Source organism: Drosophila grimshawi, unplaced genomic scaffold (genome assembly GCF_018153295.1).
Source record: "Drosophila grimshawi isolate 15287-2541.00 unplaced genomic scaffold, ASM1815329v1 contig_848, whole genome shotgun sequence".
NCBI classification, from domain to species: domain Eukaryota; kingdom Metazoa; phylum Arthropoda; class Insecta; order Diptera; family Drosophilidae; genus Drosophila; species Drosophila grimshawi.
The window spans coordinates 22,720,911-22,781,818 of record NW_025063692.1 but is presented as its reverse complement, the minus strand read 5'-3'; the positions used below and the strand labels follow the sequence as shown (position 1 = coordinate 22,781,818).

Below are 60,908 nucleotides of genomic sequence, written 5' to 3'. Positions count from 1 at the left end.
CTTTTTTCGAAACAGAAGCAGCACTTTCAATTTCTCCCAAAATAGACTCTTGATCATTTAAAAACTATATAGACGCTTTAGATATCCCCATTTATATACTGTCAATTTTTCTCTTTTTCACTTTCAAATGGAACATTTTGACACAACCCAAAAATACGTGCATTTTCAGAGAGTGCAATTTTTATTTGCCAATAAATATCTATTTTCCTACATTGTTTTATAATTTTGAATAGAGATCATGGAGCCCTTTCGATCTGTCACCTCTTGCCCAATGTTGAAATGGGCCATCATGCACTGCGTTTCTTGATTATTAACTAGAGCCAAGACTGCAAAGCTCTTAGCTTTGTCAAATTTTTGAAATTGCTTGACCTTTTCTTGCTAATAGATCTACAGCGGCTGTTCTTGCCGGATTAAGACAAATGTCTTACAACTTGCACCACCTCCGACAGGCACCCAGTGCGGCCCCGTTGGCAGACAAGAATAAAGCAACTTTTGGTTGCCTGAAGTGCTTTATAAATTATCTCCAGCTCCTCCACAGTTTTTCGTTCGTTCGTTCATTTCTAATAATCTAAACAACAGAGAGAAATAACCAAAACAAAAAAATGAAATGAAGAAAACAGAAAAAAAAAAAATGAACTGGAATCGCTGCTGCCTCCGCGATCGTCTCGTGTATTTTGTGGATTTTCTTTAGCCGGATGCGGGGCGTCGCCGCCGTAATCGGCAACGTGTGAAATGAGCCGAACAACTGCCTCGATGCTTGCTACGTGTGGCAGGCTGTTCACTTGAAAACGTGCGCTGAACGCGTGCAGTGCTGATCGTGCACTTTGTTATCGATTCAAATTCAACAGAGGAGCAACGTACACCACACACACATCCCATAATATCATTATCCAAAATGCATCCTGCCTCGCCGCATCAGCATCGCACACGCCTCAATGTCAGCGCACCAGGAGCCGGCGCCGTACAAACACAAAACCCTCCGGATTCCTTTTCTCTGAGTCCACAGCAGCAGCATCTGCAGCATCAACAGCAGCAGCACACGGTGCAGATCAGCTCCAGCACACATCCCTATCAAGGACTTAAAACATGTAAATATAAATAAATTAATATGAAAATTAATAGTCGCTTAACGGCAAATCCTACGCATTTTATCAAAATTCCATATTTATATTAAAATCATCCTTTAGCTTCGCTCTTCAAAATGTCTAATATATTTGATTTAATGCTTTCGGGATTCTATTCCAATATGGGAACTGATTTATGTTAAATTTGGCCGCATTTCTGAGTTCATACGGATTGTTTGTTCAGTACATTAAATGCTCACGCCTGACTAAAGATACAACTACATGCGATACAAATAGTTTTCGTTATGTGCGACCTCAAACTCAATCTTCAGAGAGCAAGCAACCCCCCCCCCCCCCCCACCCCCTCCCAAACACCTACCACCACACAGCACCCACCACCCACCACCCACCACTTTCCATATATGTGCCATAAATTTGCATTTTTATGCGATCGAAAATCATAATTCAAAACGAATTGTTGCGCCACAGCGAGCAGAGATAAAACTGATTCATTAGACGTCGGTGGCAGTTAGCCGTATTGAATTGTATCGATCAGATAGCCACGACCACCTATGAAGTATGCAACAAACAATAAACAGTGTGTGCCGACAAGTGAAAATAAATAAAAGACGATTGACGCGTCGAGTCGGCACATGATCCGATCCGACCCAATGCAATCCGTATCCATGATATAAATCGTATTGTCGAAACTTATAAGATAAACAAAAGCTCAAGCTGAAAATAACCCGGCTGCCATCCGCATATAGACTGACTGCCTACTGGCCACCATATATCCGTACTCGCACTCGTACTCGTACTACATAAACATTCCATAAATGTTCCAGTTGGCCCGGCACCATGGCGATTGTTTAGTTTGCTGCTATTGGTAGTATTAGTTGAAGCTGCCAGTGTTCGTTGAAAACTACACTAAATTATATGCAGTAAATACAATAACGAGTACACTCAGAGACAAAATCGCCCAAAATTTCTTTTGGCGCCAAAGGTAACTCGGAAATTATATTTCTAAAACAGAAAGTTGTGTCCTCCTAAGAACCAGAGTTTTCTTCTCTTAAATCCAGGGTACATTTTTCTAAAATTAAGAAAATATATGTCTAATTTCTAGGGGTTTTTTCATGGGTACACAAAACGCAAAAATGTACAATTTTTTCTTTTTTTGTATATATTATTATTAAACAGATATTTTACTAAGTTTATAAATTCCGAGATGAAGAAAAAATGATATTTTTCTGAGTGTATGTACGCATATAAATACATATGTATGTTTGTACTTAAGGTTTTCATGTTTAAAGATATGTGCCAGAGGCTAATTTAGCAATAAATAAATACCTACTTATGTACATACATAAGTAAGGCAGCATTGAGCTGATGGATCGCTCCACATTCACATTATTAGAAACCATTATTTTTTTTACCCATCGTTTCAAACGAATCTCTGAATTGGGACTTAACTAGGCATGGCCATAAAATTTCATTTTCATATATTTAATTTTCGTACATATGGCCCGAATACAACACGTGTTAACTGTTATCAAAGCACATCATTTCGAAAAGTATTCAGCTAATATTGGCTTTTAAAAATTGTACCCAATTCTAAATGCAAATAAAAGCATTACAAAATATTACTTTTATTATTAGGCGAAATCAACAAAAGACCATAGGATACATCTTTAATTTGATGTATTTATTTTCGGCTTATTCTCCATTTAGCTCTTAAGCAACTTTATTAATTGATTACCAAGAAAATTGTGAGTTGTAGACGAGTTGGAGAATTCCTTGAGTTGAGTTAGTCCTGCCTGCTTAATTTGTTTATTGAACATAAAAACCATTCCATGATCAATAATAAATAATTGTCAAGATTGTATCTTTAGTTTCGACTTATTCGGGGTTCCAGTAATTGTCAATCTGCAGTCGCACAACAAACGGCATTCCGAGGCAGCATGGAAAAACATTTGTGTTTCACGAGCAGCAACAAGTGCCGCATTAGGAACATGTGCCTTCAATTGATGTTCAATTGCCAAAATCCTCTAATTTGTGTTCCCCTTTCTATATCTGGCAGCTGAGAATGATGAAATGGGCTGCGTGGAGCTGCTGGCGACTGCCATATCTGTGTTGATAATGGTGCTGACGTTTCCGATCTCGGTGTTCATCTGCTTCAAGGTGGTCTCCGAGTACGAGCGCGCTGTCATCTTTCGCATGGGTCGATTGCGCAGTGGTGGAGCTCGTGGGCCAGGCGTTTTCTTTGTGCTGCCCTGTGTGGATGACTATTATCCGGTGGATTTGCGCACCGTTTCGTTCGATGTGCCGCCACAGGAGGTGCTATCCAAGGACTCGGTAACAGTCACTGTCGATGCGGTCGTCTATTATCGCATCAGTGATCCTCTCAAGGCCGTCATTCAGGTATCCAATTACAGCCACTCCACACGACTCCTGGCCGCCACCACGCTGCGCAACGTCCTCGGCACACGCAATCTTTCGGAGCTGCTCACCGAACGCGAGACCATCTCGCACACCATGCAAATGTCCCTTGACGAGGCCACCGATCCCTGGGGCGTCAAAGTGGAACGTGTCGAAATGTAAGTCGATCAAAGAATTTATCGAATTCATTTATCATTTATGACAATAAACTTTCTTAAGTTAAGAAGCTTGAATATTTGATCCTTAACCTATTTCAATACGCATCTAAACTGGATTGAAATTCATCCGTAGAAAAGCCAATATATATATACATCTTCAGATCTAGTCAACCGTAAATACATATTGCTGATTAGAACTAAAATCCTAATCGATATAGATTTCTTATACTTTTTGCTACATATATTACTATATTTAACTCTAAATTTTGTTAAGTTAAATACAGTTTTGCAATGGCAAGCTAAAGGGTAGAAGTATATACTTATATGATTAGATAAGTCTGTTCGGACTAGGCTCTTGTATAGAACACTCCTATCTTTCACTCTCAATTTTATTAAATGGAATATATTTGCCCCATTTCCAGCAAGGACGTTTCGTTGCCCACAGCGCTGCAGCGCGCAATGGCTGCAGAGGCAGAGGCAGCGCGTGAGGCACGTGCCAAAGTGATTGCCGCCGAGGGAGAGATGAAATCGTCGCGTGCACTAAAGGAGGCATCGGAGATCATTTCGGCCAGTCCGTCGGCATTGCAGTTGCGCTATCTGCAAACTCTGAGCAGCATTTCAGCGGAGAAGAACTCGACGATCATCTTCCCGCTGCCCATGGAATTGCTAACACCATTTCTGCACTCGTCCGCCCAACTGGCGGCTAATGCCCAAGCGCAGCCATCGCCACTCCATAGGCATCAACATCAGCATCATCAGTGACGCTCGATGTCGGTGCTGCAGCCGTACCTGGAGGCTCTGGGTCGCTGCGAGCTACGTCGACAAATTGCGGGCGACGACGACGTTGATGATGACGATATTGTTGGCTATCTGTTGTAAGTGTCGCTGGAGGAAACGGAAAAGTGTTCACTTTGTGTGTACTTTTGATGTTGATTACGAATTAAATGTGGCCAATATGTTATCTAAACTAAAAAATGCTCCTTACTGGACGATTGGTGCAGTTAGCTTTTGTTCGGGATGCGAATGCTTGGATTTGTACTTAGGATCATTACAGTTAAGTGTAAGTTATCTAATTATTAGACTAGTTTTTTTTTTTTTTTTTTGTTTATATACTAATTTAAATGCTTAAATGCTCGTATTTACACTTTTTGTTCTTATATAATACTTAAAAAATAAAATTTCCCTATTTACACCAGATCTATTTTACTCTAGATTTATTTGAACTTGAAATATATATTTGCAAACCTTATTTAGTAGTTGGTAAAATCGCTAGTCATTTATGAAATTCATATTCAACTGTCAACTGTCACAAGCTGTGTCTGATATCCTATAATAGCTAGAGAATATCAATTTTATGAGACAGTTCTAGTTTTTATATTATCGATGTTATCGAACTGTAGAAATGCCATACTGTTGACATATCAACTTCAAATTCTGAACGTATATGAAAAAGAATGTTATTGACTTGCACACATATAAAAATTTATTAATAAATATTTTATCAATGCAATAAAATACGTGCTTTTTATGTAATGTAATATATATATATATATATATACGAATATATATGTATGTTATATAAAATGGCTTTTATAAAATGTATACAAAATAGTTGTTACTTAATAATATACATATATACATAGAAATCTACGTATGATTAACTCATTGTGAATTCTGAGTTATATATTAACGTGAAACACATTTAAATATAGTTATATTTAAATTAACATAACGCATAGCATGTTGAAGGCCTTAATGCAATGAAATATATGTATGTATATACGTATATATATATATATATATATTTATATATGTCTCTCTGCATGTACGATTGTTGAATATGTAAATACTTTTTTTTGGGATCTGCGGCGCTTACTCTGAACTGATTTCTCATTATTTCTCTCACTCTCGCGTTCTCTTTGTCTCTCTCTCAGAAGTGTTATACAATTATACACATTTTGCTCAAAAATGTTCGTAAAATAATTTACAGAATTTAAAGTTCTGCAGAACTATTCCATAGATTAACAAATGATTAACCGTATTTATGCATGATTCATTCGCATTCTCACAGATATTTTCCATGCTGGCAGAAAATAAATGGAGTCCCGAGGAGCATAACATAAAAATACAGTTGCCAAAATATAAATAGTTCAGAGCAGATATTACTAAAGGCTCGCCGCCTCAGCATTAAAGTACATGTTTATATTTATACATATATACATATATGTATATATAAAAAAAAAAATCCAGTTTGCATTTAAGCAAAATAATGGCCACTGCGCTGCGCAAATTAAAGCATAACTTAAGCTAAAGAATCCCTAGTGCAACGATTTAATTTGATAGCACTTAAAAAATTTTCGCTAGACTCGGCGTACGTCGAAAGGGATTCCATGAACTGGATGAAACGCTGCCCACAAAACGCGTTTTCGCTGATGTCTTGAGGCGCAGCTTGGGCTTTGTGGTGGTGCTGGTGGGGCTGGAGGACCCAGACGAAACGCCCGACGAGCTGGCAGCCGATAACGTTGATATGGATCCCTTCGACGATAGTGGCTGTAATTTATAAATAAACAATAATATAATAAATAATTCGAAATAAACAATATTTGTATATACATATATAGTGAACAGCCCACCTTTAGATAATTACGATCCATAGGCGTGATAACTTTAAGTTCCAGAGCCGCACCACACGATTGTATGAGCCGAACCACCTGCTGGTGCGAGTACCACTTGACATCCATGCCAGCGATTTCAACGATGAAGTCACCCTCCTTGATGCCGCCCAGCTGCGTATTGAAAATGAAATTACTTGTTAGCTTCAGTTGGCCCAAGGCAGTCAAGGCTTAAAGCATACTAACATCGGCCAGCGAATTGATCTCGACGTGGGCGATTATCACAGGGGCATCGCCACGCACATGAAAGCCAAAATTCTCGAGCTCCTCCTTGTACAGACTACAGCCAGCCTCGTGACTCTCATCGGCTGTGGGACAGTGGCAATGATAGCTGCTCGCATCATGGTACATCGCCGAACCTTTCTGCAGTCGTACACAACGCGGTGCTGTCCAGTGGCGGCGTGCGGAGAATATTGCAATGGGACCCAGTCGCTTAAAGGGATCATCCACTTTGTATGATGTAAAATCTGGGCCGGTCAGCGAGAGCGTAAACTTCGACGATGCTGCCATACAAAAAAACAAAAAAAGTCAAATATATATGAACATTTTGGAACATTGCTCTGTTGATGAGATATGTCACCTTCGACCGTGCGCTCAACCAGATCGTAGCACTCCTCAATGTTTTTGGCCGGCGCTTGCAGGCAGAAACGTTCATACTCGTCCTGTGTCTTGTAGTACGCCTCCTTGATGACCTGTGTGAGGGATGTTTTGTTCTGCAATTGAAGGAATGCGTGCACGATGAGCACATTTTTTGGTTTTGTTTTTTTTGTTATTTATTTACGTTGCAAGTGACTCACCTTTAGGTAGCGGCACATGCGCTGCAATCGCTGCGCCTCCTCATGACTAGCCAGTGCCTCTTTCAAGTGGGTGCGCTTGATGGCAGCAACGCTGACGCTTTCCTCATCGCACTCGCTGCTTGCCTCTGTGGCACGCAGCGCCTCCCGCGCATTGCCAATGAACGATTCGTTCGATGACACTGTCTGACTCTTTTTGGTGCCCAGCGAGACATTGTCGCCATTGTCGCCCACAGACGCATCAATGCTCCGCGCCTCGTAATGATGTGCCAGCGCTAGATGAATGCAAATTTATTTATTGTTATTATGTTTGAGTCATTTAGGCAATACTACCATGGCCAAACAATAGCGGCTCACCTTTGTACAACTCGGCCTTGAGCGGCACCAGACCCGCCCAGCACTCGGGCAGATAGGTGTGCGTGTCATTCACTTGGATGTTCTTGTGCATCTCGTTGTACTCCAGCGATAGCTGTGCCGCCTCACCAGCCAAGTCCCGAAAGAGCTGAAATAATTGGTAGCTCAATGAATTCAGACATCGACTTAGTCATCTCACATTTCAGCTAACAGCTAACAGCTAAAGTGCATGCACATGCAGATAAGCCATTGGGTCAACTAATCGAGTAGCAAATGGTCAAATGCTCAAATGGTCAAATGGTCAACACACACGCAGCTGCCACATTTGGTCAGCTCTCACGTACTCGTGCCATTGATAACAGCAAAGTCCAGCAAAAGCAGCTTCAGGTGAAGTGGAAATTGGATATGACCGTTGAAGACTGTCAAAACAAACCGTCAAATTTGAATTAACTCAAATCACAGACTTAGACGAGAAGATGCCGATTGAGAATGTGATAAACTTTAGAGATTTCTTTCGCTTTGAAGTTTATCAAGATTGAAACAGATTGCTTTGGCATGCTTATCAACATTTTCATGCAGATCATTTTACAATATTTATCAACATCTTCAATTCATCTTCATATTCTGATTTGATTAATATTATGTATAGATGCAAGTCGATATGAAGAAGTGACTATCTTCACTCAAAGATGTAAAAGTGTGATCAGTTTTTGTTTCTTCTCCATGTTTATAGGTATTAATGACACTTACATGACTGGACTCCATTAGACCCAAGGCCTCAATCTGTAGCTGTAGCTTCTCGAAGAGACATTCACGCGCCTGGGACAACATAAGCGAGACAAGAACGTCGAGCACCTGTGGCTTCAGGTCCATCGATGGTGCATTTGTGAATATGTCGTAGATGTGACGAAAAATGCCGGCAGCACGCAGAAAACTATCAACGGCCGCGTCCAAGCCGCGTTCCGTGCGTCTGTCGTGACGTGCCCCGATTTGTGTGTAGATGGCGCCCAGATTGAAAAGAGTACACGCCTTCTCGAAGGCAATGGTACGTTGGCAGGAGGGCACACCGGTCAGCGAGTCGTACCACTCAAAATATACGCCCAGATTCCGATCGGGCGGAAAGAAGCGCCGTTCCACATAATACAACAGATTGTAGTAACGGAATAGCAGCGCCACACCAAGAGCGTCCCGCGACGGCGTCTTCGAAGCCTGCATTTAATTGATGTGAAATCGAAAAGTACAAAAGTACATTTATCGTCGGATTTTACCTGTCTGGTGTCTGTCATATCGGCTATGGCATCCATATACATCGAGGGCTCTTCGCTGTAGTGCTCCAATATGAAGTCCGAAAACGGTTCCATGAAATTGATTTCCTTTGTCTCCTTGAGCCCCAAAGGTATCATGGGCATAATACCCTCATGACTGTAAGTTGGGACGGCCAAAGTAAAGTTCAGATTAGATTCAGTCTAAGCACATATTTTTATGCAAATCTTTTATTCCGAAACTTAGCTCCTAAGCCCAACACAAAACATTACACAGACTACAAATATAGTTGAGCTGCCAAAATTCTTTCAAGCTTTAAAATAAAAATACTAAATAATAATAAAAGAAACTAATAATAACAAACAAATAATAGAATATCACTTGGGAAAGGGAAAAGGTTTTTAATTTGGTAAAGCAAGTCGTTCCGGCTGGTTATTTATAAAAATGACAAGTTCGATTCGCCAATCCTACTAAATGCTCAGCTCCAATCAACCTTGCAATCATTTCTTGTGATAATGATAAACATATGATTATAACAATTTGTATTTTTTGCGATCTTTAATTTTCGCGCACCGAACCCCAATCCTCCTGTAGTAATTGAGTTTTCTTTGTGTGTTTTGATCATTTAATTTAATTTCATTTGATTTCATTTTACCTACCCCGTTGCACATTTATATTTTCGGAACTAGCTTTAAAGCTAAAAGTTGTAGTATTTACATTGTTTTTAGATCGGTATATTTGTAGCTATGGGAAACACAATCAGTTCATTGTGGAAATACTTTTACTGTTCGCTAGTTGTTTCATATTTGTATTTTTGTCAGTTGTGCATTTAATGACGCTTTTTCACTTTCTTTGTTGTTTTTGTGCTGTGATTTCGTTCCGCTCGACGGCGCAAAAAGGCGCTTGACCAGAAACTGATGCGCAAAAATTACAGCTGCCCAGCCGGATAGCTCCCCATAATAGTTGCATACCCACCCGAACCCAGCCAGCAGCAGGGCAACCAAAACTACAACTTCAGCAACAAATTTCAACATTTGCATGCCTATAAACAAAAACGAGAAAAAAGGTATAACAAAAAAAAAAAGCAAAAAAAAAACAAACAAAAATCGCCAACAAATTATTTGGCAAATGGGCGCAGGTTGATCGCTGTAGCCAGTGGAGCAGTTAATGATCTAATCACTCACCTTTCGCTTTGATAGATCTCCACAGAAGAGTTTAGCTCAGCCAATTGCTCCTTGAGCAGCTGCAAATTGGAGTTGACGAAACTCAGTTCCAAGGCGACGGTATCTCGCAGCTTGCGATTTGTAGTTGCCTGCAAATCATTTTAAAGATGCTTACAACATGGTTGCTTTCAAGATGGTACAGCTACAGCTATTAAAGACCCTTGCGAATAAATAGTGTTCAAGTTACACCCAAACCAAAATTGCCTAAATACATCCAAAATTTGCAATGCAATATCTTTGTCAAAACTGAAACGATTTTCGATTATTTTGTTGTAATGTTTGTAACCTATTGAAGTATAAATATTCTTGAAGCTATCTTGATGAAACTTGGCATATATCCAACTTTTTACATATGTGAAAGTCGGTTGAATCGAATGACTGTATCATATAGCAGTCATGAGAGGGATCGTCCGAGAAATGAGTTCTTGTAAGAAGAACTTTTGCTTTACCTTTTTATCTTAAGCAAACTGTTGTGATATGTTTGCATTAAAAATCATCGGACAACTATATCATCTAGCTCTGATAGGAACAATCTATCTAAAGATAAGCTTTGCTATGAAAACCTTTGTATTTATTTATGCGTTGTATTATGATCCCAACATCTGAGTACTAAATCACACATCACTCATAGGAACAATCGGTAAGTTGTTGAAATATATAGTCAAAGTTAGGTGTAGCCAATTCGTTAAACGCTATTTCTTGTTTAGTCATGGTTCTGGCTTTAGATGAAGACGTATTCCTCAATTCAACGTCCCAATTCAAATACAATTCGCAGGTTGACTTCCGCCTGCAATCATTTGGCTGCCTGAGATAGTCATTCTTTCTGGTTAAACTCAACTCTACAGGGATATTTACGTAAGTCTCAAGTCAAAATACTATAGATTAAAAACAAATTCAAAGATGAGTTGCTAGAGATATTAGGAGTTACCCTCGGCAGTGAATAGCTAGAAATACGAGAAGGGACTTGGATGCACCCACCTTGTATAGATTCTCGGCACCGGCGCGCAATCTCAGTTCCTTATTGATTTCTTGATTCAATTTACAGCGACGACTCTGCAATTTTCCTCGACAGGTGGCCGCTCGTGGATCGGAGCCCTGTAATAATAAATAATGGAATACATTGAGTTGGTCAGTTGGAACTATTATTATTAGTTAATTGTAAGCTATAATTGCAGCTATGTGCTTCGATTTGAGCCGCACATTCTTCAAATAGTGCTCCTGTTAAGACTTATGACATAATGCGGATACTGATTAGCATCGGTTTATCGTTACCCGAGTATATCGCTGACAGTAATGAACTTATTTAATATGTAATAACAATCACATACGCTTGCGTACATACAAATATGTATCATTGTTTTATAACTTTGGAGAAGAAGGGGCAAAATGAAGGTTTTTTCCAAAGTATAATTTGCTTGTGGGACGTGCCGAGCAAACGCAACAAAAGTTGATTGACTTATTTACGGTAGCTAAGCTCAAAAGCCAGCTAAGCTAACAAAAAGGCAAACAACAATGGGCAACAGCGAATGAGACACAGCCTGGCATACAAATTGTGGAAAGGCAAAGTGCAAAACGTAGGAACAGAAAACTGAAAGATAGAGAAATAGAACATTGCAGCTGAGCCACAAATGCATCGTTCTGGATACTTCACAACTGCAACTGCAACTTCCAACTTGCAACTTGCAACTTGCAACTTCAGCTTAATACTGATGGTACACAAGATACTTAGTATACAGAGAGAAATACTTCAGGCATTTCGAAGAAATAGCTTAAATTTAAAGTAGGAAGTTTTCGCGCAACAATTTGTAGTGTTTTTATAGCCTTGTAGAGGCGGCAGCTTAAAGTATGTAACAAATTAACATTTAGACAACTGACAACTCTATGTCAACCTCATGTCAATTTTATGATTTAAATTGTAACTGAACCCTTTAACCTCGAACACAGAACACCAGTTTGAATGCTAACCAAAGTCACCAGTTATGCATCTTATAATGCTATTAACATTCGGAAAGGCAACCCGATGTTGACCGCTGTTGAGATCGGGAGACTAAGCCGTAGAGCTTTCAGTGGTGCAAATTAAATGTCGTCATTCTGACTCCAGTGGCATGACTAAGGTAATCGTTCTTACTTATTTTATGTCCACATCGTTAATTAAGCTTTAGGTAGTATTATTTAGCTCAGTGTACTCAAGTACTTGCAATGCCACAACAACAACAAATGCTCGTGCTCTTATCTACAAATTGTAGTCGATATTATAGTTATGGTTATAGGTATTGTATATATGTATATGTATATGTATATGTATATGTATATGTATATGTATATGTATATGTATATGTATATGTATGTGAGTGTGTATAAGAGGCCAATGTGCCGGGGCCAACATTGGAGAAGTAGGAACACTGGTAGACTTGCCTAGGCCATAATTACGATACATACGTTCACGTTAACACTCACACTCACACTCACATTCACACAATAACATTCACATTCACAGTCACATTCACAATCGCATTCACGTATTTATACGCCAACGCAGCGTGACACGATCGTAATGCTTGTACTCGTAAGCGGAAGTAGGAAGTCATCGTCACGACGCTGCACATTCTGGCTATGGGACCTTCTTTACAAAAAAAAAAAAAAAAAGGGCGACGAAGTTTAATAGAGTGGGATGTGGGAGAGGGGAGGAGGAAGGGGGGTTTGTGAATAAGTATCACCTTAATATGCATTGTCTGTGCGCTTTTCGTGCCTGATGCTTTATTCCTACTCAAGCAAAATGCACTCGCGTTAAGAACATCGAGGTTTCCAGCTCGTTGCTCAAGTTAAGGGCAAGCAAGTGACATACATACATACATACATACATATATACATACATACATACATACATCCATACATACATACATATATACATATATACATACTCATGTATACATACTTTACATTTATTATACCCCAGTAAAGTGCATTATAATTTTGTCGTAAAGTTTTGTGCATTGAAGGAGACCTCGCCGAACTCATAATAAAAGTGATGATATAAATTTCGATGGACTAAAATTAAGTTGTCAGCAGATGAATTCCGGTCTAAAAGGGTATGTAATCTTCGGAGTGCCAAAGATAACGACTATAAAGTATTTAATAAAAAAATATCTTGATACTTTCATCAAAATTAATCACTGTTGATGAGCACGATGATAGCTTGATGAAAATCTCGAAATATATATAGATATATATATATATACAATGACAAGACAATATGGAACTTAATTCAAATTGAGATGAAAGTTTTGAATTGTGTAAAAGTGATTGATGAGACTATAAAAACGCAAAAAAATAAGAAATACAACTGAAAGCAGTTTAAAGACAAAGAAAGAAAACAAACGCCTGCCAAATAATTCTTCAGAATTATTCATTTAGAATGGCAAAGATAAAGAATAAATTGGTTTAAATACTTAAAAAATGCTAGCGAAAGTTTGGGTGGAATGCATATTATTAAAATAGATGCGTCAGAATATTTAATGATATTAATGATATTATAGCAAGAATTAAGTTGATTTGTGTGCTTGTAAATTACCAATAATATCCCATGAAGATGAGGACTAGAAATATTATAGCTGCAAGCTGCAAGCTGCCAAGTGCTCTCAAGTTTACCTTGTTGGCTATGAACCAGCTATGAAGCCACAGTTAAGGATGCATTTATCAAGGTTAAGGGTTCAACATCAGATGTGGCTGGACACATGGCTGATAAGCTGACTATGCTCTAGGGACTATTGACAGCAAGTCTTGAAGCTGAACTGTGGCTTTGCGCATACGCCACGCCCCGTTGATTATGGACTCTTTATAATTTACCGGCTGGCGAGCAAGCCGAAGTAAATGCATTTTGAAAATGTGCTTTGTTTTTTCTTTTTCTTCTTTTTTTTTCTTTTTTTTTTGAGCTGGCGTGTTCTGCATAATTAAAAGCGGCAGCGACAGGTCGCTAGGGACTGGGGCCAAGCCTTGGACGCTGTTGTTTATGACCGTCCTCCGTCTCCGGCATAAAATATTGAGTCGACCACGCGGATTTGGCAGCAAAACAACGAATGGCGCCCAGCGACTGGCCAATAGCCAATGGCCAATGGCCAATGAACTCAACGTGTCGTTTGGAACGGATCGCCATGGGCGTCAGTGGATCGACGTTGAGTCGCCTGGCATTAGACATGCATCAGCATAGCCTGCACGTGCTTGAAAAGTCAATGCACCTAACCAAGCGAAGTGCAGGCACTGCCAACTGCCTACTGCCAACTACCAACTGCCAACTGCCTGCCTACTGACTGTTGCCTCTTGCCTGTTGCTTGTTGCGTGTTGGCTGTTGGCTGCTCCCTAAGCAGGGGGCCCAGTCAAGTGTGCAAAATTATTGCATTCACATAATGTGCTTTCTTATGTACTACAACAATATATGCATGTACATAAATAGTTGCCTAGATTATCCGATTATCTGCACGAGTCGATTTTTGTGGTTTTTTCTATTTTTGGTGGCGGTTTCGGTTTCGCTTTCAATGAAACTGCCGTGAAACAACGTTGATAACAATCCAACGCAACCAAATGCCGTGCGTCGCATTTGTATTCCGGATTTATTCAAAACTCGAAGCTCATGCAAATGACACGGCAACCCAAAAAAAAATGAAATGAATAAAACAAACATGAAATACTTAAATCGAGCATCAGCTACGTACATAATACATAAACACAATTCAGTGGCCCATGTTGCCAAATTATGCATGAAAGCGCCCGAGTTGGCAATGGGAATTTCAGATTCAGTTTCAGTTTCAATTTCTGAAAAATTGTGAAACGAAAGTGTTTTCAGCGGCAGTAGCCGTAAGGCTTGTCATTTGGAAGATCAAACAATAATTCAAGCGTTCAAAATCAAATTGCACGTGAAGAAAGAACGTTTATCTTGGGCATGCCGAAGATTCCATACTGTCTTAGTCCGCCTAATCTGATATATATATTATTATATGTTATTAATCTAACTCATTTCAACTGAATAGAAGGGGTAACAAGTTTGTCTACCCGTCTGCCTATCTCGATCTCACAATTAAAACAATATATATATGCTTCATGGGATCGGATAGGTCTCCTTCAATGCGTTACACATGTCACGACCAAATTGTAATAACGCCTACAAAGGTAAAAAAAAAAAGCAAATCTATTGATCAATAACAACAATTGTTCATATAAAAGAATTCGCTTATGCGACTTAAGCTTTGGCTTTTTAGATTTGAAATTTGTTAAGATTCAAAAACATCTTAACGATGTTTTATGCAATTTGACTTCATCTTCAGCTTCTAATATTTATTGTTAACTAGTTCCAAAGAATTCATGGTAGCCGCCAGCAGTTGAAGTTGTGGAAAAGATCAAAGACTCACGACCTCGTTATTATTCTTACTTCATGTTGTTTCATAATGGCTAAATGGCTACGGTATATGGCCACTCTGATAGGGTTATAAGTTTGTTTGTTTCGTGTTTCGCCTAATATATGTACATATGTAAGCCAAAGTTGACCCATATTCGATTCGAAGGGGTCAATTTGTAATTATCGTTAGCTGACATTTTGGTCCACTCGAGGATCATTTCAAAATCATATTCATATTAGTATTCAAGCCACCAATCAGACTTGCTGCTGTTGTTGTTATTGTCGTTGTTGTAGTTGTTGTTGTTGTCTGTGTGCTATGTAACACTTTCTAGAGCCGCCAGCCCAGCCGCACATTCCAACACCCCGAAAACCAGTTGTTATTGTTATTGTTGTTATTGTTATTGTTGCTGCCGGTTGTTGCTCGCTTTGTTTGTTGTCTGCTGTGTTTGTATTTTGCCTAGCCGTACTTTCACCTGTTTTCGGTTGTTGTTTTTTCGCGTTTCGGTTTAGTGTTATTTGGTTTTATTTTGTTTTACAAATCGGGTTAGAGTCATTAATTAAAAGCCAACACACACACACAGACGTAGGGCGGCAAAGGGCGAGAAACATTTCAGGCAGCATCTATATATATATATATATATATATATATATGTGTATTTTGTTTTTGGGGTATTCTGCTTGTCACAGTTGGGCGCCGTTGAGACCAGAAAGCCTCAAAGCATTTGTGTCCATCATTTTCATTGTTGTTCCTGACAACAACGACCCACTGGCTTTATTATGTGACCCGAATAAGGTGACGACTCCGTCATCAGAAGCTTTAAGTACAAATGACCATAGATCGTCTTAATATCCATATTGATGATGCCACAAATAATAGTCATGTTGATAACTCCCATAAATATTTTGCATGCTCAAAGAATATTTCCCACAAAAAAAGTACATTTGAGTTGATGTCATTTGAATCGTGAATGTCAGCTCTTCAGTGAAAAAGAGTCGTAGAACAGTGTAAATGACACTGTGTGCAACAAATTGTTATTACATGTATTCGTTGTTGGACAGATAATGTGTGAAGCTGAACAATTGCAGATTAACTGGCAGATGAAACTAAACACGAATGCGCCCACGGCATTGGAGGCAAACTGCACCTGCAACTGCAAAATGCCACAGACGACAACAACAATAACAACAACAGCAACAACAAAAACACCGACAACATCAACAGCAGGCAGAACAACACCAGAAATAAAATAGCAACAAAAATGAGCAACAACAACAACAACAACAACCTGTTGCCATAGTGGCTAAGTGACCCACATGTTGGTAGTCGCAAAACTTGTTCACATTCAATAAAACAAATCGGTTAAGAGAGAAAGACAAAAATATGGGCAATAAAAATCAAACAGCCACAAAAATGCTCATAAATATGCGTGCTAGCGGCGGCTGCTGCTGCTGCTGCTGCTGTTGCTGCTGTTGCACATATGCAAAAGTGTCAGCAGCAATGAGCCAAGAGTGCCGAATGCTAACAGATATATGTGCATTTAATCGCTCAACTGGGCCTTGCTGCGAGGAATGCTGAACACTTGACAGAAGCGACAGCAACAGCAACAAAAAAATAGCTATAAACATCGCCAGCCAACAGCAGCAGCAGCAGCAGCAACAGCAACAACAATTCCATCGAACAAGTGTCGAGTGGAGTGGAAGCTACCGCTTCGTTCTGACTCTTAACTGGTTTTTGAGGTCGTTAGGCGGCAGCAACAGCAACAGTAACAGCAACAGCAGCTGGAGCAGCATCACCCGTTAGCTGCAGAGTGCGAGCTGGCCAATAGCTGATAACTGTAAGCGGCCAACATTCGAGTTTCGGGAAAATTGGAACACACACATTTTGGCTCTTATTGATTTCTGTTTGGTTTTGTGGCATAGTGAAAATATATTTCTTTTTCGCCAAATGCCCACCGTTAGGCTGGCTGGCTGGCTGGCTGGCTGGCTTGTTAGACTGGCCCCAATGATGCGGCAGTGATAAATGTGCTGGGATCGTGGCTAAAAAAAAAGCACCGTTTTTACTGCTGCCGCTTCTGTCCCAAAACCCATTGACTCACTTCGGGATTTCAATGTAGCGTTAAGGAGATGACGCGCTCACATCATTATTTGCGGCAGGAAAAAGCCACAAAAGAACGCTTTAATTAAATTAGTTATAATTTAATTATTTTAGGCATTCACGTATAGAATACTCGGAAAAACATCGTCATCAAATGACTCTTTTGGTACTGGCCCAATTGCAGCGAAAAATAATAAAATATATTTGAAAATCAAAACAAGTTTAAAGTAGCTTGATTTGTAGCTGCCGCATCATTAAACAATTAGCTGCTAACAACCTGACGTGCCACGTAACATATTGAATGCAAATTGCTGCCGCAGCTTAAATGGTCAGCAATAATGGCTAAATTGCCGAATTAAATCTAAACCACCCACAACACACGCCTATGCCTATGCATACAGAAACAGTTACAGAAACCACACTTATTTTCAGTTTTCTAAGCATGTCAGCTCTGATTGACTGCAAATTGCCAATGATTGTTTTTGTTATTGTTGTTGTCGTCGTCGTTGCTGCTGCTGTTCTAATCACATGACCAACAAAACCAAATTGGCTAGAAAATGTATTGGAAAATTGGCATTGCCATACAATGCCATAAGTACCCGTAAATACCTTGGCATGTTTGTGCCGCTTTTCTGATTTTTCCCACTTGCGAGTACAAATTGCTCGTGTATTTCATCAAATCACGTATGAAATTAAACACTCTCTGCTCCAATCCTCAATACCAGACTGTTGTGGGCGCTTAAAAGCCACAGCAACAATAGCAAATAGCAAATAATAGCTTAGAACATGCACAGAACAATTGTTGGGTAACTAGACGATACCCTTTGAACAAAAGAAAAGTATATCTGTGTATAAGATCAAGCTAATACTTGACACACAGTAAATATTTGATTTACCCAAAAATATCAAATAACTCATTTGATATATACAAATAGATATATTACATTTTGTTTAGTTTGTCTGTTGTAAAATATGCGCATCGTGTGTGATTTATGGTTCTCAATTACTTTTCGTGCCAGTCGCTTCTAATTTATTATATACAGTCTTAAGTTATGGATTTGGCTAAGTGTGTTTATTGGCTAGAACTATGTATGTAGTCTCAGCCATTTGAGTAGCATGCGTTGTAGCCTCAAAGCATACCGATTTGAGAATTCTTAAGTCTTTGCACTTTGTATGTAAGCCAAGCACTTTATTTGCATGCAAACACATATTAAGCGTGTATATAGATGTGTGTGTGTGTTTATATATATATATAATTGTGTACTGAGTATTTTCAATGGCGGCAAATGTCAAACTCGAAGCTGCCATAAGTAAGAATTCAGTGTGAATAGCACTCCAAGTCGAAGTCGAAGTCAAACTCAAGTAATTGTTGGTTCATCACGTAGGTGGGCGCATTTGCAATATTCACGTTCCGCATATTTAGGCGACTTCGTCTTCGTCTCAGTCACATGTTGTCTTCATGTTACCACTGCTTATGACAGTTCATAGTTATAGCCACTGGCTAACTATTCAATTATAAGCAACTTGAGCAGCATGATCAAAAGCAAATCTTCACAGCTTGCGAACGCACGTGTTGCCTCTTGTGTGTGTGTGTGTGTGTGGGTGTACGCAATAATACCATCACTTAGTATTATAGCACTTAACTTAAGAAATAGTAAATACTTGGGCTCAAGCAACTGCTTACCATTTGCTCCAATTTTAGCAGATACGACGAAGGTGATTTGCAAGTCATTTTTCTTGTATTTCTATTGTGCAACTAACTTCGCATCAAACATTAAATTTGCCCGACAAAAAGGCACAATAAATAGATTGAGATAGAGCATTAAGTCGTTACTATGGAAATCGAAAACAATTTCATTCAATTCAGCTATTTTTATTGTAATTTGTTGGCGAACACGAAGCAATTTATTGAATGGCTAATGGTCATCGATTGAATAGACACATAAAATAATTCATATGCATGACACTAAAAAAAAAAAAACAATTAATAAAAAATATGCGATGAAATGCAAAAAATAAAAAAAAAAACAAGCACAAGTCGAATGCATATTGAATTTGTGGTCTGACCTTGAGGTCTTGTACTACTATTACCATACAATTTCTTGGTTAACACAAGTGGGTCAAGAAAAAAAATGGCGAATTTATATAGGCACTCAGACTAAAGATTACCGCGCACACTAGTAAACAGTAAATAGCAAAATAAAATAACAAATATATACATATATATATATATATACATATAGATATATATAATATATATATATAGTATTTTCTTTTAAGAGAAAGAAACACGCACGACACGCCAAAACACGTCCGCAATCCTCGAGATACAGAATCGTTCTTAGCTGGTCTTAAGCATTGGAAATGGTGCAGAGCCATGGCTGAGCTCTGCAAGCTCTGTCTAAGATAAACACACGCTTAGTCGAAGAAAGGGAGAGAGAGAAAGAGAGAGAGAGAGAGAGAGAGCTGAGAGATGAGAGAGAAGGGGAGAGCAAAAGCGAAAGAGAGCTGCAAGAAATGAGCAAAATCTGCTGCGGCTGTGGTCCGACCTGGTCAGGTGGCTTTTTTTTTGTTGCGGCTGCTGCTGCTGCTGGCCCCAAACTTGGCGCAGACTGCGACACACACGCTGACACTCAAATGTGTGTATTTATGCTAATGAAGTAACAAAATGAAATCCACCAAAAAACAAAAAGACAAAAGGCGTCAGCACTTAAAAAGAAAGAAAAGACCACAAAAAAGATGTCAAATCTGTAAAATCTGTTGGCTGTGTTAGCTGCAGGAGTTGTTGACTTGCAACTCCTGTGCTACCCCCAAGTTGTGTGGCCAATGACAATGGCATGATACACAAGAATAACACTTGAGGAATGTGCTGTGTGTGGAATGTGTACAGTTAAAGTGCTTTACACGCTGTCTTCCAGTGGCTAAGAGCAATGGCTTCCTCTTGGCCCCCATTGCATGACGCTGCTGCTGTTTGCAGCTTGCAGTTGGCAGTTGCAGCTTCAAATCACTGGCAATCATAATTCAATTCAATTGAGTGCAGTTCATTTGGCACAATAATATGGACGCCTCATGGGCCACTTAAATTGTCCAGAGACACGCACATCATGCGCAGCTGGACCAGAACCCAATGCCTTGCATATTCAACCTATAAAAGCTGTAGCTTCAAATGCACTTCTCAGTAAACAATTGCCATCTGTGTGTTTTGGCCATGTTCCGCTTTAAATTGATTTTACTCCTGGCCGTCCTTTGTGGCTGTGAGGCACATCCACCAACTACCGAAATGCCGGCGCGACTGATCAACGCTTCTGACGAAGGAGCTGCCTATGACAGCAAATTCGACAATGTCGATCTGGATGAGATACTTGGCCAGGCTCGTCTGCTCAATAATTATATCAAATGTCTGGAGAATCAAGGACCCTGCACCCCCGATGCCAAGATGCTGAAGGGTAAGTGGATCAGTGTAAAGTCATTCACTTTTGAACATTCAGTTACACATTGTAGATATCCTACCCGATGCAATGATGACGGACTGCGTCAAATGTACGGAGAAGCAAAAATATGGAGCTGAAAAAGTGACGCGTCATTTGATTGATAACCGTCCAAATGATTGGGAACGCTTGGAGAAAATCTACGATCCGGAGGGATCCTATCGCATCAAGTACGAGGCAACGAAGACTGCCAACGACGAAAGCCAAACTGTTGTATTCCAACCCTTGGCTCAAGGTGATTCTTAACGGCTAAATCATCGACAATGAAATCGATCCAAATATTAATATAATTAATCTACTTAGCTTCGTATTCACGTATTCACTAATATGCTACCAGTACTCGCATTCACGTTTGGATATAGCTTTTGTCTTTTTTTTTTTTTTTGAACACTTTACCACGAATAAAGCACCAGTTACTGCATAAATGATTTGAGTTTTGACTTCTGGTAAGCCGTTCGCTTGAAATATTTAAGTGAGCATTGTCTTTGATGGCAAGACTAATGAATTTTCCAACACTTACAGTGCATAAGCAGGGACACAATAGAATTGCGCACGAAGGCATTTCACACAATTTAGCAAATGTTTAATTTTGTTTTTAATGACAAACGCTATAATTACAGTGCAAATATTTAAAATCGTGTTCTTAAAGACAACATTTGCTAAGCAATTGGTGGCAATACCTTAGCATCTTCATGTTGGAGCTGGTTATATAATTGTCAAAATAATTGCACCCTGTACACACCAAAAATTTGACAAACATCGTATTAAGAAGCTCAGCAATGAAAGCAGTTGTTAAATTTATAGAATCACTTTTATTGGATATAACGATATGCATTCATCACTTTTGAATACATATTAAAAGAAAAAGATATCGAAATATTTTCTAGAATTGATTTTATTTGGTATTCATTGCTAAAAGTCATCTCAAAATAAATATGTAGATAGATAAGAATTAAATATAAAATCTGTTATTTAATCAAATTGTGATTAACGCATTAACAGAATAGGACAAAACCTGTTTATTTTCAGGCAATAAATATTGAATAAGCAATTACGCAACTGTAATCAGTAACATTGATCAAATGAGTCTTATGTGGAATGTCTGAATGTCTACATAAATATGTGTGTGTCTACATAGTGAGCACACACTGTTATCGCCGGCCCATCTTCAGTATTTTCAGTATTGTGGCACAGAAGTTGACGCACCGAACAACACCGACAACATCGTCATCAACATGATCATTATTATCATAAATTCCGTTAACACAGCACACAGCACACAGCGCACAGCACACAGCACACATCCACACCCACATCGGACGGCAGCGAGGCTAAGCCCCCAGGGCTTCACTAACAAAACATGCGACATCTGGCTAAAAGGTGTGGCTCAGTGGCTATGTGGCAAACACACACATAAATATATATATATATAAATATATATAAATTCGATGCGTTCCACAACTATATACATAAAAAAAAATTCGCATTCGGAGTCGGAGTTGGAGTCTGTTGTGCTTTGCAGCCTCCGGTTATTCAATTGTGTGGCAAACAAATAACTGCATTTGTGGTAACTCAATTGTTTAATGGTCAAGAGCCGTCACAGAGTTGAATGAACCCCGTCGCTTTTGGGTTGCCTCACTTCTTTGATACGCTTCGGATTTGGTATTGGTTTTGGTTTTGGTTTTGGTATTGGTATTGGTATTGGGTACTGGCTTGGGGGTCGCCCCATTCGGGACGTGCCCCGCCGCAATGGCAGCCAAACTTCCGGTTTCATTTCATTTGGTCGTAAACGCAGCTATATGACAGCAGTTATTCAAACGATATAAAAACACACTGGCAAAACTTTTGAAGTTGTTGTATTTGGCTTTCAACTCAAATACATTTGTGTCGCTGCCATCGCTGCCATCGCATCAGTTTGCGGTGGGCTGCACTCGGCTTTGACTGTCAATCAAATTTCATGATGCTTTTCCGTTTGCCTTTGACTGCAATACCATTTCCCATGCTGTCATTGCTGCTGCTGCTGCCTTCTGCTGTTGCTGTCGCTGTTGCTGCTGGGGCAAGTTGAGTTTGCTATTGCTGCTGTTGCCTGTTGTCTGTTGTCTGATGTCTGCAATGCAAAGCTTCTAAAGTAGCGCAGTCTTTCCGGCCATTGCACACTGGTGCAAAATCATGTCAGCATTGGTTAAAAAAAAAAACTTAAACTACGAGTTCGATTTGATTGATTTTATCTGAGTCGTATACATATACGAGTATATTCTTTTAGCGATCGTATTGCAATTCTCACTATAAACTCAAAATCAAGTTTATCTACAAGTGTTCTTTAGTGGTGCATAAAACATGCTTTTCATTCACTTCAAACAACCATTTAGTTCTAGCAGTTAACTATCAGTCAATCTCGGTGGGGTCCATTAACGATTGACATTATTATTAAGTACCTTAGCACCACAGCAAAGGTAGCACTAACAAGAAAAGACGGGTATCTTAGGCACGCCGAAGATTACATGCCCTTCCAGACCAAAGTCAAATTGCCAACGTCGAACTTTTGGCATAAATTAGAAAAATCAATTGGTTCTTCCCATGAAAGCTAAATGATATAGTCGTCTGATGTAGATAATATTTCGCACAAATCTGAGGATTCTAAAAACAAGCATTACTGCTGAGTTTGGTTTGGATAATTTGGTAAGCAAATTTGTTATTCATTTGAGAACTCATATTTGAACCGACTAGTAGTCTATACATATATGATATATCTGATCTTGTAGTCTCATTTTAATGATTTATTCAAATAATACGCAGATTGGGTAAGTTTACTGCGAATATCTTTTGAAACAAAACGATTTTCATAAAAAAAAACATCTTTTAAACGATCGTTCCTATAGTAGGGTTCCCATCTGCGACATATGTAAAAAAAAGATCAACGAATACATACCAAAATGCATTAAGATAGCTTTAAAACTGAGGGACTAGTTTGCATAGAAATAGATAGACGGACGTGGCTAGTGATGCTGATCAAGAATATATAAATGCTGTATGTGGTCGGAGATGTCTTCTGCAATGTGTTACAAACTTCACTATATAATTATAGAACCCGAGATTTGCTTGCAAATAACAATGTGTGTATATATATATATTGAAACACCAATAGGGGTCCGATTTGTTCACTTAGAAGCGAAACTTGCACTAGCTTTTTTTAACACTCTACCTGCATACATTTAGTTTATGAGAAGAGGCGGCTGTTGGATGAATGACCTCGACCCGACGCCGCGCCAACTTCAATGGCTTCACAAAGCGAGAAATTATAAACAAACAAACACACACACACACACAAATGTCTTAAAGTGCGTTGACTTGGCTAATAAATATGACACACGATTATGGGGCGGGCACTGAATAACATAGACCACCGCCAGATACCCTGCCAAGTGTGGCCCGTATCCGTGTCCATGCTATAATTTGTCTTACGGCACCATTAACCAATTTTGTTGTTGTGCCTGCGACTCGAATGCTTGTGCAATTTTCATGGCACAACTTGAATTTGAATAATAATAATTATGTGCTCGTTACGCGCTTGGCAAGAAGACAAATGTCAAAACCATCGACCTCTACTTAACACCAGAGTACCCAGCAACTACATGCACATCTCTCCCCTTCCCCCGTCCCATGACCAGCCTACCACAACTACCACTTCCACTTGCTGATCTGACCGTTTAGCAACTGTTACGAATGTCGTTGACAAAAAAAAAGAAAATGTCATTGTCAACGGGTCTCAGCGTTTAATAAATGAATTATATAATTGTGAGCTGTTTTGTTGTTTTTGCTTTTTTTTTTCTTTCTTTTAGAGACATCGCATGCAACACCTCGTAACCCGAGTACACCCCACCCCCGCCCAGACCCCACGCCCACCGACTATCTGACTATCTGCGCCATTTGCCAGTTGGTGCTTGCCACGGTCGAGCGAACGCCTCGAAGTGCACGACTGACGACACTTTAGTGTTAGTTTGTCTCATTTGCATTCGGTTTCAAGTTCACTTCATGGGCAACTACTTCTTAGCTGCTTCAGTTGCTGCCAATTGCCGGCGGCGGCTGAGTTGACTTGAGTTGAATTGAATTGAATTGATTGGCTGTCATCGACTGATTGGATTTCCTGTGAAGTGTGCGCGACAGACCGCTTATTAGCCATGTCTAAATTATTGACTTCCTTTTTGGCCGCATATATGTATATCATTTGTCAGTGGAAAAGGAAAAGGAAAGCAAATGCCAGCTAAAAAAGAGTGCAGCTCGATAATTGCCATGTTAGAGTACTCGATCGCAAGTACTTGCCGTACCGGTTTCTGGTCAAACAGCTCGAATGTTAGCCTAGAATCTTAATGCGGCTTTAAGACCAAACATATACACACACACACACACACACACACACACACAAGTGCTAACATCTTAATGCTATGCGACAGAACTAGGCTCGTTGCTGACACACTTGAGTTGGGCAAATGTGGCCAAAACTATGCTACATTTAATTAACCAGCTGGCCCCACCAAGTGGGTCAAGGCCCGCAAAGGCATAGCTTACTGATAATTGGGTACTAATCAGTATTAGTGCAGTGATCAATTAAAAAAAAAATATATATATATATATATATACCAAACTAGATTTTATCATAGCATAAAGAAGTAGTTAAATTTCAGAAATATGTATCTTTACTTTTGCTAAGCACGAAAACACCTTTCAAAGGGCTGCCTTATAATAAATTGTCCTTATTTTCGACCACATATTGCATCTAAGCATCTCTATATATATATATCTATATATACACATGGGATTTTGCATAAAAATCTTGTGTTTGTTTAAAAAAAAGCTGCACAACTTTTAATAGCAGATGATGGATAGTTAAAATATACTAAATGAATCAAAAGTATCTCTTAATTGGACATATGTATATATTTGGTTAGGTTTCTAAAGTATCATCTGTGAGCTGTGACCTACAATTAGCCAGAGATTTAAGTAATTGTTTGCTGAGATTTGTCTGTGGCGTTGTTTTAGCCTTGGCTCTCTTAAATTTGGCCTAGCAGAAAAGCTACAACTACAACAACTGCAACAACTACAACCAACAATAATGTCAATAGCCCGGTTAATTGTTAATTGTCTGGGCATGCTCAACATGAAATTTATGTGCACTTGGAGACAATTACAATTACAATTACATTACGATTACGATTATGAGTACGATGATGATTACAAAGCAAAAACACAATTGTACAAAATTGTTTTAAACGGCTCAACACAGCCAAAACGAAACGAAAACTAAATATGTATTAACATATATATATTTACATACATACATATATTTATATATTATATATATATATATATGTATTTACGTGTATAATGTGTATTCTTCACGTCGAATTTAGCATGCTCTCAATCAAGACAATTTAGGGGTTAAGCACTTGCTTCAATCGCATGCTTCTGACAGTTGTAACTTAACTGGGCTAATGCCCACCGCACGCCTTCGTGTGGGGCAACTTGTAGTTGGCCCATTAAAAATATGAAACAAACAACAATTGCCTTTAAGCCACAGATGTGAAATGCCTGTGTCTAAAAATGTTGCTGTTTATAAATATAAATATATAAACAAGTGTATATAATTTACATATATATATATATGCTTGGTGACTGCGTAATTTTTGGTTTGGCTGTGACCAGCTGGGATTTTAATGAGGTATTTCGATTTTCAGCTCTGCCATGAATCCCTCAACTTTGACTTATGGCCAACCGGCGGCAGTCGCACTGCCACAGACAAGGGGCAACAGCAGCAGCAGCAGCAGCAACTATAAAAAATACAATTTCCCAGACGATTTGAGCTAATGAAACGTTACAAACAATGGAAAATGCCGCTGCTAGCTTTTTTTTTTATTGTCATCGTGAGTTGTTGTTGGTATTGTTGGCTTACAGATATTTAACCGTGGTAAACATTTGGCCGCACATTTCCATATCAAATAGCTGGCAGGGCATTGCTACCCATCTGGCAATGCTATGCCATGCGCCTTGACATTTCTTGGACGGAAGATCATTTAACAGAGCCATCCATCACATGATCTTCGCGGCTCGAAAGCATAAAACAAGCACAAACAAGCAACAACAACAACAATGTTATTATATATATATTAATAACTTACTACCATGGACTATGTGATTAGTTGATCCGATCAGCTGGAGTAATCATCACATTTTCGTACGTTAGCCAAGCACCCACATATTGGGTGCAAAACAAACAAGTCAAAATGCTCGACTGCTAGATACCCTGCGCCCAGCTGTTAAATATATTATTCGAACTGTAATCACAGGCTTGCAACAAATACGTGCCTAGAAATAGTAGTGAGATCAATATCGGAATACGTTTATCCGATCTCGATAAAATCATTTTTCTTGATCAATAATACGTCACGGAATATTATTTATTAATTGGAAGGCAATAACTTAATTATTTATTACTATCGGACATCGATTTATATCGATATTCGCAAAACGGGAAGAATTCTCTATAAAATTAATTTATATATGAAAAATCTGTAGCTCTCCTTCTGCTCTGCCAACCATTAGTTCACACAGACAGACGGACATGATCAGATCGTGTTGTCTTTTGATGCTGATCATGAATACATATACATATTAAATGGAGTAAATGCTGCCTTCTGTTTATTATATACTTTTGCACAACTCCGATATACCCATTTTACCAATTCTTAACAGACTCAAGGTGCACAACACAAAAAAAGTGGGACATTTTATATTATTTCGTTGGCCTTATCATAATGTCCATGTAGCAACTATGTACTTACGTAAGAGGGTTAAGCAATCGATGCGTAACAATAACCCAAATTGCCTACCACAAGCAACAGCAACAACAACAACAACAGAACTGAACCATGTAACGGAAACACGATAAGGAAATGAAAACGTCAACAAATTAAAGTCGAACAAGTAGTCAATCGCTCATGACTTGATTGCAGGCAGGCTACCTGCCTGCTGCAGATACTTTAGATACCTGTACGCACATACACATGTAGGTATTGGCCGCAAAGACTTAACCGGGATCTGTACAAATATGGCAATGCCTTTGGGGCTAGTCATAAATGCAACCATTTTGTGTCCATTTTATTAGTTGCATTGTTCAAGAACAACAACAACAACAGGAGCGACAACGGCGGCAGTCAACAAAGGTCTCTTAGCAAACACCACCGATAAGCAACGCAGTGAGGCAGTGAGGCAAGCATACAAAGCGCATTAAATACCGCTCAACAAAAGCGACACACAAAACAAAAACAAAACATGTCAAATGGGCACTGTCCAAAATCGAAAGAACCAAACTGAAAACCAGCTTATTGCTTAAGACCAAAAATTCGTCGAAGCCCATTTAGAGTTCCAATTTGAAAGATGCCTCCCAGACGTCTTATCAAATGCCAGCACATCAGATTTGAAATGGGTACGGGATTCCATTTAGGGTTTTCCCAAATGAGAATCCGCTTGAATGTAGTTACTTATGGTAAGAAGGTTTCAGTGCATGTGCATATCTAATTAGTAGATCTGACAACGGCATAATGCATTTTAAGGACCACTCCAGTCACAGTAGAAAAAAGTATCGAAATGCCATGAAAACAAAAGTGCTCAATGTGAGGGAGCTCAACTGGGTATTCCATATTAATGTGCAAGAATAGACTAGAATGGAATATAAGATTCAACAAAAAAAATACATAAAATACTCACTGGTCTATCAACAGGACACTGTAGACAAAACATTGTGTAAATATAGCACATAATTTGATCAACTTTGAACACAGGAAACCCTTAACTCGATAAAGATATTTGCATTCGTACAAGTAGAGTTAATGAAGGAGCTATAATCAAATATGGGGCACAATAGAGCTAATAGCTGGCAATGTATGTAGCCACCCAACAATAATAAATGGTTAAAATGACTACTTCTAATATATGTAGTTCTTTAAAGATGAATTACAACCCGTTCGAATATCATCTCAGTCTCAGTTTAGTCAGTTTCAGTCAGTTTAAATTCCTTAATATTAATATTAACACTCTACTTAACTACTACAATATAAATCTTTACGTAAGCCTAAGCTCACCGACAATTTCGATCAGTTTTTGGACACCATCGAATTTATGCGCAGACAAGTATGTGTTGCAGGTACCCTGTTGCAGGTACTGCATGCGATTATTGCCTTTGGCTGCAGGTTACAGGCATAAGAGATATAGACAACATGCATATATACGCACACACGACACGCACATAACACATACATAGATTACACGCATTATTATTGGTTTCACTTGCGCTTTTCTGGTTGCAGTGAATGCTGTGGTTGCAGTTGTTGCAGTTTACACGGATAAGACTTTCAGACCGGGTCGAGCAAGAAACAACAAAAACAACTTTAGTAAGAAAAAAAAAACATATGATGATGTTGTTGTTGCGCGCATTTTAATTTGGCATACGACAACTTCACCTGTTCGGCCAGTTTTGGCCAACAAGCGTATAGCTATAGATGTGTGTGTCCACATAACACAAGATCATTCAAAAGCAAACTGGGCACAGCACACAGTCTCAACTGCTTTCTACCGTCCGCGAGCCACACGCATCTTGGGTGCAGAAAAACCAGAGTGAAATTCCATATGGCGACTGCCTCACTCCAAAGTGACCAGCACCGGACCATACTCAATGGGAAGTTTGTTTTTGGGGAATGCAACTGGCGGCGATGCGGAATCGGAATCGGAATCTTAAGCATAAATCTGGTTCACGATCGCCGACCATATACAGGTTGGGCCAAATTGGTTTCCTCACTGCAACAAACAAACTAGGCTAACCTGTCCAGCTTCCCCATCTCTCTCCCTCGCTCAAGCTGTCGCTCTCTCTTTCTTTTTGTAGCTACCTTTTTCGGGTGGTGCGTGTTGCGCAACGCATCTAAAGTCAAAAAATGCCGAAAGTCTGGACGCAACAATTTCCCCCGAAACTTGTCAAATTTGCATAACACCAAATCGGTTATTGTACAATAGAAAATGGAAAATGTTGTTCAAGACCAAAGCCCAGAAAATGTGATGTCTTTTGGAGAAACATGAAAGTTATTTGCATTCATTTTTATCTATTTATCTGTTTCATTTTTTTGTTATTTCTTTTTTGAAGATTTTTTTATTTTTCATTGCCAGTGACCAACACACCAAAAAAAAAAAAGTTACGTGTGACTTTTAGCTAGAAAAAAAGTGTTTTTCTATTTTATTTATAGTTTTCGGCAATCACTTGAAATTACAAATTTCTCACGATCTCTGTGCCACGCATCGAAGCACAATGAGTGCTCAAATAACTCTTCTAAGTTTATCCAAAAGTGTTTGCACGAATTTGTTGGTATCACAAAACGACTGAAGTTCAGTCAAATCTGTAAGGAATCAAAGTTTTCCCAAGCTATACAAAATATGTGCAAATTTGTTTCTGGGTTACAAAATTTGGATTCAATTTGAGCTCGTGATATGCGAGTAATTCAGCCCTAGCTCCATTGTGATGGGGCAATGTATGTCACCTTTTTGTGGTGCAAGAGAGTGTGACCATGAAATTTGTATTTGGCCCAATTGGCAATGTAGAGCATTAGATTTGGTGCTAAGCCACAATTTGGTGTTTGTGACCCAAATGGTGTTTACACGATGCATAATATCACAATATATGCACGTATCACGATAAAACATTGTCCATTTATGCATTCGTAGACATCAGAGGTTTTAGATAGATTTCAAGTCAACTGAAACTTAACAAACGTCATCAAACTGAGTTAAGTTTGCTTCAATTGTTTGAGTTAACAAGCAGAACGTTTTTAACAACTCTGAGCACCAATTTACTTCATTCAAATTACAACAGAACATTCAAAAAGTAGAAAAGTAAATAACGTATACGAATTGTTGCATATCTGTCATCAGTTTGGAAAATTGTCGCTGCTGGCTGCATTGAGAGTGCGCCTTGCAACACTGCACTTGAATAGACTGTTAAGTGTTTATTAATATGTTGCCAGTTTTCGCTTTCTTTCTTTTATATATGCATACCATGCATTTTCGCCAATTGTAATTAATTTCATTATTTAATCGATCACCGCACTTACGCACATATATATGTATATATATATATACATGTATAAAGTGGCAGCCACGACAACAGGTGGAGACAACACCTGCAACAGCGATAAGCTGGCAGCCAATTGCGGCTGCTGCAACTTAGAGAAATATACCTGAAAGCGTCCACTGCATAACTTTCACCTGGCAAACTGTGTAAAGCATTCAAAATGAACAGGCTCAGGCTCTGGCTAAGACTGAGACTGAGACTGAGGCGCAGGTTTCCCTACAGTCGCAGGCTAGGATGGCTTTTCCAATGAACAGCAAACAAGAGGTCAACACGACCAGCGGGCGGGGCGGGGCTGTGTGTCAGCCAAAGGTTCGTTTGGAATTTACACAGGCCATTAGCGGCGATTTGAAATCTCATCGCGAAATCCAAGAAACTGGTGACAATCAAAAAACAAAAAAAATTAAATACCAAACAAAAAGTAACGCAGAGTCATTGGAGCTGGGAAAGTGAAAAATCTCACACATTTTGCAGCGTTTGCAATGCAATGCAAATTGTGTTAAATATTGTATGCCACATGATGGTGCATGAAACGCCCATTAACCAAAATAAACCATGCACACATCAAGAACAAACAGTTCATTGCTGCGTGGACAAACAATCAACTAATAATAATAATAATAATTCTAATGAACAAACATGCAAAATAGCAAGAATAGATACAGTTGTTGCCAAAGGGAACGTATCTAAATAAACATGGATTTGAGAAAAATCGTATCTCTAAAAATCCATTGTTTAATATCAATATTTTGAGAGAAATCTGAACCTGAACTGCTTATCGATAAGATTGTTATCTTTTTATTTACCAGACTATAAACTTAAGCGTGCCTAGTTAAGTAAAGATTGCATAACTACAGGGTATAACAAGCTAATAAATAAACATAGAGCCAGCCAGCAAACAATCTACTCGTAAGTAGCCAAAGCTAAGACAGGTCGGATAAGCAGCCACGCAATATTATATATAAATATATAATCAGCATATGTACACAACAAGTTTATATATATTCAAATTGGGGGAATAATAAGTTTGTAGACGTGTGTGTGCGTGTGTATGTTTCTGGGTGTGGTCCAGCATGGCCGAGGACAGCTGAGAACGTGGATTTGACCAGTCCATTGATCGACTGTCTTTGAATGCATTCACGAATGAAAGTCGCAACTTTGAACACCAAGTCACCGAGAGTCAAAATCATCATTAGTGACAGTGACAGTCATGCACATACATACATATAAATACATACATATATATATACACATATACATATACAAAAACTGGATGCTGGACTCGAAAATTGGCTCAGAGCTCGACTCAGGGATATCGGGCAATGTTTGCTTTGGGCGTTGGCTGCACAAAAATCAAAATCACTGAAATCAAGTTTTTATGGGTGGGTGAAAATACTAGAGTCGACCTGATTGAGTCTGACTTTGTGAGATTGAGTGAGTGTGTGTCTTGTTTGTGTGTCGATTGCTTTGTATCTGACAAAAAGAAAACAGAGAAGAGGGCCTACTAAAGGTGTCAGCCGGCGGCTAATGGCATTCGCAATGACAGCAAACAGTTGACTTTTGTATGAAGTATCTAACATAAGCCTCAGTCACAAATAAAAGCAATAAAGTCTTTAACATGGTCGGTTTTTTTTAGGCGTCAAATCATAACTTTGAGTTAAGATAGCTTGAAATAACTGAATAGTTGGTATATATCTCATTTATTTATCATTTTGATTGAATTCATATTCGACTTGAAATCTACTGTTGAGATTAGCTCAAAGCCTCAAACTCAATTGAATAATTTAACTTCGATAGTATTTGTAAAATCATATCCTTTAGTCGACAGCTTCGATTTATGATGCTTTCAAGTAACTAACTAAACAGCTATTAAAGATCTGAGTACATATAAATGTTCCCTCAAGTCATAGGCAGTCATGTTCTAAGAGCATAATGTTTTCATATTCAACTTTAGGTTATGTTCTTTGTAAGAGCTGCAAGTTTTAAGCTGCAACCGTTTTATGGAGGCACTTCAAATGAAATAATGAAAATCAAACTGCAGAACCGAAACAATTTTCCCAACAAATTATGACAGGCAAAAAGCAAAACACAAAAAAGACGAACATCGTCGGCGAAACGTAGCAAAGAAAGCAATCAAAAGGGCCAATCATTCTTGGCCAGGCCAAGGCAACAAGGCCACTAACATTGGCACCGTGGCTCTGCAACAAGGGGCAGGTCGTGAGTGCGCCGAGAGCCAAGCACGGAATCACACAAAACAACTACAAAAAAAAAGTAACTAAAAACCACCAACAGCAACAAATTGTTTTACACATTCTTCTTCCTCTTTCATTCATTTGTTTTTATTTTTTGCGAGAAAGAGGGGGATGTGAGGTAGGGAATGTAATTGTACGTACATATATATAATGGTAGCGACGGGTAAACAACTCGACCGCCAACGGAACTCGACCCCAAATCTGGAAAAGGTTACAGCACACAAGCGAAACGAAACCAAACAGTTGGAAATAAACACTTGTAGAACCTTTGTGAACAGTAGACAAGTAGGCAAGTAGACAATCAACATATTGGAGTCCAGTAACCCGCATCTGTCGGAAGGGGGATGTAGAGATACATATGCATGTATATAGATATGTATATAGCCCATGGGTTCGTCTCTAAATTTAGAAGTCAACGTTGCGTGCCAAAAACTCAAAAACAGTTCCACTTGACGCCCATTATAAGTGGCTATGTGGAAATTGATATTCGGAATTAAGAAAATCATAATTTGTATAAGGCAAAGTAGTTGTTCATTATTGAGGTTTGATGTTCCCAACAAATTAAATACTCTGACAATGCTCAATAGTTGCTAAGTGCTGCTTGCCACTTAGACTATGGAAGCTAAAGGGGCACGATGTTGATCAATTCTTTATAATAATGCCTAATGTTGTTGGGAATAAATGCTCCAGGCATCATCAAATACGATTTAAATTTGCGGAAGTCGATTTTTTTTAAAGGAAATAATCATTTATGCTTAAAATACTATGTTTTTATATTCCATTTTTTCTTTGTGTGAAACAATCAATAACGATTATTTGTAAGTTCTTTCAAACACATAAAACGTGAAAAACAGCCGTCTTAATTGTAATATACCCCTTATACAATTTTGAAAGCAGTATTAAAAACATTGTTTTAAAAATGAATACAAAATAAAATTTATTGTTTTTTTTTTTGTCATCCGGAATTTCTTAGCCAATGGTATATATTATTATATAGTAGTATGATTTGCATATTTTTGAATTTTGATTTTAAAAATAACGAAATGATGAATAAAAAATATAAACTAATGATTAAAAAAATAAAACAAGAAAGTCCGAATCAGATGTAAAGATCTGGGGACTTAGGCTAGGAAATCTTGGCAAATCAAAATTGTTTTTAGACGGATATGGCTGCATAGACTCGGCTGTTCAAGAATAGATGTGTACTTTATGGGGTCTTAGATGTCTCAAACAAACTAGATGCTACAAACTACACGTCAAAATTCTAATTACCTCAGCAAGAGTATAAGAACAGTTTCACCATTTTCCGGAAGTTCAAATTTCCGACCGAAGACGGCACAAATTTAAATAAAAACATGGGTTTTTTCCCTTTTCTGGGAAAGTGCATGGTCAGTGATCGTGGTCAGTGATCAGCTAGAAGGCTGGTTAAACTTATGATGTGAGAGGTGTCTTCAGTTGTGTTCTATCACAGTTATTTATGGGGTGTCTTGTCAAGACTAATTTCCAGCTGAGGGTTCACGCCTGCCTGCCAGCATTCAACTGTGACCGGGGGCATAGGGCTGTCCAATTTCAAGTGGATATTGTAGTGGAGTAACTCTCTAGTGCGAGGTAGCCAAACTTTCTAGAGCAGAAGAAATAATTTCAATTTGACACTCACCCGAACAAAGCAAAATGGCAACGCCTGCGGCTCATCGTCATCGTCATCGTTCTCCATGTTCTGTTTGTGCAGCTTTGTTATAGTTTCGTCTTCGGTGGCGCCACCAGCTGCGACGACTACGCTGGCACTGTTGCTGTTACTGTTGCTGGTGCTGGTGCTATTGGCAGCTGCATCCATTTTGAGAACAGCAGCACAAGTTAATTATTTGTTGTTATTGTAATTAGTACGCGGCGGCCGCTGTTTGAATTGTAATTAACATTAAGCATTAAACATCAAACATTAAACCATAAACATTGAGTGCAATCAGTGTTAAACCAATAAGTACGAGTATGAATATGAATACGAATGCGTTTGACTACAAGTCAAGTCGACTAATTCCAATAATTCAAATAATAGCAAACAATAGCAACGCTCTTGCGCTCTCACTCGCACTCGCACTCGCATACACTTGTTAGCAGCAAAAATTTCACTTTTTCCTCGGGGAAGTTTGGTTCGGTTTTCAGTTTCAGCCAGTTGCAGTTTTCATTGAATTGCTATTAAGCGTCATTAAGTTGCAACGGGAGGGGCATGCAGCACACTGTATCTGTATGTGTATGTCTACGTGTAATCTCATATATATCTATAAGATTTGTACTCTATACTCCAGTACATATTAGTGCCATAAGTGCACAGCTTCATTTAATTGCTAGCAATAAAGCTACATAAAAAAAATAATAATAATAATAATGCAACAAAATATAAGTGGCTCTAGTTGTTGTTGTTGCTGTTGTTGCTGTAGTTTTTCTTGTTGTTGCCGTTGTAGTTGTTGATTAAACTAAACAAAGTATCGTGTCGTGTTTTTCATCCGTTTCTGTTTCTTGAAATGGGAAAGTTTATCTATCAACTAGTCACTTCTCATATTCGTTCCGCTTTTCTGATTTATGTGATGTACATATGTACATACATACATAGATACATACATTCATTTGTGCTAGGTGCTAGGCAGTACTAGATGAATAGATTATAATATTATTATTTATAGCATTATATTAGCCTAATCAGATCTATTCACATGAATAAGGTCGTTCATATCTGAGCAGCCTTATCACAGATAACAGAGACAATGTTTGTTATACATTGAGCTACTCTTGAATCATCATTCTCACAAACTGCAAAACAATTATAGGGTCGAGTATCAGTACAACAAGTCTTCAAGATGATCCAGCATGTTTTATTTATTTATATAGATAGTACAGTTTAGTATAGTATAGAATATATATTGTTGACTAGTTTTAATCATTTTTGTGTAGCTTGTTGCTTAACTGCACGCTTATTTCCTATGTCTTATCATATTTATTCTTCTGCTGAACAACAAATGAAACATTAGAAATAACAACGAGTGCTTGAATAAGTTAATTAAACATTTTTTATATCTTGCGCTTCAGATCTCCTGGAACAGGTTTATTACTCGCTAACTTCTACAAAGGTCAACATTGATTTTATCTAAATAACCTATTTAAATAATTGATACCCAATCACCTAGACATGTATAAATTTTACAAAGGTTACTTCAAATATGTTTACTCAAAACGAAGAATTGCTAAAATTGCAATTTGTGTTTTACCAGACAAAATGAGGACTATACCAATACTTCATTGTATCGAATTCGCATTGTATTACCAAAATGTATGTATTGACAATGCAGCTGCTGTTGTTGCTGCTGTTGTTGCTGCTGTTGTTGCTGCTGCTGTTGCTGTTGTTGCCGACCGACCCTCTAACCCAATCTACTTTTGTCCAAGACGCTTTTGTTTGACTTGTCGCTTTCTACGCTCTGGCATTTAACAAAAAACGATGTGCAGCCTTTAGAATCTGCAATAATAACTACAAAAACAACAACAACAGCAGCAGCAGCAGAAAAATAGCTTTAAGTTCTATAATGAGGTTGGGGAGTGATTGGAATTGGGAGAGGGGGAGGAGGAGGAGGTGGAGGAGGTCGATTTAACGTCGGCGTGACTAAACTGGTTGGCATTTTTAATTTGTTATTCGCGAATGCCAACAATTCACACAAATACTGTCGTATCTGTAGACAAGGTATGAGTGTATGATGATGTACTTAAGTATTTTATGATGCATACAAACATATATCTATATACAATTCATAGCTGATGTTGCTCTGTCGTTTCACTTTTAACGGGTATACACGGCAGTTGTGACAAACTTGAGACAGCACTCACTTTATATCAAGCGACTTGGCATGGATTCTTTGGTCTATTCACAGATTTGAATGCTAAGCATAACACTCAAGTAATGGCTACATCAATTGTATGTGAGGTATCTACTAGTCGGGCAACATTACTTGTTGCTTTGGGGCTTTGCTCTTTTGAGCGCGCTGCTTCATTAACTTTTCCACATCATCAGTAAACGACTGCAACAACAAGCACAACAAGCACAACAACAACAACAGAGACTCCACACATTCACCCACTGGAATGTAAAGTTTGCTTCGTTTTCATATTCTGTTTTTTTGCCGCAACTAACTTTAAGCCATTTGCATTTTGGCTTTGGGTATGCGGAGTCGGAGTTGGAGTTGGAGTTCGGAGTTAACAATATTTACCTTCCGCTGTTCATGAGCTGCTACAACAATAACAGCAGTAAAAGCAACACAACACAATACAAACAAAAATTAACGGCAACCACAGCTTCACTTGTTGCCCTTTATCTTATATATTTTTTTTATTTGCTTTGTTTTTCTTTTTTGCCGTATTTATTGAATATACAAAAGTTTTCTAATTCGTTTGACACTCACACAACTCACACGCTCAGTGCCGGGGAGGTTTGTGTTTCAACTCGGTTTTATCAAACGCAGTCGTTGAGATATCGTTATTGCACTTTCCACTACCAAAACAAAACAAAAAAATAACGCAACAGGTTACTACCTGAAACGACGAACAGAGAACGGCGAGTGCTGCGCACACTCGACTCGGATATTAAGCTACAACTGGTGCTGCAACGGCTAAAGTGTGGCCAGCTCTCACAATTATCGGTACAAACACATTTGCTGTTATCGATTGTATGACGAAAGAGTACTTGTTCATTTTTTCAAATGGACTCATAAGCAATTTGACTTTTGAATTATAAATTGATAAATATGTTGCCACTAACATTCGAATATTCAAACTGTTGGCTTCTTTAGGTAAAATGAAACTATTATATTTAAATGCGATGGCATAATCCCTTAGCGTATTCAAATACTTTGTTATGCCTTGCCTGTCGAAAGCACCAATATATCGCTCAGCCGGCTAGCTATCGGCTCAGGGGTAGTTCGACCGCGATATATTGGGCGGCAAGTTAATACATTTTTTGTTGAGCCGATAGCTAGCCGGCTGAGCGATATATTGGTGCTTTCGACAGTCAAGGCATAACAAATGGCGCCCAATTGAAAAAACTAGGCTGACATAAGAACAAATGTCACTATATTTAAACAACACCGCGAAGCACATTTGTAGCAACAAATGACGCTCGCATGAAAGAAATAAAAAAAAGAATGGATAAGAAATTAAAATAATCAGGAGATTGTACCTGAAACTCTGAGTATTAACAATTTTCATATATTGAACAGGTGGCCTTGACCAACAAGTAGGAGGAATGTTTAGTCGAACCGTGGATGAGCATCCTACTATGCTGAGTCCATCGCTGCCACAAACAGTAGTCCTGCCGATTTGGTCAAAGAACATCTTTCAAAAAAAGGCCGAGCCACGTTGCCGCTGAAGTGGATCTGAAGCTAAAAAGAAAAATAGAATTTGATAATTAGTTTACCGGCCAATTAAAATTTCTTAAAGATAGCTTACCTGGAAATGGGGTTTACAAAGTACGTCGAGATTTCGAATCGCGATCCGTGCATTACTGTTTACTGATTGTCAACGTTTTCCGACTTTGAGAACGCGCGCAGTCAATAGAACTAATTAATATTTCAGAATAGAGAGGAACAATTGTAGGCGAGCTGGAAAGATAAAGGAGTGTTTTAGCGTGTGGTATTAAATTATTTTCGTTTCTTGTTGTATGGATTGTTACCTGTAGGTGGCGTGATACGGTGTTACCCTCATCTCACCCATCTTAATGTTTAAATTGTATTTCCAAGAGTGCTGAGTATGAATTTTGAGTGTTAGTTTGTTGTGATAAGGCGATTTTCAGTGATAGCTTAGTTCTCAACATTATTGTTACAAGACAATTTTGACTTAGAGATTAGGTTAGTCAAATATTTATAATAGGTTATATATAATTGTTTCTGAGTTATTTATTGGTTATTTATTTATTTAATACATAGAAGTACAGATAATTATTTTCCGTAGACATATTTATGCATATACGAGTATATCTATATATACATACATATATTATGAAAATTGTGGGTTAGATAATTATACGTTTTTTTTGTTGCATGTTGAAATATATATATAATTAATAATTACACGGGTATTCAGGCAATCGAGGAAAGTGCGGCGTAGCGGGGACTTTTAGAGAGATAGAGAGCAAGAGAAAATGCATCCAACTACCCGTGCACAAAATACCAAACCCACCGAAGAAATGGAGAGTACTTCTCATCCAGTCGGAATGCGTAGCCGAGACGATGTAGCGGGTATCTCGTCAACAACGCAACAAACCAGGAGCGAAGTGGAGCTACCCAGTGAACTGAAGTCGGCTATTAATGTAGCGATAGCCCAAGCGCACGAGACCTACAGAGCATCGCTGTCCCAGGAATTGAGCGCTTTTAAAGAGACAATGGAGGCCAGCATGTTAAGTTTCATGCGAGAAATTAGGGAAGTGGTCTCATCCCTGAAAGTGGACAAAGAAAGAAGCGATGCAAGTTCACAAGAAGCGAGAGAGGCGAGAATTAATCGACCACCGGCACCTACTCACTTTTTGTGGATAATCAAGCGTCGGAATCGGAACAACAGAAACAAGCCGAACAACAAGTTCCCGTATCGGGCTGGATGCAACAAACGATGATGAGTGGACACTATCAAAGAAACCGCACGAGCATCGGGATACGAGGCAGGAGAGTAGTCACATCCGAAGGTGGGGCCTGATCTTCGACGGAGACCCGAAGGGAATGCCGGTGGCGGAATTTATCTTCCGGTTGGAACATCTCCAGTCACTGTACCAAGCTCCGTGGTCAGATGTACTGAGGGATTTCCATGGATTGGTGAACGGGCAGGCTCTGGAGTTCCCGATTGGCCAAATCACAGATGTGGACTACAGCTGCAGTTCAAGCCTGGCTAGCTCAGTGAGTGAAGTATGAGGCTCTTAATCCCAGAGTGTGGGCGATGGCCTCCGTTGGGCGAAGATAGCCTCCTTTTGCACTCCTGTTTCTCTGAAATGAACCTCGGAACCGTAGTGTGGTGTTATGGTCGGCAGAAAGATCGATAGGCGAAGGATATCGATGGGGGACCATCTTCAGAAAAATAGGGAGAATAAAAAGAGAAAAAATGAGAAGAAAAAAAAAAGAGGAAGAAAAGAACGCGTGCGCATGCGCTGCGAGAAGGATTTGAAAAGAAATTCAATAAATTGGTTGTAAAAAAATTATGAAGTAATTATATATAAAGTAAAATAATGTAAAATAAATAAATATAAAGCAAAAGCTTTAAATTAAGAAGATAGATAAAATTGTATTAAATATATATAAGCGAATTACGTGTTGGCCAACAAAAGGTTAGGGATCACGATGTTACATGTATCATATGAATTGTAAATTAAATAGTCTAAAAAAAGGAACATGATGTGGTAAATCAATGTGATTGGGTGAGATGAGGGTATAAGAAGCAAACGAGAAAGAAATAATTATGAAAGGGAATTTCTCCAGGAAATTTAGAGGAGGAATCACAAGGAAGGGAGGACACGCAGGCTGTACAACATCCACACAGCCAACACAGCAGCGAGCGGACTGGTTTGATGGAAATATTTGTTTTTTTTTTATTTATAAAAGAATACAAATTTTTGTTAACTTGCCGCCCAATATATCGCGCCCTGAGCCGATAGCTAGCCGGCTGAGCGATATATTGGTGCTTTCGACAGGCGAGGCATAACAAACTTTCAGTATATATAAATGTATTTGCATTTGGGATTTCGACGCAAATTGCATACGGTCACACAGCTGACAGCTGAGCTCCACATAAAAATAAATATCGAATTTGTGTTTGTGTTTGTGTTTGTGTGCTAGAGCAGCAAGTTGTGTATTGTAATGTGTTTCGGCAGTGTCAAATAGGTAAAGCTTCTGAGAAAAAAAAATAAACCAAAAATACAGGAAAATTCGAACCGTGCAAAATTGGGTCGTTGATAAAAGTTGTCAACATTTAATTCGCTGTGTTTTGATTGTTTTACATAAGTTTTACGGTATTCTACGCGTATACACACAAACCATCTACCCATACACACGCACACATATATAAACGGACGCGGACTCAGAAGCAGTCCCAGCCAAGTGCATACCAAATCACACACACACACGCACATACACACACACGCGTAAGCTCTCCTATGACGATTTTGGCAGATGATACCCTAAAAGTGAATTTCATCATTTTCAAGAAACAAATCCGACATGCAATGCGGAATACGTAACGATCCTCGATTGTTACAAAAGAAAAGTTCTATTCTTTTGTTCATTATGAAAAATATTTTTTATTTTTCGAAAGAACGTTGACTTTCAAAAATTGATATTACTCGCACAGAAATTAGAGAAGGAGAAGAACAAGAAGAACGAAATAAGCCCAAGTCGAGATTCTTAAGAAAGATCTTTGCGAAGTCGAGTCTAGCACTCGAATCAGGGTGTTATTGGAAAGTGTCGAGGTAGATAAGATGGTATGCTATCTGTGCATATAGTAGTGGTGTAGGGTATTTCATTTGACAGTTTCTCTGTCTGTATATATTGGTGTATGTAGCAGTTTTGTTATTTCCTTGCCTACATCAACAGTGCCATGAAATGTTGAGCAATAATTTCTAATTTCGAATAATATATTAAAAGGAATTTCTTTGCTTATAGAGTGATGCCGCCTTCGAAGATGTGGGACAGAGGAGAGCGCCGTAGCGTGGACAGGTGCCTCAGGAGTTATCCGTACAATGCCGGCTTCACGGCTCAAAAGAATCTCCAGGCGAGCTGCAAAAGTGAGTTGTTGACTGAGAATTGTTCGGGCAATTGTCAAATGTGCTCTGTTGTTCTCCACGAATATTGTTATCGGCACTTTGTTATTTAATTATACTATTTTAGTGGGTTCGTTTTGTTTTGTTTTGTTTTGTTCTGTTTTATCTTAGATTCGCTGGACTTTGTGCAGCGATTGGATCTGACAAACACATTGAATGTGCACAGTGGCTGTGTAAATACGGTTAATTGGAATGCAACCGGCACGCATATTGTATCCGGCTCCGATGACAACAATCTGGTCGTCACTGAGGTCAAAACCGGCCGTGTGGCGGCTAAGACAAAAACATTACACAAGCGTCACATATTCAGTGCACGTTTCATGCCGCACTGCAACGATCAGGCGGTGATCTCGTGCTCCGGCGAGGGCATTGTGATGCACACCGAATTCCTTACACCCTACAACTCCAGCCGCAGCATCGAGGAGGCACTCACCGGTGACTCCAGTCGCAATGCCAGCTACTTTGATTGTCACGCCTTTGGCAGCACATACGATGTTTTGGCATTGCCGGATACCCCGCGCACATTTCTCAGCTGCGGCGAGGATGGCACCGTCCGGTGCATTGATCTCCGTGTGAGCAGCCGGTGTGCAGAGTCCGTGTGCGAGAAGCACATCTTCATTACGGCACCGTGTGCGGTCACCGCGATGGATGTGGCGCCCATTAATCACTACAATATCGCCATCGGCTGCTCGGATTCGATAGTACGGCTCTATGATCGGCGCATGCTCACAGCGGGCACGGACAGGGATCGCATTACCTGGCCATTGAAAGCCTTTCCGATACCAATGAAGTTTACGCGTCGCCATTACCGTCCAACCTGCGTTAAGTTTAGCGCCGATGAGTCTGAGCTGCTAGTTAGTTATTCAATGGAGCAAATATATTTATACGATCTAAATCATCCTGGCCACGACGATGCCGAGCTGCTCAAGAGCGGCTGCTATACTCCAAAGCTGCGACGTGACGACGATCCAGAGCCGCAAATGCCACGCTTGCGTTTCCGTGGCGATTGGTCCGATACCGGCCCAAATTCGATGACATCCGCCGAGTTGGGACTGCATCGTCTCAATGTGGGTCAGGCGCGTCCACCGCTCGAGCCGGGCGTATTCAGTCGCCTCAGCGATGAGATATTTCGCATGCTCAACTCGCAGACGCGTCAATCGCGTCGCAGTCCCAGTGGCAGCAGCGGCAGCGGCACCAGCACAAGGACATCAACTCATATGTCCTGGCAGGACGCCGTTCTACGCACCCTGGACCATCAGAGCGAGACGGCGACAAGTCGCAGCATCGGCATCCTGCCAACAGTTTCCGCCAACGGTTCTGGCAATGGTAAGTGGGGCAGCATGATACAGCAACACTTGGTGTCAAGAGTATTTCTATGCAACATTTGCTAAGTATATATATATATATATATATATATATATATATGTATATAATTATTGTATATATAGCATTCCAATTGGTGCATTTATATACATTAATTAGAATATATATATATATCCAAATATCCAAGCGTATTGTGTTTGGGTCTTAAAGGATTTCTTAACAAAAAAAGTTAGTTTAAAAAAAGAAAGACAAAGAACAGTGATAATAATTTATTAAATTTACATTTAATTAAATTATGTACAAATTAGGTATTTATATTTGTACATTTATGATTTACTAAAGTTACTTAGTTTTACTTAAGTTTAAAAAAAAATCTTAAATCTCATCAATTCTTATAATAAACAATAATATTTTCAAAAACTTTTATTTCGAAATAATAACTTTCAGTACTTAGGAATTTAATTCACCGAACTCCAAAATCATATTTTATTTATTAGTTTAGTTTACTTGGATCTTTAGAAACATTATTTGTCATTGTTTTTATTCAGCAAAAAACATCAATTATACTTATTGAATTAATTTTTTATTGTTTTCCTGGGCATGCAGGATTGGCATAAAAATTGTAATTATAGCTTTAATTATATATAACCGCTGAAGCCCAAGTCTTCCCTATTTGAGAGCAGCCATTTTATTATATTAAAAGGAATAGTTAAATTAACTTTTTGAAAATACACTCCAGAAAGCAAATACTACATCAGACAGCTAGATTATGAATTACTTAATGATTTTACAGGTATATTTACTTGCCATTTATAAAATATTTTAGGATAATTATCCATGGATTGTCTGGATTAATAATATCTATATATAGCAGGCAATTTGATAATTATTGCATGCTTTGATCTATTATCGAATTAAATGAAATACTTAAAAAGCTTAATTCTTTAGGCAAAAAAAAAGTCTTACACTAATTTTCTGGACTTTTGTAGATGCCTCGCCAGCTGAATCGACGAATGCGCAAGCGACAAATACAACTACCAAACAGGATATCGGCGGAGAGTCGAGTTCGAGCTCGGTCTTAAGCACAGCCTCGAACTTAGGCTCGAACTCAGGATTGAATTCAGGATCGGGCTCAGGATCGAACTCAGGATCGAGCTCTGGATCGAGTACAGGAACGAGCTCAGGATCAAGCTCTGGAACGAGCTCAGGCTCAGGCTCAGGCTCGGGTTCAGGATCAGGCTCGGGTTCAGGCTCGGAACCTGAGTCAGGCTCGGGCTCAAGCGGTGGTCAAAAGTATCCGCTCACCAATTTTGACTATGTGAAGATGTCGTTTAGCGGACATCGCAACTCGCGCACAATGGTGAAGGGTGCCTGTTTCTGGGGCGACGATTTCATCATGTCCGGCTCGGACTGTGGCCACATCTTTGTGTGGGATCGCAAGACAGGCAAGGTGGTGAAAACGCTGCTAGCCGATCATCGTGTTGTCAACCGTGTCCAGCCGCATCCAACAATGCCGTATCTGCTCAGCTCGGGCATCGATTACAATGTGAAACTGTGGGCACCGGTCGCACCGAAGCCCTCCTTTTATGAGAACGAAACTGCATCGGTATGTACCATATAAATATATATATATATATATATACATGGGCAGCTTGGTAATTGACAATTTTTTGCTTATCTTTTTCTTAATTTTTTGTTTTTTTTTTGGGCAGCTGATCAAGAGCAATGAGATACTGCTTGTGGAGACACGCGATACCATAACGGTACCCGCACAGATCATGATACGCATTTTGGTCACCTTCCAACAGTACCGTCGCCTAATGCGCACATCGGGAGACTCCTCGGCATCAGCGGCAACAGTCAGACAGACGGACAACAGGCGTAGCCGCAATGCAGCGGTGCGAGATGAGCCTATGGACACAGATGCTTCGGTTGCTCCAGCTGTTGCTCCGGCTGTTGCTCCGGCTATTGCTCTGGCTGTTGCTCCAGCTGTTGCTCCGGCTGTTGCACCAGCACTGGCCGTAGCTGCTGCTTCAGCAGTTGCTCCGGTTGTTGCACCAGCTGCTGCTCAAGCTGCTGCCGCTGACGTTGGTGGTGTTGTTGCCTATGATAATGATGTAGCTGTTGATAATGATGTGGCTATTGATAACGATGAAGGCAACAACATTAGCATTAACATTAACAGCAACGACACCGACACCGACTCTTGTGCAAATTAACCAAATCAAGTAATATTTAAGCTTATCAATGGAAATATACATACATTTAGATATGTAGCTATCGGCGCTGCACAGTCCACAGGGCTCTATACTCAGTATACTCCCCATTCCCATGCCCCTCTGCCACCCACGGTCAAAGAAAGACATTCCCCACACAGAGAGTGAGGCACAGATTGCAGCCGTCAACCTGCACTCATATCTAAATGTAGTCCCCAAGATCCCAAAGAAAAAAGAAAAGCCAGCGTCGATCACACAAAATATTGATGTCAAACTTCTCTAAGACTTAAAAACATACGTGAATAATGTATGTGATACATATATATGTATAACGATATTTACAACAATTGTTCCTTCATTTTTATTTTAATTTAATTTGTAGCTCGCCAAAAGGTGCCATTAAATACATAATCATTTTTGTTTGCTAGTTTTTTTTTGTGTATAGGTTACATACACATACATGAATATAAATATATATATATATGGATATATATATATATATATATGTCAAAGTGATGCTGTTAATGTGGTAACTAAACCGTACTGAATGTTTTGCTGACTTCGCAACACAAAGTGTCTGAAGTTTGATTTTACATCGGTTTGGTTTTTGTTTTTGTTTAAACTCAATTGAGATATTATATATTTCTGTATTTGTAGTAATTATAAACATACATATATATATATATATATGTATATATATGTACACTAACATGCATAACTGCGGTTAAGTAATCTAAGCTTAAATGCTAGACAACTATATTTAAAATGTACTATATACAATTCAACTGATATTATTTACATTACACAGAAGCTACTATGTATTTTGTTTGTTTTTGTTGTTTTTGTTTTTATGTTCAACAAAACAGTGTTGAGAATATACATAGACATATACGATCTGAACAATATATGTTGCACACGCTGATCTTAACAATTTAATGAATAAATATCATAAATTCTAAATGTGATTAATATGCATCTGGTATTCAATTAGGTGCGGCGCAGTCCCAAGCTATCAATGGTCTCTGTTATCGCCACATCATTGAGCTCTGCATCCTCCAGCTGCCTATTATTATTTCTGCCGCTGCTGTTGTGGACACTGTGGGTACTCCCGCTCATGCCACCAAGCGCGCTGACAATCCCATTGATACTCCCATTGATGCTCCCATGTTCAATGGCGGCGACAGTTGGCTCCGCACGTGCTGTGTACGCATCGGAGAATATGTGAGCCAGTGCCACATAGTGGCCACTGCTGGTACTTGGTCCACCTGCTTCATTCTCAGACATATCTTGAGGCGGCGGCGGTGGTGGTGGTGGTGGTGGCAGGGGGAGTAGGGAATGTTCCATGCGGGGACGACGCATTGGTGGCGGTTGCATTTCCTCGTGGCCAGCGCCACCTTCTGAGTGCTCATTGCCAACCGCATTGGACACGCAGAGACCATGGCGGGCAATCGCCGCATCGATCGCATTCCGTTCCAGATCGAAGGCGGGCGCTCTTGAAATCGCCTCATTGCGATAGTGGCGCACTATTTCCAAGTTGTGATTCACATAATTCTCGCGCTGCGCCTCGGTCAGGACGGCGGTGTGCCACTCCTGCAGCTGCTCGTCCGTCATATTGTTGACTACACGCATATGCATCCATTTATGTTTGTATATATGTAAGCATTTAGCATACAATAATATTGAATGTACATACAAATGGCCGTGAAAAAAAAAACAACAAATAAATTTTTATGTATGTATTGCATGAAATTGTTGTCGATGTAAAATGTTTGCTTGCCCACAGATGGGTGGCATCTACTTACAGTTCATGCTGCCACCAGTCCCTCGCCTACACAACATGTTTTCCATTATGATTTTTGACCAGTCGTAAATACTTTTTTGGCATACAAACGTCTCTATTGCATACACAAATGCATTAGAGATGTGCGTGTGACATCGCCAGAACACAGGCTATGTATCGATAACACGTTACATTTATCGATTTTCTGTATTTTGTGTATCTGATTTGATATTGGCACTAGCAACGCTGATCCGTTATTAGTGCAACATTTCAAAGTATGCGTAACGGTCGATTGTGATAATAAAATTTTATATTCAGCAGTATTATTATATATACTTTTTGATTTATTTATTAGTAAGGAAACTGATTAACTAACTGACTTCTCTTTAAAAACAAATATATTTTAGTAAATATAGTTATATCTAAAATATACTATTAAAAATTTGATTTTATTATAACAATCGACAGATCATAATACAGTAATTTAATTCATTTATAATATAAATAATAATCTGTCTTAAGATAAGAAGTTAAACATAAATAATAATTTCGAAAAGTTTCATTTATGTATAAAAACCAAAATCGAAATCATTAAATAAAAAAAATACTAAAATAAAAAGTTAAAATCTCAAGTATGACGAAAATTTAGTTTTGACCATTCTATAAATTTAGAAATGTGGAATACAAAATATAGAACATCAAAATAAGTTAAACGCGTCTTGCGTTAATTTTGATTCCACCTGAAAAATAAGATTTGATAATCAAGAAAGAACGGTTATTTTAGGCATCTTGTCGACATTTAAGTTCAAAATAATTCTCTGTTATTTAACGATTTATAGAAATTGTATTTATAAGTTTTAAGGCTACCTGTCCGCCCATGTCGATTCTTCACATTTGCAGATAACCAAGATCAAAATGATCAAAGGTGTTTAACAACTAACAAAATTGCTAAGAAGAATATGATAGTGTCAGGATATTGACTATTTGAATGCTTCTTACAGATCTTTGGTTGGTTCCACGATTCATTTACATAACGTACAACAAGCACAGCAAAATGCACACGTGTGAATATTGAAATGCATATTTATATTGAGCGCTATTTCATGCATACAAATAAATATAATAATTTTTTGTTTTGAATTGGATTGCAAGCGGCCAAAACCGATGGAAGATACTATATGCGCCACGCTTGGTTACACTTAGCCATTCACAGTTGCAATTGCAATTGCAATTGCAACTGCAACTGCACTGGCTGCGGCATTAAGTTTTAAGTTTTCCGCCTTGTTTGAGGCCTGTCGATTGCATGTTGTAACAGGTTGGCTTGCAGCAGGGAATTCAAGCTGAGGCATCAGCAGTTAGTTGCTGATAAAAGTATCTCGAATGTAAAATTCTTAACGTTTCGTTTTGGAATTTATTTGTTGCTTTTTTTATTTTTCATTACGACTGCGGCAACTTTTTCTGGCGGCCCAGTTCGAATGATTGGGGTTGGACTCGCTGCACACGGCTTGCCCGTCCGGATGCGGGGGCATTCAGTTAAGGGGGGTGATGCGGGGCACAGGGCATGCGGCGTCTCTTACTCTGCGGAATGCATTCACGTTAGCTTTTTTCGTTATATTTTATTTTTTATATTTTTTGCTTCGCATTTTGCATTTTACCTGGCCTGTTTGTAATTGGCAATGAAAAATTCCAAGTGTTTTGCAAAGTGCTCTTTAGTTGGCCTAATATAACCCAACTAACTAACAAAGAAAGCAATTTCGCAGCACATACACCTACCCGTAGGTAAATACTTTGCAAATGTTATGTGTACAACAAAATCAACATCAACAACAACAGCCACAACAAGAACATGAAAACCTAAAGCTTAAACAATTGCAGAACAACACGCAGTTAACGTCTTTGTATAAAGATCTCCCAGCCGTGCCTACTTTGAGGGGCTGCCAAAGACAACTTTTGTAACTGTTGCGGTTTTTTTTCATTTTCAAAAAAGAAGAAAAACAAAACATCTAAAGTCAAATAAAAAGTTCCAAAGTGCAAAAGAAAATATTAGCAAACAGCGCCTGTAGTTTTCTCATTAAATTCACAGCGTTTCTGCAGCATTCATAAAACTACAACCAAAACATTCACAATATTTTCTAATTTATTTCTGTGCACTTGGAGCATTCAGTTCTAAAGCAAACATTTACTATAATTTTTTATTGGGCTATAATAGAATATATATTTCTAGGTGCTTAATAGAAGACACCCAATTTAATTTATGAGTATTTTGCTTGGTTTTCATTTAGGAAACACATTCAGAAGGATCAAAGTTTTAAAGTTTTCTTCCACAATACTATCAGTATTGGTTCATGGAATGTATACCTAAAAAACATTTTTTTCAAGAACTATTGTACTCTAAAAAATGCCACTTATATTTTTTATAAATATATGTTACCAAAGAGCTTACTTTGGAGTAACAGTTTTTCGAGTCCGAAACATTTACTTAAACTTAAGCATTTTTCCAGCAAGATAATTGTCTGTTTTGTGATAGTAAAACTAATCGAATTACAAAAGAAAAATATGTATAGAAGACTCTCAGGAACCATGAACAATGACTATTAGCAATACTAAAAGAAGAATATAGAAAAAATAAATTATTTGTAAAATATTTTAAAAAAATAATTATTATTTGTATTTCTTTATATGTCAATATTTGTATTTCATTGATTTATTATTGTCGTTTGATGTAGAGAGATTTTGATCTGGGGAACACAATTCTTACATTTTCCAGAGTTTCCAAGCTGATACGACGATGGTATTGAAAAGTAACGCCGATAAAATTCAGTGCCAAATATGATTATAATGTAAGATAAAATTTGTGCACACAAATTTATGCGAAATACATTTTCGTCAAATGTCTGAATACAAAGTGAATGAAAAAACTCGTTCATTTCAATACGAAAGTCATTTTGGGTAGACTTTGATGCTGTTTTCCTCGTATTTATGTATGCATGTGGTATGTGTGTGTGTATGTGTGTATGTATGTGTATGTACATATGTATGTATATGTTATGTATGTTGAATATGGGAATGTATCTGAATATCTCATCTTGAATTGTACTCGTATTTTATTTATTTTCATGTGTGTGTGTGTGTGTGTGTGTGTGTGTGTGTGTATATGTTGTGTTGCGTTTATATATAGACAGACCGACTGCGGATCGACGTAGACATAGACATCGACATCGACATCGGCATCGGCATCGGAATCAACATCGACCGACCGACCGACCGACCGTCGGCCCGTGCGTCCAACCGACCGACCGTCTGCACACATGCTGAGCTGTTTTGTTCAATTTCAACACACTAGCCTTAATGTCTAATGATATTTTGCCCCTTTGCACGCGTGAAGTAGAGAATTATTTTTAGTGCCCGCCACACAAATCAAATCGAAATTCAACAAGCTGCACACAAAAACCTTTCGCGAGCAAATCGCCACTGGCATTAAGGCATTAAATTATCCAATGCAGAACAGGTCACTGTCGCCCCCCCCCCCCAAAAAAAAAAAAGAAACAGAAAAGATGTTTGCCATTTGTGAATTGCACTACCCATTTATCAAACTGTATATAAATACTTGCGCATAGGTGTGGATAATAGCTGGCCAATAGCTGGTAAATAGCATCATTAAATCATCATCATAAGTGTCATTGTGAGAGCTGCTTATTAATATTATTAAGCGTTATAAAAACGCTCAACATCATTTAAGGATCTGGATTTGAATCTGAGTAGTGCCATTTTTTTAGCCGGCACTGTACGTGTGTACCTAATGTAATGCATGTGCATGTGTGTGCGTATGTATATAAACGGTATACGGACGTTGTGGGCGGGCTGGGTCAACTGAGACGGTGGCAGACAATGAGTTACAACTGTCAAGTCGATTGCCGTTAAATCGCTCAAAAGCTCAAGACGCTCAAAGGCGTACGCTGCGTGGCGAACGCAACAAAGCACGAAGCTAAATTGCCGAGGCGCGCTCTTGGCGACCCATGCGACACACACACAGGGAGAGAAATCCCAACCCCCAGGGTGTCCACCAGCGAACCAACAACAAAACTCATCAGGCGGTTGAGTGTCGTCGTGGCTTGAGTTAATTCTAATCGTTTCTATCTGCATTCGATTGTGGCGCGAGTGTGTGGTGCGTGTGCCCACAATATTATGGCCATTTCATAATTTCATGTTTGACGTTTGCCGCAAAATTCTGCGTCTTTGATGAATTGTCCGAGTGCAACACACGCTCTCTCTCTCGCACTCTCGCACTCTCGCTCTCTCCCTCTCTGTCTCTTTCTCTCACTCAGCTTTTTGGTGTTTTTCACTCAAATTGATTCCACTCCAAGCATTGAGTGAATAGGTTCACGAAAACAGCTGTTTCGGGAGCCAGCAACATGCCGAAAAGAAGGCGGCAAATTACCAACTCCCCGCCAAATATGCGCAACAATGTCGATGTGCAGGCAACTCTATGCACACACACACACACATCCCCAATCCCTTGCCCAATAAACTGGCGCTCCTCTCGTAGTTTTCAAATCGCATGTCGCACCCCACTAGGCGCTATATAAATATGTATTAACACACACACACACACACACATGTGTACTTATGCTTGTGTGTGTGTGTGTATACTTTGTGCGTATGTTTTGTTCAATTTATAGCAATTAATGCATTGGAGGCGTGCATTTTAAATGCCTGCGCCCAGTGACAATTTTATGGGGTTCAACAAACGCAAATTGCATGCACAGTGCAACATGCAACACACATAAATAGTTTATGAATGAGTAACTAGTGAAAACTGCCCTATAATTATAGCCATAATTATACGATTTTCATACACAAAATAGTCTGGATATTCTGGCAAGTTTTCCACTTTGTTAGGATCACGCTAACCAATCTATAAATATATAATACAAGATTCATCAAGTTCTTCTGTGCTCGATTAAAAATATCCTAATTAATTTAATTGCCATATAACTGAATCCCTGACATTGGAACGAGGTCAACTTTTTGGTCAAAGCCGGCGTCAAAACATCGTTTGATCAAACCAAAATAGAAATAACTAAAATTATTTGTGTTAAGTGCCGCGTTCAGAGCCTGTAGAAAGTATAAAGTATCTGACAGGAGCTCCTCACTCACTCACTCACTCACTCACTCACTCACTCACTCACTCACTCACTGACTCACTCACGCACGTGCAATTGCACTCATTTCATGTAATGTTTTCTCATTCTCTCTCTCTCTCTCGCTCTATCTTTTTCTCGTTCACTCTCTCTTTCCCTCTGCCTATCGCTGTGTGGTATAAGTGGAGGCTGAGTGGAGCTTGAGGTAAATGCTGTTCACACGCCTTAGCTGAATATTTGTGATATCGTCACAGATTAACTGTATGCACCATATGGTTAGTCCCAGAAATTGTGCTGCAAAGTGCTTGATTTATATACAATACAATACAATAAAAAAGCATGGAATAGATTCGCTTGTAGTTCATATAATCTAAACATAATGCACAGATATGCTTGATTTTATTTGAATTTTTTCTGTTACAATACAAGAAAATAAAAGAATAAAGAGAGAACACTCATTTACAACTTTTGCCCCAATGAAATCACTGATCACAAAATGTGTCTCGCATAAACGTCCATCCAAAGCTATTGAGAATTAAGCCACGGCAAGTGTTCTGCTCGTCTGTCGACTCAAAGAATAAAAAAAAAGCGCTCAACTTTCGGCACTCTGGCAAAAACACGTGTTTGAGCACAACTCATTTCGGCAGCTAACCAGAACAAGAATGACAACAGCAACAACAACAGTAACAGTGAACAGAAACAGCGGAAGCTGATTCATGCGCTGTGCGCACTCCACTCGCTCACTCTCACGCCGTCGGCAGAGACGGCAGAGGCAGAACTCTCTCTCACTCACTATCTCTCGCTCTAGCTCACTGTATCTCACCGGCTCTCTCTCTCTCTAGCTCTCTCTATCTCTTTCTCACTCGTATTTTGCTCTCGGCATGCACTCCATTCAGCTGGCGGGGACCAACTCGGTGAGTAAATTTGCTGTATGTGTATATACCACGTATATCTATCTATGCATGTGTGTGTGCGTGTTGTGTGTTTCGCTCTGTGTGTCGAGCGTATCCAACAAACTGTTGGGGCTCGGTCTTCGGGCATGGTTCGCATACTTAGTGCTCTGTGTGTGTGTATGTGTTCGTCTTCGTCTTCGTGTTCGTGTCTGTTTCTGTTTGTGTGCGCGTGTGTGTGTATGTGTGTGTGTGTGTGTGGGTAGGTTGGCAGTTTTACTGCACGGCTCGCTCGCGCGCAATGAGCGCTTTTGCTGGTTTAATTTTTGCCTGAAATACTTTTTGAGCTAATTTCGTATTGGTAGTTTTGTTTATACCGTCGGTTGTGTTGGCGTCACATTTTGTATGCGAAAGCAAGCGCAGCACGTAGTTAACAAATTTAAATCAAATAGCGCAAAATAGCCCAAAACAATACGCATCGATAATTTATATTAACTTCTTGTGCATATGCATATGTATGTACATAACTATGTATGTTTGTGTGTATGTGTATGTGATTGTGTATCTTAAAAGCATATTTCGCCTTTGACTCTCTTCAGACCGGAGCATAGAAGAACGGCGTGTGTCTAAGAAAAAAATACAAATAAAGAGCCGTTGTAGAAAACAATTTGTCAAAAGAGAATCCAATCAGAATCCGCATCCGAATTAGAATCATCTGTTAACACACACACACACACACACATACACACCCACACCCACACATATATAGAGACCCACACACGGAACCAGCGCGTGCCGTTTACAGGCGCAAGGCAAAACAAAAACAAAAGCAACAAAGAATTAAATTAAATTCGCGACGGCAACGGCGCCAAAAAGCGCATAAAATTTACATCTATATATATGTATGTGTGTGTGTGTGTGTGCATATTACATACTTATGCAAAGTAACTGTGTGTTGTGTGCATAAGTTTGTGTGTGTGTGTGTGTGTGATTTTTTTTTTTTATTTGCCTGGTGATATATGAAAAAATCATTGTTGCTCTTGGCACACAGTGCAACAATTTTTGGCTACAATAAATTTGTATTTCTAATTGTTTTGTTTCTTTGTTTGTTTTTTTTTTTTTGTTTGCCGGTGCATCTGTGCAAGTAGCCAGCAGTATTGAAAAAAGCACAACTGTTGCACCAGCACCAGCAAATCAGAGACTCCACCACCACGCACAACAACAGCAACAACAGCAACAACAACAACGCAACCACAACAATAAAGCAACAATCGAACTGCAGCAGCAGCATCGAGATTGCGCGCCTTTTTCATTTGTTGCAACACGCGTGTGCATAATAAATGAAAGAACAACAACAACACCGCCAACAACAATAGCATCTAAACACATGTTGATGTTGTTCAAATTTCAATTTAGTTAAAGAAAAAGCACCCAGATAAGATACAGTTAAGCGGAAGAGCAACAACAACAACAGCAACAGCAACAACAACAACAACAACAGCGCCCTCACCTGTAAACGAGAGTTGGAGCCGAACCAAAAGAAATGCTTACAGCGAGAAGCGAAGAAGAAGCACAGCTAGAATTGAGCTGAAGAAGAATGTGCGACTGTCAGTCTGCGTGTGTGTGTGTCTGCGTGTGTGTGTGTGTTCTTGTTACATGCCTACACCTGCAACTAGCAGAAATGCATAAATGAACGAACGCAAGACAAAAACAAAAAAAAAAACAAAAAAAAACAAAAAAAAAGACAAAACAACAATAAACAAAACGAAGAAAAAACTCACAATGTTATACATGCTTGTAAAGTGACATTAAATTGCAACAATAACAAAATGCAACAACAGCAACAGCCGCAACCGCAGCAACAACACATGGCAACATCGCCCGTCAAGTGTCAATAAAACAACAACAACAGCAGCAACAACAGCAGCAACAACCACAATAGCAACCAACCAAAAACATAATAAAAAGAGGAAAAATCTACACAAGCACAAGCAGAAGGTTACTTCGAACTCGAATTCGAATTTCAGTTTTTCTTACAACGACACCGCCGCCGCCGCCGCCGCCGCCGCCGCTGTCGTCGTCGTCGTCGTCGACGCCGCCACCGCCACCGCCACTGCCGCTGCCGGCGGCAATCTTCAAATTTTTGTGTCAACGCTGCAGTTTTTCGGACCGGCCCCGGCTAACGGCATTTCACACACACATACATAGGTTTATTTATTCACTTGTGTGTGTGTTATTTTATTCGTTGTGTTTTTGTTTTTTTTTTAATTGTTGTCAAGTGAATGGTGCAAAATCAAATAAATAAATAAATAAATAAAAATAAGAACGAATGCAGCAGTGAATCAGTCAAATCCATCAAAAATCGCCGGACGCATCAATTCCGCAACTCGAAAAGCCGCTTCATGTCTATGTTAACACAACAGCTGCAACAACAACAACAGCAACAACAGCAACGGCAGCAGCAGCAGCAGCAATAGACATTCACATCAGCAACAGCAGCAGCAGCAAGAACAACAGCAACAACAACAACAACAAGAACAACAACATGGATTGTGATTATTCGAAATTTCTATACAAAAGTAAGTAAAGTTGATATATACAAATTTATAGCATATTCACACACATATGAAAATTGTGAGCGGCAAGTGCTCGAACATCGAAATCTGCAAAAACGTTGCCAATCAGACAGCCGTCGGCCGGATGATTCATGAATATATATATATATCTGTATATATACATGCACAAGCAGTGGCATATCGCATTACATAAGCGACAGCTATCGCATAATCTGATGTTATCAGCCAAAAACAAAAAATGAAGAAAAGAAATGAAGAAAAAGAAAATATTCATAATCTCTTTGATATGGTGTGTGTGGGTGTCTGTATGTCTGTATGTCTGGGGTGTGCGTGTGTGTGTGTGTGTTTGCTACACAAGTGTGAACGTAAGAAAGCACGACTCAAGCTTTAGCTAAGCATAGCTCAGATAAATGTTGCTAAATTTATTTTACAATTAAAACACAGTCTTAATTGCATATCAGCGGAAACGCAATACAAACAAACAAACACACATATATATGTATGTGTGTGTGTGTGTATATATATGTATGTGTGTGTGTGTGCTTGAGCATAGGTCTGTGTCTTTTGATTCAGATTTGATTAATCTGACAGTCAACCGATTTTCCCAAATAAATGCTTTTTTTTCCCCGTCTGATATTGTTCTTTGTGTCACGTTCAACGACCACTGCACGGCTTTATTACGACATCTAATAGCAGGGTAAGTGGTGAAGTCGGGGGACGGGAGGGGGCGAAGTGTATCTTTAACTTTAAATAGACTCATTCAGTTGATCGCTGTACGAAAATCGGATAAACATGAAACGTAGCTTCAGAACATCAATGATTTGATTAGAATGTTTGAAATGTGATTAAAGTTGGAAAATACGATAAACTAACATCATTCAGTCGCCTCATTGATAAAAGCAGACTGCGCCCTGAACTAAGTCAGTAATATAAAGCCAAGTTATAGCAATAATAATACAAGAAGAACTCTAATAAAGATTACAATTTGTTGTTGTTTTTGAATTGAAGTCGTGCCACAAACTGACTATACAAAATTTATTTATTTAAATATATATATATATATATGTGTATATGTGTGCATCTATCTGTTTGTTTGGTTGCACCAGATAAGTGCATCTTATTGCCCTGCCCAGCTTCAACATTGTATTCATAACTGGCTTAGTTGCATCTGCCTTATCTATCAGGCCAGACGGATTCCGCACCTAAAAAGATGGAACGTCTTTAACAAACTGGCGATTAGATTTGCGTTATCTAACTGCTTAGCGACTTTCCTACTTGGTAAATTGTGTCATCTTCTAATTTTTTTATGTTGTTTAGTTTGACGATTCATTGCATTCGCTTTGAGTTTCACAATTGTGTAAGAGACATTAAGACTAATTCAATAGAGTCAACTTTTATGCATCTGAGAGAGAATATTGAAATATTCTCAACCTCTTCAATGAGTAATTGGCTAAAGCCAGTTAGAGCACAGCCTTTTGTCGGGATAATGCAAAAATAAAGATAAGTTCACATATCCTTGCAGATCGGAGTCAAATTGCCGATATCTGAATTTCACTAAAAAATTACAAACCAAAATTATAGTCATCCGATGTGGATAATTTGTAGTTGAAGAGTTAGGAGCGCTATAACACGCACAACTATTGAAATTGGTTAGGATAACCATTAGTCATACGATCAGCTCGTTCATACAAAATATATGCCATGATTCATGAAAATAGTTTAAAAACTGAGAGATTAGTTTGCATAGAAACAGACGGAGGCAAGAACAGTCAGATGTGTCCATATCAACTCGGCTAGTGATGGTGATCAGAATATATATATTTATGAGATGTATACACCTTATCGGTTAGGAGACGTCTCCGACCTTTCTCTCTTTAAATCATTGCCAGCCTTACAACCCATTTACCCCTTACAAATTATCCTATGTTTTCAATTATTGCACGGACAATTGGTTCCTGCCCCAAAACTTAGTAAGAAACTTTTTACCTAAAAACTTTAGTTATTAAAAAAGTCACTTAAATTGCTTGCAACTCAATCTTCGAAAAGCAGTTAGACAAAATTATATTTTCCAAATATTAATGTCCTTGCCTTTGAGAGCTTAAATTAATTGCACATACCACATTTAATTACAATGCATATTTACTTTGATTACATGCAATTTACACTTTAACCTTGTCTAGGTGACTATTAAATGGATATGGAATATTTTCATCTTAATGAGTAAAGTTTGTTATTTGACTAACGATTTAACGATTTAGGGATTTAAGGATTATTGTTTGTACACGAATTATTGCATATTTGGACAGTTAAAAATGTTGTATTATTTGCAGCTATTTAGTCAGAATTTTTATGTGTCATACACACAGCAGATCTCCAGAGAGAGAGAGAGAGAGAGATGGAGACAGTGATAAAATGGGAGCTGAGATATATAGTGAGAGGGGGCTCGACTTTTGCCCACTTTTCAATTCACAACTCGTTTCTGTAAGCGAAATTGAAACCCCAGCCACTTTATCAGTATTATCCATGCGGCTCTCTGTTCCGCTCAGTTCTCTATGTAAATAATTACTTTTTCACTTGCAAAAAGTCGCCGCTGGCAATGCGATGCTGATGACGACGACGACGGCGACGGCGTTGGGGTTGGGGTTGCGGGGGGTGGTGGTGCTACGTCTTGTGGCTTGGAGAAGAAAATGGAACAGTTGGCGACACGCGTCGTTAATCGATTTTGAAATTTTATGATGTTTGCTGGTTGACTGAAATGGGAAACGATTGCGACTCAATTTGTTGCTGTAATTGTTGTTGTTGCGGCGTCGTGAGGCATCATCGAATTGCCCGGCTAATCAAAAGCGGCGCTAAGTCGACTCAGAGTCTCAACCTTAGTGTTGAGTGTCAATCAGTCAGTCACACTGTCTATTTGTCTGTCTGACTGTCTGTCTGTCTGACTGTGTGGCAGCTTTGCATTTTACTTTCCTTTTGCACATTACTTGAGTCACACTCACAGACAGGCGCCTCAAGCTAATTAAATTTGTTTTACAAATTGCAGTCAATATTATGTAAGATCTATCTATGTATGTATATATACACATACAAACATACAAAGTAGTTACACTCTAGAAAAGTTAAAGGTTAGATCCAATCTTTATAAACTGAGCGACAAATTATTTATTATTTGCAGCAATGTAAATATTGAATAGCAAACATATTGAATAGCAAACATTTATTTCCCAAATACCACAAAAATTGTACAAAGATGAAGAATTGTATAAAAATTCCAAAATCAAAAGGAGAAGAAACAAAAATTAAGAATGGTTAGACTAGAGTTCATTTCCTGACATTTATCTTTAGGCAAAAAATATTTGAATTTCTTACCTTCTTGAAGAAATGTTATTTATATGTTTTCTATTTCACGACTGGTCTCGAAATTAATATTCGACAATTGAAAGAGTGGACATATATATATGATAAATACATCCTTAGTAACAGAAGCCAGCTTCAGACAGGTCACCTAGCTGAGTCTATGTATGGTATATTGACGGAGCTAGTGAGGCTGATCAAGAATGAAGTCTCGACAAGCATGTATTTAAGGAATTTATTTCGTTAATTAAATAAATATGGCTTTTAAAGGAAACTATTTTCAGAGAGGTTATTTTTAAATCTAGGGCTATTTATTTTCCGAGTGTACTTATGCATTTGCAAGACAGAGCGGGAGAGATACAGACTGAGTGTGTGTGGGGGATAGGGGGATAGGGGGTAGGTGGGAACTAAGTAATTTTTTGGGTTATAGGGCCAAGTCCAATGAAATGCGTTGGTCACTTAAGACCCGAGCGAATGTACTTAGTAGTTCTTTCAGTTTAGTTCTTAGTTAATTCTGCTGCAATATGTTGCAGCAATAATTCGCTTGACTGCCTCGTGGTGCGGCGACTACTTGCGGGGTTTCCCAAAACCCATGTACAATACATGTACGTCACAAAAGTTGGCATACGCCGCACAGCGATACGAGTATATCGGCATTAGGAGAGTACGACCCGTGCTCACATCGTTCTCTTGGAGTTCTTTAAATTGCAGCTCGCCTGTACTTAGATATACATGTATGTGCATAAATAGATGGGTTTGGATTCCAGCTCCATTGACAGTTTTGAATAACACGATCGCATCGTAAATTGATCGTATTGGGTGCTCAGTGCTATTTCATTATAAGCAGTCCGTCCAATCACCGAACCGCAAACGTCAACGTCTCGCCGGTTCAGCGAGGTTCTCATATAACCTTTTTGTTATCATAGCATTCATGCATCATGTACGAAAACGAGTACGAGTACGAGTACGAGCATGGCTATGAGTGTGAATATGAGTGTGAGTGTGAGTATGAGTGTGAGTGCGACTATGAGTGTGTATGTTGTACTCGTATTCTTACTATCAACTTTATGTCTGTTTATATTTGCCACTGAAAGTGTTTTGATGAAGGTCGATTTCGAGGATTTCCAATTACTATTTAAAATCATTGACTTGTTCAGCTCACAATATGTGCAGTCCAACAAAGTGCAATTTAAATAGACACTTTAATTGCAATTCTGATCAACTATCAGAAAGTTCTTATATCATATTTAGTTATATATATATTTATGTATATATCGCATGCCGTATATATTGATCAATATTTTGTACATTTTATAAGTTTGAACTCCTGTAAACTCAGATAAATGTTTGCCAACGAATTTAGCTCACCTTATTTGTCAACTTTCCATCAAAAAAGAAAATAAAAAAATATGATTTAAATCTAATGGCAAACATTGCCATTTTGA

The 60,908-nt window shown here is 38.9% G+C and overlaps 5 protein-coding genes across 6 annotated transcripts; 3 read left to right on the top strand and 2 right to left on the bottom strand.

Moving 5' to 3' along the window:
• Positions 1-677: 677 nt before the first annotated feature.
• LOC6564837 (band 7 protein AGAP004871) lies at positions 678-4,776 on the top strand. The gene is made up of 3 exons (XM_001991132.3): positions 678-1,088; positions 3,142-3,658; positions 4,081-4,776. The coding sequence occupies exons 1-3, from the start codon at positions 896-898 to the stop codon at positions 4,418-4,420; spliced, it is 1,050 nt and encodes a 349-aa protein (XP_001991168.1). The 5' UTR covers positions 678-895; the 3' UTR covers positions 4,421-4,776.
• A 1,026-nt stretch (positions 4,777-5,802) lies between these two features.
• On the bottom strand, positions 5,803-37,957 carry LOC6564838 (rhophilin-2). 2 transcript variants are annotated; one of them, XM_001991133.2, is made up of 12 exons: positions 37,604-37,957; positions 35,011-35,247; positions 10,943-11,059; positions 9,926-10,053; positions 8,747-8,900; positions 8,229-8,687; positions 7,482-7,626; positions 7,128-7,399; positions 6,911-7,043; positions 6,517-6,833; positions 6,292-6,444; positions 5,803-6,208 (listed from the first exon to the last, which is right to left on the bottom strand). In XM_001991133.2, exons 2-12 carry the CDS (start codon positions 35,185-35,187, stop codon positions 6,005-6,007), a joined length of 2,259 nt encoding a protein of 752 aa, XP_001991169.2. In that variant the 5' UTR covers positions 35,188-35,247; positions 37,604-37,957; the 3' UTR covers positions 5,803-6,004. The 2 variants fall into 2 exon arrangements, with proteins under 2 accessions (XP_001991169.2, XP_032593841.1); XM_032737950.1 differs by having other exon boundaries at positions 37,796-37,957.
• Positions 17,921-21,361, top strand: LOC6564839 (putative odorant-binding protein A10). Its single transcript, XM_001991134.2, has 3 exons — positions 17,921-17,965; positions 20,609-20,894; positions 20,950-21,361. Exons 1-3 carry the CDS (start codon positions 17,921-17,923, stop codon positions 21,180-21,182), a joined length of 564 nt encoding a protein of 187 aa, XP_001991170.2. The 3' UTR covers positions 21,183-21,361.
• A 3,769-nt stretch (positions 37,958-41,726) lies between the features above and the next one.
• Positions 41,727-46,083, top strand: LOC6564840 (DDB1- and CUL4-associated factor 6). The gene is made up of 5 exons (XM_001991135.3): positions 41,727-41,835; positions 42,029-42,150; positions 42,298-43,512; positions 44,499-45,115; positions 45,222-46,083. Exons 2-5 carry the CDS (start codon positions 42,033-42,035, stop codon positions 45,726-45,728), a joined length of 2,457 nt encoding a protein of 818 aa, XP_001991171.3. The 5' UTR covers positions 41,727-41,835; positions 42,029-42,032; the 3' UTR covers positions 45,729-46,083.
• A 454-nt stretch (positions 46,084-46,537) lies between these two features.
• LOC6564841 lies at positions 46,538-47,646 on the bottom strand. The gene is made up of 2 exons (XM_001991136.3): positions 47,528-47,646; positions 46,538-47,344 (listed from the first exon to the last, which is right to left on the bottom strand). The coding sequence occupies exons 1-2, from the start codon at positions 47,571-47,573 to the stop codon at positions 46,713-46,715; spliced, it is 678 nt and encodes a 225-aa protein (XP_001991172.2). The 5' UTR covers positions 47,574-47,646; the 3' UTR covers positions 46,538-46,712.
• Positions 47,647-60,908: the final 13,262 nt, after the last annotated feature.

Bases quoted from the DNA above. Each gene is read 5' to 3' on its own strand.
- LOC6564837 (XM_001991132.3), top strand. From the start codon at position 896: ATGCATCCTGCCTCGCCGCATCAGCATCGCACACGCCTCAATGTCAGC. The intron at 1,089-3,141 runs GTAAATATAAAT...TATATCTGGCAG, and splicing joins CTATCAAGGACTTAAAACAT to CTGAGAATGATGAAATGGGC. The intron at 3,659-4,080 runs GTAAGTCGATCA...CCCCATTTCCAG, and splicing joins AAAGTGGAACGTGTCGAAAT to CAAGGACGTTTCGTTGCCCA.
- LOC6564839 (XM_001991134.2), top strand. From the start codon at position 17,921: ATGATTGTTTTTGTTATTGTTGTTGTCGTCGTCGTTGCTGCTGCT. The intron at 17,966-20,608 runs GTTCTAATCACA...TAAAAGCTGTAG, and splicing joins TCGTCGTCGTTGCTGCTGCT to CTTCAAATGCACTTCTCAGT. The intron at 20,895-20,949 runs GTAAGTGGATCA...TACACATTGTAG, and splicing joins CGATGCCAAGATGCTGAAGG to ATATCCTACCCGATGCAATG.
- LOC6564838 (XM_001991133.2), bottom strand. From the start codon at position 35,187: ATGGATGCAGCTGCCAATAGCACCAGCACCAGCAACAGTAACAGCAAC. The intron at 7,400-7,481 runs GTGAGCCGCTAT...GCATTCATCTAG, and splicing joins CAAGGCCGAGTTGTACAAAG to CGCTGGCACATCATTACGAG. The intron at 6,209-6,291 runs GTGGGCTGTTCA...TATAAATTACAG, and splicing joins TGGATCGTAATTATCTAAAG to CCACTATCGTCGAAGGGATC.
- LOC6564840 (XM_001991135.3), top strand. From the start codon at position 42,033: ATGCCGCCTTCGAAGATGTGGGACAGAGGAGAGCGCCGTAGCGTGGAC. The intron at 42,151-42,297 runs GTGAGTTGTTGA...GTTTTATCTTAG, and splicing joins TCTCCAGGCGAGCTGCAAAA to ATTCGCTGGACTTTGTGCAG. The intron at 43,513-44,498 runs GTAAGTGGGGCA...GGACTTTTGTAG, and splicing joins CGCCAACGGTTCTGGCAATG to ATGCCTCGCCAGCTGAATCG.
- LOC6564841 (XM_001991136.3), bottom strand. From the start codon at position 47,573: ATGGAAAACATGTTGTGTAGGCGAGGGACTGGTGGCAGCATGAACT. The intron at 47,345-47,527 runs GTAAGTAGATGC...ATATGCGTGTAG, and splicing joins GACTGGTGGCAGCATGAACT to TCAACAATATGACGGACGAG.